This window comes from Corvus moneduloides, chromosome 1, assembly GCF_009650955.1.
Source record: "Corvus moneduloides isolate bCorMon1 chromosome 1, bCorMon1.pri, whole genome shotgun sequence".
NCBI classification, from domain to species: domain Eukaryota; kingdom Metazoa; phylum Chordata; class Aves; order Passeriformes; family Corvidae; genus Corvus; species Corvus moneduloides.
In genome coordinates, this window is record NC_045476.1 from 25,933,845 (window position 1) to 26,005,933 (window position 72,089).

At 39.5% G+C, this 72,089-nt stretch overlaps 1 protein-coding gene across 1 annotated transcript; it reads left to right on the top strand.

Annotated features, from left to right (window-relative positions):
* The first annotated feature begins 3,737 nt into the window (after positions 1 to 3,737).
* RAMP3 (receptor activity modifying protein 3) lies at positions 3,738 to 44,886 on the top strand. Its single transcript, XM_032102753.1, has 4 exons — positions 3,738 to 3,914; positions 20,424 to 20,453; positions 23,453 to 23,585; positions 42,989 to 44,886. Exons 1-4 carry the CDS (start codon positions 3,863 to 3,865, stop codon positions 43,242 to 43,244), a joined length of 471 nt encoding a protein of 156 aa, XP_031958644.1. The 5' UTR covers positions 3,738 to 3,862; the 3' UTR covers positions 43,245 to 44,886.
* Positions 44,887 to 72,089: the final 27,203 nt, after the last annotated feature.

The following is a 72,089-nucleotide window of genomic DNA, read 5'->3' on the forward strand; positions in this document are numbered from 1 at the left end:
GTGGAGGACCCTTGAATAGGGAGCTTCCCTCCAGAGAGAGGGAAGAGGCATTTGCCATCATTCAATAAAATCTGTCTGCTTTCCCTTGACCTGCATCATAACACTTGTGGAATTTTAAATTTTTATTTGGTAGGTATTGATGTTGATCGTGAAGGGTACAGAAGTAGTTTGTGTGGGTTTTTTTTTATCAAGACAATTTACTGTACTAGAAACTAGTATGGAAACAAAGTAATTGAATATTCCACTTCCTTCAAACAAAGCCCACATGCTGTGCTGTGGAAAGGCTGTCATGTCATAGCCAGGTATGTAAAATAAGAGGTGCTTAGAGGTCTTAGAGGTGCTAAATACTCACAGCTCAGCACTTCTGAAATAGAGTGTAGTCTGGAACATGTGAACACTGCCTAGATGCTTTGCTCTGAACATGGAAACCCTGCTGAAATCACATAGCACATCCACACACAGCTTAAAATTTAAGCTTTAGAAGGCTGGCAAGATACTTGTGTGCTTCTCTATTCCATGACTGCTCTTATGTACAAAAGTCTAAGATCTTTACATACAAAAATGTTCTTTTTTCCCCTCCTTCAGTTCAAGTAATGTAGACATAAAGAGTTTCAGCTCATCAGATTTGACTGATGTAAACTCAATTTGGGTATTATGTGCAGCCAATATACCACAGTGGGGCCTTTGAGTTGCCGAAAAAGCTGTTTTTTAACTGGGGGGACTGGTTTAGCATGTTTTTACGTTTCCTATATTGATGGTAAAAAGACAGGAATTATTTTAATAATGTGCAGATCCTTTTTTTTTTTTTTTAATTTCTGGAGCAGGAAAGGCATGCTTCTAGGAGCACTAAATAGGAAGGATGACCTACTTTAGTTTAAAACCACGGGTGAACTGAACCTACTTTTTCAAACCTCAGTCCAGCAAGCAATCCCATTAAAACGTGGTCTTGAAATCTTAATGTTTCTTTTATACAGAATTGCTGTGCTAGGAAAAGGTGAAGAAAGCTTTTCATCTGACACTGAGCAAAGTCTTTCTATACAGGCAAGCAGCCTCTTTCTCTGGGCCAGTTCTTGAGGTGACAATGAAAGGCAGTGTTGCTTTCTGTAGTGTAATGTCTTCAGCTTTTTATTAATTTATTTTATTGTTTTTCAGTTTCTGTTGAATCAGTTAAACTCTGGAGCAGGAAAGTTCATTACTTTATCTTGCACCATTCTGAACACTCTAGTGCTGGCAATAATATCTGTCATGGGCAACTTGACTTCTTCCATCTCTTCCCACCATGGACTCCTCAGGAACTTTCCATACTGAAACAACTACCTACATGTCTGTCGCTGTATTTTCTTTTACTCAGTATCTTGTTAGCAGACTTAAGCATTTCAGAACAATACCTGAAGTAACATGATTACAGCACTGTCTTCAGGGTACCCAAGACAGGGTTAGTGTGAGGTTGTATGTCCTGAAATTACAACAGACTGTGGTTCTGAGATCACTCCTGGTGTGTGTTGTCAGGGATGGGATTCAGAGCTTTGAACAGCAAAGGACATTTCTGGTATTTCTTATTCAAAGGTGAATTGGATTTCTACTGCTGGTGTAGGTACATAATGCTACTGAGGCAGATTTGCAGAACAAAAAAGTTTTTTTGCAGTCATTCGGGAGTGAATCTATTTGCATTACTGCAATAGAGGGGGGTGGGGAGTGGGCAATCTTACTGAAAAACTGCAAAGAGCCTAAGTTTTTTGAACCCTCTTGCTGATCGTTCTAACGCTGTCACAGTTTTGTTCAAATGTGAATCAGACTTACTCATTTTAAACCACATTGCTGAAGATATCACCTAGCATAGCTGGCTTGTGATCCAGTGCAACAGGCTGAATTAGTGCATTCACCTATAAATTCTGCCTATTTGTCCTACCTCAGAAATACTGTTTGCACCTTCAAACTATGTCCTGCAAGCACAAAATGGGAAGTGCTTGCTGAATCTTGAGAGTTGGAAGAAGTAACACTCACTTTGCCAGTTTCTCATCTGAAACAGGCAAAGAAAACAAATACAATTGAAGTAAAAAAACCTGTCAGCATTATCTCCATATGTGTTACAAAAAATATTTCCTTTATACTGTATAATAGACTGTAATTTTTAGAACATTTTAAACATATAATATTCCATATAAGGCATAATGCTTAACCTCCTGGAGATCCGTCTAAATTTTTGAAAATACTAACTGTATTTTCAGATTTGCAAGAAATGGAATTTGTGATGGAAATGAAGATCTTACTGTTAGAAAGGATGCTATAGATGGTATAACAAGTCTGTGGTGTATGTGCCTTCACGCTTGTCACTTCGCTGCAGTTCCTTCTGGCAGGGGCAGCTTGCAAACACTCCTTACAAAGCAGAAACGACAGCCCCTCTGCTGAAGGATGATCTCCCTGAGCTATGGTTTATTTATGGTTTATGGTATTTTACAAGCTTTGCTTCCAGATAAGTGGAAAAAGTGGCACACAAGTGATAGGAGGTTCATTCTAACTGACACAAATGTCTGCAGAGCTGTTTCACCATTGGATTCCCGGCCTTCTCTGTGGTTTCCAAAGTTTTCCATTTCCTTCAGCCCAGATAACAACATAAATCAGACAAAGGTTGTGTAGTGGAACAATGGTTACAAAGGCACATGCAATGCATAATTCTGCTACTGTGTTGGGGTCCCACTCTCCAAAAGTGTTTGGAAGCACTGTGCTATGCAAACATACAAAGTCAACGTGAACAACCTGACTGATACATAAAAGTACCCTTTGTTCTTGTGTGTGGCTTGAAAATCTCTTTTGAAATTTGAAATTTTATGGTACATTTGACCTTTAACAATGGTAGTGATTTAATTTTCTACTAAAAGGCAGTTATTGAGGTGGAGTGTCCAGGTACCTAGAACAACACTCTGGGTCTTTGTTACTGAGCAATACAATTATTTTTAGGTAAGAAAAGCTGCCTTAAGCAACTTCCCAGTCTGGTGTTTCTTGATGGAGAGGCCGATTTCCTAGAGAGAAATCTCCAGGAACACAGCCTTTAAATATTGATGAAAATCAGGAGCTGTACCATCTCTGAAAAGAGACAGGCAAAGATGAAATGGCAACATAAAAATACACTTAGCATCTTAGAACTTCAAGCTGTTCTGGGTCTATGTGGGGTCAGGCCAGCTCGCTGCCCATGTTCAGTAAATATTGAGCACTCAATCATGTTGGTGCCATGCAAGGGCTGCAGGTGGGCTAACGCAGGTGGGCTAACACAGGTGGCCTTCCAGCTCCTCATGCCTTCACCCCCACGGCCAGGATGTTGTGATAGGAGGGGAGAAGCTGCTCTGGCTCCCAGGGCAAGGGGTGAAGAGTCCCTGAATCCCTCTGACACTTAAGACCAGAGCCTTCCCCGTACGGGGTAGGTGCCTTCCCCCTAAAGACGGATGGGTTGAGAGCGGCATCCTTACTGCCGTAGCTTTCGGAGGAGCGGGCAGCACGGCTCCGCTCGTGTGGCTGCACACAGAGCACACTCACACGTGCCTGCCCCTGCCCCTGCCCCTGCCCCTGCCCCTGCCCCTGCCCCTGCCCCTGCCCTGCCCTGCCCTGCCCCGCCCCGCCCGGCCCGGCCCGGCCCGGCCCGGCCGCCGGGTCCGCCCTGCCGGCGCTGGGAGCACCCGGGGGCGGGGGAGCGGCTCCCCGGCGGGCCCGCCCCCGCTGCCGCCGCCGCTCGGGGCCGGACGCCGAGGCATGAAGAGGAGCGTCCCCGGCGGGCGGGCTGAGGCGGGTTCGGGCCCTGTGCGGCTGCGGATCGGCTGCCCCATGCGGGCTCCGTCCCCCGCGGCCGCTCGCCGCCGCCCGCGCCGGGATGGAGGCGCAGGGCAGCCGCCGGCGGCAGCTCCCCGTCCTGCTGCTCTGGGGTAAGTGGCTGGCGGGGTGGCCGCTCCCGCCCCGGGACTGCTGCACCGGGACCGGCTGAGCATCCTCGCGTGTGCGCGGCCCCCGAGGGCACTGCTTTCTGCTGGGGCGTGGGGTTGAAGTTCGGGAAAGGTGGCAGCACCCCCACTTTGGGCTAGATCGTCCCTTTGGGAGGGGGTCTCCGGGCGTCCCTTGCCGGCGGGTCGGGACGCAGCGGGGATCGCTTTCCCTCCGGGGCTCTCCATCCCGAGCAGAGCGGCGGCTTCGCAGCGAGAGCGTTTCGGCAGCGCTGGGCGGGCGGCGGGGCCGGGCACAGCGTCAGGACCGCTGGTCCCCTCCAGCATCGCGCCGACGGCAGCCACCCATCGCCGAGGGGAGTCCCCGAACAGGGCACGCAGGCCCCAGGAAAAACGATCTCAAACTTCTAGCGTTAGTCAGGCTTTCCGTCTGGGATCCTATATGGATTCTGGGGAGGTGTGTTTGGCTGTTGGGGAAGGTTTTTTCCTGCAGACTGAAGGGCTGATTCCTGTTAGAGTAGTTGCGTTCCAAGCACGTAGTTATCAAGCACAGGTATCCTTCAGCTCTTTTCCTTATGAGTGCCTCAGCTGCTAGAAAAACTATTTTATTGTTCCTTGTTAGGTAGATAGTTTTAGGGCTCTCAGATTTAATGTGTTGCAGTCATCAAAAGTTGCCAGAAGTCTGTTCCAATCTTCTTCACTCAACAGTAAACTAAGAGATGCAATTGATTCCCTGTGAGTCACACTTTAAGGGACAAAAAATCAGGCCTGGTACCATTAGAAGATGTATCTGAGGACTTCAGAACTTTGTTTTCTATTTTACACCCCTTCCAAAGTACAAAGCTGGTAAACATTGCACATCTTTCTATGAAAAGACCTGCAAACAAATGGGCAGTTGTATCGACTGTGTTCAAGTGTTCAGTAGCATTGTCCTTACCTGATCTGTCAAAAGAAGGACATGTCACATGCACAAGTTTCTGATTCTCTGTGGCTTGAGGAATGCTAAAATCTTACCTTAGTTGCTCAGATTTCTGTTACTTCTCAGCTGAAAAGGGATAAAAAAAATGGCCAATACTTGTCTTGACACGTGAAAGATTTATGCAGTCTTGAAGTTAGGGAACTAGGCAATAATCTTTTTGTATGGGGAGACAGACGTCTTGATGTTACTGTGATTTTTGCAAAGCAAAATTGACCACTGGAGATTTATTTTCAGAGATTGAGTAGAGGGAAGGTCAGTGTCCCTGTGGCTCAGGGAGCTACAGAAAGGCATTTTTCACCAGAGAGGCACAGATAAATCAATTGTGCTAGACATTTTTAACTGTGCTAGTTCCATTCTTAATAGAATAACACACACACAAAAGATTTTAAGGATATCTCTTAACTGATAATGCATTACTTTTGCTTGGAATTGGAAAGGGTAGATATAATTAACAACTAATGAAATGAGACTGATTTCCTAGTAGGAAAACCCTAAGGTTCTATGATGTGAAATCAGGTTTTTAAATGAGAAAAGCCTAAAGTGGTAGAAAACTAAATTTCTTCTTGAAGAATACAAACACAGTTTTAAAACCAGTTATTTTGGAAAGATTTTTACTTTAATTGAGTGGCTTCTTTTGATTAACAAGAGACCTGTCTTAAGCTATGACCTCTATCATTTATGCTGAAACTCTTGCCACAGTTCCTCAGTGTTAGCTCACTAAAGGCAGTGGGAAGCCCATCTGGGTGGGGTCTGTACTCCTGTAACCTCAGACCACTACTTTCTGTATCTTTCTGCCTAGGACTCTTGACACATTATTTCTTTGCATAACTACCTGCTGTGTTGTCTATCCTTAGTGAGCATGGCAAAAAAAGGCAGTGCGCTCACTCAGTGATTGTAGGAGAAGTTGCATTTGCTGGGTGTGGAGGGGAAAGAATGCATCAGCTGAGGTATGTACACAGGCACGTCATCAGTTCTGCTTTCTCTGTGAAGTGCTGATAACATCCAGAATGGGGCAGAGCTGGAAACACCAGCTGTCAGGTGAAATCCTCTGCTTTGCTTAGTATTCTAAGATACTTAGAAGACAGCTACTAACTGTGGAGTCTAAGCACCTAAGAAATAATCTAAGAAATAATGATGTATTTACCATCATGCCAAATTCTCTTATTCTACTTCTATGTATGGAAACTGAGGAAAGAAGAAACTTAAGGGCTTCTAACAGACAAAGTGGGTTTTTTACACAGGTCATTGTTTTGGTATCTCTGCCCAAACACTTCTTCTTCATTCTTTATGTAACACCTGAATTTCAGTGGTACTACTTGTATTTGAGTTACAAAATGCTACGAGAGTAAAGCTGGATATTTTTTAAAATTCTAGAGTAACCTTTCTCAGTATATTAATATAAACCTATATCAAGACAGCTGGTATGGTTCTTATCTAGCACAGTTCTTGTATGGAGATTTCAAAGATTGTCTGTAGGTTTTTCCATTTCATAATCCTGTTTTCACAGGGGGTAGCCAAGCTTAGCATTTTGGTCAGAGGTGAGTGACTGGACAGTTGGAAACAAAGCCTGGCCCCAATTACATTTTTACTTTCTGTTTTAAAGACTATACCTCATCTGCAAACAATAATGAAAATGCTGTGTATAAAAGTCCAAATTCTGTAAGGTCCTGAGCTCCCCTTATGTGGAACATGGCATCTGTAACTCCTGGAGTGTTTGGATTCCAATGATGAAAAAAAAAAAAACCAACAGGAAACAATTTTAGTGGGTTAAAGTTTGAAAATCAAATCAAGGGATTTGTTTTCCATTATTTTCTTATGAATATCATGCTTTTCTGCAGCAGCAAAGGGTGGAACAAAGAAAGGGAATACCGTTGTAGGAGTTCTGAATTTAATAGACGAGTGTGTGTGTGTAAAACAAATAAACCTTTGCAAAGCAGAACATCTTATTTTGAGATAGACCACAGAGTTCTAACAAAAACACTTCTCTACCAAAATGATGTTTCATTTTCTAAAGACATGATTTTTCACACTAGGCAAGCAGGAAGACAGGCAGCAAACCCCACCAACGTCCATCCTGAAAGCAAAGCATCTGGTGTAAAATGCAGCCTGTGTTCCAGTTTGCTGTTGGATCCAGGCATTCTTCTTACCACCCGTCACCGTGTTTGTGTCTCCTGATTCTTTTATTCAGGAAGGTGTTGCTTCTTTCCTAAGTCTGCACATGCAGCAGGGGACAGGTTCATACCAGTGCCCTTGAGTGGATGAATGGTAGGATTGTCCATGTGGTGGCAAGTGGACTGCAGGTGGTAGCACAGAGCATTGAATGCCGTCTCAGCTGGCTTGGTCCCAGGCCCCAGGAGGAATGGCACTCCATTTTTGAAGGTAACTCCAGGCTGAAAGTATGGAGAAGAAAAAGGGCTTTTAAAAACTGATTTACAACAATGAGATCTAATCCTGGAAACCACTTAGCTAGTAAACTCTTTCTCCTAAATTGGTAAGATCTCACTATCTACATCCTTGTTAAGGTTTGAAATGTCTTTGGTGCCTCAGGGCTTTGCCTGTAGGTTTGTTTTTGTCTATGAAGGAAATCACCAGAGGCTATGAAGTGGAGATAGAGTTCTACACTGAGACAGACAGGTATTGCTATAGGTGCAGGTACACACAAACGACACAATTTTAAGGAAAGGGTCTTGAGCATGAGCTCAAGGGGAGCTATGGGAGGTTTTGTCAGTTGAGTTGTGTTTAAACATTGCACCACCAGTAGTTTTCGTACAGTTTGTGTTTCAGTTTCTCCCACCTGTCTGCTGGTAACTGAGATGATTCATGGCCTGAATTGCAGACAAATGAATCAATTTTCAGTTTGCCTTACCAAGGAAAAAAATGCAGTGAGTAGTCCCTTACAAAACACCATTTGCTACCATCTGTGTCTTGGCTATTGAAATTAGTACTTGAGAGACGCATGAAGAAAGCAAACTGTGCTCTCATTCAGGGCTCAGAGAGAGATTAATTTTCATAAGCATGATGAAACCTGTTCTAATTCACACCCTTTTAGTTTAGTGAAAGCTGTCACATGAACCATTTTATTTCAGAATAGAATTGTAAAAATGTTTTATGAAAACAGCCTGCCTTTTCTAAAATAAGAATCTCTTCACAGCCAGGCTTGCATTGAGATAAACTGGAAAATATAAACAGAAAATATTGACATTATTTTAATGTGAATATATATGTAGAGCAACCTGAAAGCTGCTTGAAAGAGTCTTGGGTCTTCTGTGGAAATGTGCAAGTATGAGGAAAGAAAGGAGTAGAAAGTGGAATAGGAGGAAGGTGCCCTTTCAGAAGTTTTAGGCTTAATCTCCCTTCATGTGTTGGCTTCCTTGAAACCAGTCTGAAAAGAGGAGACAGCTTTTTTCCTTGCTAAAAACCTAGAAAGAAAATGCAGTGGCACTGTTATAAATGATCCAAAGGGTACAGTGGATCCCTTGTTGTCTTCAGAGCAGCTTAACATGATCTACCATATTGTCATGGACAAGGGGCATATCTCTATAACAGTCCATGGCCTCAGTTTATCTCCAGGAATACAGAATTTTGCCTGTACGGAGACAGATTGATGGCCTTCTGCAGATGGGATGTCACTTGCTCCCCCATGCTCTGAGCCAGGGGGACTCTCACCTGAAGAGGAAGATGTGGTGGGCGCTGCTGGGGCCCTAGCAGAGCACCAGGCTGATGAAAGCACGTCTTGTTTGCATCTAACCAGATTAAGCTGGGTAAGCAAAGGATTCTACAGAAGCACTGGGCCCTACAATAAAGCATCTGTCTTAAGATTTTCACACTCTAATAAATGTGACTAATTTGCCCTTATTTTGTAGAGCATTATCTGTGGGCAGTGTCAGAATTAACACTGTAGTGTAATTAACATTGGCCAGTAATGACTGTCACTTCTTGTGTGAAACCACTTTGTTTCCAAATGTCACAAGTGATAGATTTCTTTTGCATCCTTTTGTGTCCGGAGAGATTGATGCTAGAGACTCTGATTTTTATAAAATATTATTGCATTGTTGTTGTCTCAAAATACATAGTTTGAGATTTGACAGGGGTGTGGCCTTTGTTCTGGGTGGCCCTCCTGCCTTTAGCAGAAAGGGGAAGAGATTTCACAGCTATAGGATGTTGTGAAGAGATATTGGAAAAGTAAATGGAACCTTGTAGGAGTAATTCAAGTGGTCATCCATAGGACACAAAGCTCAGCTTTCTTCTGAGACTTCAGCACTTGGACTTAAGCTTTGATCTGTAATCTTCTCTCTTGCTCACGCTCTGTGACTGGAGAGTGTCCTCAGGGCTGTTCTCCTGATGTGGCACCGTGACCGTCACGCGAGTGCTTGCAGTTAGTGTTGTCTGAAGAGCCGTGGCTGTCTCCAGGATACCCAGACACACGTTCTGTAGCTTTGGAGTGGAGGTGGCCCTTTGCTCGAAGGTGATCTCAGCCTTCGCATCAGGGTTTTGCTGTCTGGTAGCCACATGGGCCTGTGGAAGAGGTTTTCTCTTCATGCTTTTTTTTGGCAAATGGCTGCAAGTGTAGTGCTGTCTTTCCACATCTCTGGAGTTCATGAGCTGTTCCAGCTTTACTCCTCAAGGATCTCCATGTACCAAGAATATTGTTCAGTTTAATATTAGAAGAGGTTTCTTTAAATGTATTTAGCAATGTGTATTGTAAACGTACAATGATAGAGCATTAAGTTTCTGTTTCCAAGAGAAATAGGAAAAATAAATTTGTTTTGGCTTTCAGTGAAGAAATGCTCAAAGCCTTTATTTCCATGGAGTCATCACTTGTCATTCAGTATGTGTGAAATCTCCTCTATTCCTATTTTATTTTTAGAAAAGCAGATCAATATTTAGTTTTTTATGAGCTAAATCCATATTTCAAGCTAACTCAAAGTCAGAACTTAGTGTATCATGTTAAAAAATAATGTAAATCTCTTCTTTTTGACCAGTGGACCTAGACTAGATTTGCATTCAGGAATGGTAGCCTTTGCCATTAGTAAATGTCGCTGTTCAACATACTTCCAAGGCTATGTTTGGGGTGGAAATTTTTTACTATGAAACACTTAGTGATGCACAATGAAGTAGATAATGTTGCTGGAATAAGCATCAGTCCAGTTTCGATTTAACTGGCTCCAGTGTAAACCAGAAATAGCAAAGAAGTCAGAGCATCGCAAAATAAAGGTCAAAAGAAAATTAAGCTCCTCAAAATACTTGTTTTCTTTCTGTATTTTAAGATTTTTGGAAAGAAATGTTAGTGCTCTTTACTTGGATTTAAATGTTTTTGAAATAGGGACAGGAATCTCTCTCTGTGTAGTAATGTGACATTTTAGACTTCCTATTTTCTGTAAGTTTAAGTACGTTCTAACTCCTCTTTGTCTTACCTTTCTGATGGAGCAGTACAGAACAGGTGGAATGTTCACTGCAGCACCATAAAGATGCTTGATGCTATACAGCTCATGCTGTTCCATGGCAAATATGCCTGTGCAATATTTAGGTTTTCTTTTCCTCCCAGCTACTTCATACTTTATCATGCAGTGATTTAGAAAAAAAATAACTTGTTGAAGAAATAAAAAGTGTTGGTAGGAACAATGTGAAATGAACACCTCTTGTAGGAAATCAGGCTCTTTATAACTGTCCTGGGTTGCAGTGTATTCCATTACCATCCTCATGAGGTGTTGAAATCAGGTGGGGCAGTGTTTCCTTGCCTCCTCCCCCCAGACTATCTTTCTGTTAATGGCCCATCAATGCCATGCCACATGACTCAGAGATAACTCCCTCCGGACTATCTTCTGTTAATGAGCCTAATCAACACTTGGCCTCATGACTCATTATCCCATTGTGAGATGCTCCACCCAGAGGGAGGAACCAAGCATCCCATCGTGGACATAATCTGAGACTGAACACCAGAGACAACCCTTTCCATTGGATTTCCAGAGGGCAGGAATTACACAGCCACCACTGGACCTTCTGAGGAGGAGCAGACCCTTTTTTCTACAGGATCACTGCTTCAGAGGACTGCAGCCACCATTTTACCAGACTGCTACCACCACCCTGCCTAACAGGGACTCAGGTTGTATCTTGACTCTGTCAGTTTGAACCAGTGTTTTCTTTTAGTTTTTTTCTTTTCTTTTTTTTTAACTTCCCCATTAAATTGTTATTCTGACTTGGTGCCTCCCACTGGTTTGTTTTCAAACTAGTACAATAACTTAATGAGTAAAAGTATTGTTGACACATTTGCAAAACTAGAGGGAGGGGAGTACTCATTCTTACCTACTCCCCTTTCTACTTATTTCTTGCATGACTCCAAAATCCTTAGGAGGATTTCAGGCTTTAGGTGAAAAAGTTTGCCTGCCATATGGGAGCAAAGCCACAGAAAATATCAGGCTAAGAACATCTCTGAGGCTGTGAAAGCAGGCCGATTTAGGTAAACTGTTTTGCAGGCTCCACTGATGGTGTTGGAACTAAACAAACACTGCTGTTCTATAGATGAATAGAGAATAACCAATCTTGTTCAGTTGAATCTACTGCTGGCCAAGGCTGAGCCCATCAGTGGCAGTGGGAGCATTTCTGGGATTACATAGTTATGATGGGGAAAAAAGCTGCTGCAGAACAGCAGCTGTACGAGAGGAGTGAGAACATGTGAGGGAAGCAACTCTGGTGAGTGCAGAAGGAGGGGGAGGAGGTGCTCCAGGAGCAGATCTCCATAGCTGAGATTCCCTGCAGCGTGTGGTGAAGACCAGGGTGAGGCAGCTGTGCCCCTGCAGCCATGGAGGACCATTTGGGAGCAGAGATCCACCTACAGCCCCTGGAGGGCCCCACACCCAAACACATGGATGCCCAAAGGAGGCTGTGACCCTGTGGGAAGTTTGCAGGCTCCTTGCAAGACCTGAGGCCAGGTGGAAGGGCCCAGGCTGGAGCAGTTCACGAAGAACTGCAGCCTATGGGGACGAGTCATGTTTGAGAAGTTTGTGGAGGGCTGTCCCCTGTGGAAGGGATACAGCACTGAACAGGGGAAGAGTGTGAGTAGTCCTCCTGAGGAGGGACGAGTGACACAGACAATGTGTGATGAACTGACTGCAGCCCCATTCCCCATCCCCCTGCACTGCTCTGTTGTAACCGCTGGACTCTGCTTAGCAGGCTGCAGCTCCCTGAGAGCACAGTGAGGGTTTCCTAGGGCCATGCGATCAGTCGCATCCCGGAGTCCATTTTGGACAGCCCGTCGATCTGGCTCCGGCAGCTAGCAGTGGTGATGCAGTGGTGATGAAGAAGGTAGAGAAGGGTCTCCCATGGGGGCGGTAAGATGGCTTTATTCACATCTTGTCCCAGCGCCCTTGGAGGCAGAGAGAGAGACCTCATGGTCTGGGCGTGGGGTGGTTTTGTGAGGGGCCCAGGGGCGGTCCCTGGGTGGGGTTGGGGTACAGGAGCCAATAGGGAGAAACTGAGGGAGTGGCCAGGGCTAGGGAGGGAACGGGGGAACATGGCATCACAGAATCAGGGGGTTAATGGGCTACCACACTGCTCCAGGAGGAGGAGGTAGAGAAATTAGAAGTGAAATTAATCTTGGGAAGAAGAGAGAGGTAGGAGGAAGGTATTTTAGGAATTGGTTTTATTTCTCATTACCCTACTCTGATTTTAATTGGCAATAAATTAAATTAATTTTACCAAGTTGAGTCTGTTTTGCCCATGATAGTAGCTGTTAAGTGATTTATCCCTGCCCATGAGCTTTTCATTATATTTTCCTTCCCCCTGTCCAACTGAGGAAGGCTGTGATTGAGTGGCTTGATGGGCACCTGGTGGGATGATTTACTAGATCATTCTAGGTTGGCCTAAGTAATTTCCTATGCCAGAATCTGTTGCTTTGCCGTTTCCTATACACCTGTATATGCCCAGGAAAAATTATGGTGTGCAGGGATCATGCTGCCATGCAAGGATCTGTTTTCAGTGTTTATTCCTTGGAACAAGGGTGCTGTTGTGAAAAGCCACTCACACCTACTATGAGCAGGGACATATATAGCAGTATAAATAGACATGTGAAGCTCTGAAATTTTGTTAAGTGTTTTATTGTTCTTGTGAGTTCTTCTTGGCAATGTGTCATTTAAAATATTCTGTGATCATGTAGGTGAGTATCCAGGGCTCTGGAACCCTGGTAGTCGAGCTGGGCTACTGGAGAAAAACAACCCACATTTGAATGGTCAGGCCAACTTAATATTTCATGGTAGGCATAGAATTGAAAGAAAACGTGACTTCACTGGAATCATGTTGATGTAATGCCTCAACGTGGTGTGTAACAGCATTAGGAATCTGCAAGAGGAGTACATGCAGCATCAAGAAAAGGTGGATGTGCAGGGTGGGGATTTTTGTTGTCTGGTCAGAAAAGGGGAAAAAATATTTTTCCAGGGCCTTCTATGATGGTAGTATCTTGATTTAAATGTCCTGCCTGTCAAGGGAAGAAGGAACTTTAAATGTCTTCAAGTATCCCATGGTTTTAAACACTTCCTCAGGAGGGAGTGTGCAGTGACCCTTGTCTGTGAAATCTTCATGGGTCATTTCCCCTTCCCAAAGTTATTGAAAAAAAAAAAAAAAGAAAAAAAAGATTGCTTGACTTGTCTTTCAGACTGCTTCACAGGAGCAAACTGGACCCTCTGCTGGCCTTGGGGGACTGGTGCTTTACACTCTTTCACAGGTGGTTAGGTATGGAATAAAGTCTGTGTTGTGCTGACTTTTTTCCTTATTATAGAGAAACCTTATGTCACGTCACATTTTCTTGTATGTTTTCCTGCCTTTTCGACTAATGACAGGCAGCTGGGTTGCAATAATAAGCAGCTGTTAGATCAAATATGTGCTTCCAGGTGATCAGGTGGTACAGTGGCAAGCTGAGATCCTGGATGCAGATGGCCAGCTTCAGGGGCTGCCACAGTTCTTACATGGTCTCGGGTGTGTGTGTCTCTCAACAGTAATTGCAAGCTATCTCACTGTTGAGGTCAATGAATCAGAATTATGCTCTCATTAGTTGATGTACCTTTCCCATAAATTGCACAGCTGACACATTTCACAATTATCTCTTGGTCAGGGAGATGTTCTTCAGTTGCTTTGGTAACATTTTCTGAGAGGAGATAGTGAAATAGGTAGTGGCACCCGACTGCTACTGGCTCACAGTTAAGACTGATGCTGGTTCCTGCTTAAAACCTTAGGCAGATTTTTTCCTAGTTCTGTCATTATTTCCATAGTTCCTGTAAAATAGAGACCTCAGTAGCAGTACCTCACAAGTCTGTAGTGAACCTGAAGAAGTAGAGATGTTTAGGGGGTGAAAAAAAGGTCTGTCACTTCAATTTGCTAGAAGTGTACTTATCTGTAGTCATAAATCATGAAGAGCTGTGGTCTGGTGTTGTTCTGGATGTTAAACATGTATGTGGCAACTGTATGGTGAGACTCAGATGACCAGGTCTTGCAGGCAGAAGTTACATGAAAACAAGGAGCACAAAACCTTTGGCAGGCCCATAGATACATGGAGAATAACAGTCTTTGCCTTATGTCCTAGATAACACACACAGAAGTTAATTCGGTGAATTTGCATTTGTTAGGAAAGTTGTGCTTGCCTCTGCTAACTGTAGGGACCTCCTGATGTGTATAAGCCTCTAGAACTCTCTTCCTTTCACCTTATGTCATAGAACCATAGAATAACCTTAGAGTGGAACAATCACTCCCCTGGACCAGCTGGTGATGCTGTGCTTGTTGCTAAATGTCATCTTTAAACAGTTTCTAATGCCAGAGATTTCTTCCTAGTCTAGAAGCAAATGTACTCCTCTTACTCTTCCTCAGTTTTACTTTCTGAAAGGATCACATTTGTGTATACCACTTTTGTAAATGTGTGAAGAGAGTTTACTTCAAGCAGGTGATTCTGCTGTTGGAATATTTAGTTTATTCATTGTCTGAAAGTCAGTAGCTATATAAAAAAAGTATTTTATATTTCAGTTACACACTGCTTCATCAAAAATGTAATGGAACAGAAAAGGCTTGAAGAAAACATTGTTGAATTTCAAGCTGAGCCATGCAACTTCCAGTACAATACAGATCTTAGTGTACAGCTAAGAAATCCCCTCACAAGTCAGTTGTTGAACTGGTATGGTTTATTTAATTATTTATTTGATAAATAAATAATTATGAATAGAGAAATAAATATTTTATTAAAAATACTGGTTATATATTTATTTAAATAAAACACGCCGGTTTCAAAGTAGTAGAAAAGCCATCCAGCACTTCTGGAAGTAGACAGACTGTTCAGAAATTGTGGAGCATTATTAATATGCTGCCAGCAATGATTTAAAAACTTCACAAAACAATGTAAAGGACAGTAATTTGTATTGCTACTCTGAAAGATTCTCAGCTGAAGCATGAGTTCAGAATAATGGTCACATTTCCTTGCAGTCACTGGAAAGCTGGGGAACTCTGAACCACCATGGGTCTGAACAGCTGATGCCCTCAGTAACGTTCCCTGTTGATTTGTACCAATGAAATGAAAAGGCTTAAATTGCTTTCTTTCATGCTTTTCTTGCTCTGCAGGAAGAAGACTCCAATGTCCCAAATAGTTAACAGTCTGAAATTGCCTTCACAGTTTAAAAGCAATAATGTAGTGCGCAATAATGTAGTGCCTCAAGCTGTGATAAAGTAAGCAATGAACTGCACTTTTAGTTTTGGATGTTACATTTCCATGGCTATATATGTATCTTCCATACCATTGACACAAAGGGATAAAAAGGGTATTAAAAAGGATTTAGCATCAAAGCAGGAGATAATGCAAAGCTGAATTCCATGTTATGCTAACTCTCTAGAAAACTTCTTGGACCTGGAGACAGATCAGTGCACCCTGCCAGTAAGTTTACCTTACTCCTGCCACTCCATACACTGAGACACGTTTTTATTTCTGGGCCAGTTCTGAATGCAAGTGAAGACACTTTTTTCAAGTACTATATTTATTGCAAGCTTCTGTTTATTCCTGGCATCCTTCCTTTGTGTTGAGTTCCTGTCATTGCCCGTCTCTGAACTTCAGTTGCCTCATTTCCTTGGCTGCTTTCACACTATGTGATGGTGTTCTTGTGTCCTGTCCCTGTCCCCTTCTCCCCATCCCACTCCTTTTATGAAGAAGTGTCAAAAGGACAGTTGGTAGCTGAGAACAAAAGATGACTTTCTGAGCCATGTATATTGTGCAGAGAGTTATTTAAAGAGTGACAGGTGGTTTAGTTTTTGTACCAAGAGGATTATTTTTCCTTTCCTTCCACTTTTATAGTGGCTTCTAAACAGGGACCTTTCTGGGCTTTCCCATGAAGTTGTAGGATTTCTTAGCCTATTCAGAGTGTGTGGTGTTTTGGCCACGTACATTTCGCTTGACCCCAATATAGGACTTTTAGAAAAGGCTTTGTAAGGCAACCATGTAATGCTTGTGTTAGCTCATCTTGTCCTTCTGTATTCAGATGGACAGTAGTGAAATGAATCTCTTGAAATTATGAATGCCCAGGAAATAGATAATAAAGGAACCCTACCCCAATTGTAACCAGTGTTTTTTGATGTAGTAGGATGCCTCTTGACATTGTGTAAGAGCATAGGAGAAGTCATTTCCATGGGGAATGTCTTTAGCATTAGATACCCTGAAGTGTCTGTGCATTCCTGCTAGAGCATCTGTAATGGTATGACTTGGGATTTGCATAAAAGATTGTTGAATTTAACATGATCTTTAATAGCACCTGTGCAACAGGTAGCTTTATTCAGCATTTAAATACCTGGAGAAACACTAGACTGCTGTAAGATTGGCTTGTTCAGTATTTAAAATCAGGTTTATAAAAAAATGTGGGTATTGAGATTTGATCAATATGACAAAATTATATTGCTAGAATATTAATCTCTCACCTATGTTTCCAGCAAATCATACATGCATGATTGCAGAGGAGCAGTTCCCATTTCAAACTCTGGTTTTACTTGCCTTTGTGAACTGTATGTCAGGACAGTTCTTGCACATTTATGTGCTGCTATCAATGAAACTTAAGTTCTGCAGAGAGGCAGCTGTTTGGTTAGTACATAACTTCCAATGGAGATCTGTCCTGATGTAGATAAAGATTAAATGATGGTAATTGGTAGGACTGCCTTTAAAAAGAGATACAGAGGTAGGCTCTTGACATGAGGTTTAACTTGAGGTCTTTAAATGTTCTTTTTGCTTATGAAAATTATGATTGATGAAAATGATGTTTTGAATAAACATCACATTTTGAAGACTATGCACAGTATTATGCTGCTGTAATTGCTGGTTAAAAGGTGCATACGGCAGTTTTATCTGTTAAAATAGGAATTATTCTGAGAAAGTATGGGAGCCACTCAAAAAATCTTACTATCCTGTCACTAATAGCAGCATCTTGAAGAAACATTCAGACAAGGGAAAATTCTAACATTTCACTCATATACTTAAACAAGATTTTCAGAATTATTCTTAAAACATGTTTGGAGAAAGGTGAAGAACAGATAGCAAGTCATATGCTGCTTCAGACTTATTGAAGTAGTTGTAAGACAGACATTCAGTGCTTCTTTTAAGCCTCTGGGAAAAATATCAATGAAAAATAGCAGTATAGAAGAAAAATAAACATTGAGAAATGTTTTTCTGTTTCACAGGAAAAGCTTATATACTTGACAGAATTACAGGACAGTTACCCTGTCATGTAGTCCAGTTGTAAATTTACATATTGCTGTGAATCTCATTTTGAACTCCTTTTTTAGTGTCAGAATAATGTCTTTTTACAAAAGGAGAGTAGAGAGTAGATAGTAAGAGGTTCTAGTGAAGGTCTAGGATGAGATTTTTCATATACAGGATTTTGAAGTAGGTTGTGAATAAAAACATTGGGTTTTTTTCCCTCAGATTTCTTATTTTCCATTACTCTCTCCTACTTTGTTTATTTTCTCTTTTTCTTTCCAAAACCCCTTCAGACCTACTTTTCCTCATCCTTCATTTGATGATACTTTGCTTCACCTCTTGCTCTGGCTCTAACCTGGTCATTCCTTTCCCATCTGATTCAGCTGATGCTAGGGACGATCATACGTGCTATCGTGTATGTAGAAAAAAAGGTGAGCAGCTAGTTCAGGCAGCTAGTACAGTTAAACTGAACCTCCTTTTCTCCCCAGTTTAGGTGGGATTGTATGGCAACTGTTTTATTTTGGGATCTTGATAACACCTTTCAACACCGACCCATTTTGTTTCCTCTATGAATCTTCTAATGAGAGACATCATGGCATCAGCCTTTCAAGAAAAGCTTGCCCCGTCTTAAAAGAGCTACTGGAAAGCTTTTTTGTAAGCTATCATAGCCAGCATGCTGTAGTCTCCTGATTAAATCTTTGTTATGAGTTGAGTAACTCAGAGCAAAGAAAATAGAGGGGTGGCGCATGGTAATCTGAGTTGCTGTTCTACCTTTCTCAGAAGGTATCCAGACTCATTTCATTGGTGAAAAACATCCTGTGTTACTTTGTTATGAGCAGATGAAAAAATGCAAAAAGCACATTTTCTTGTGGGTGGCAGGATTTGTGAGCACTAATCTGTAGCCCTTTATTCAGTATTTGGTTTTTCACAGCTTACCTCACTGACACTTGGGTCAGCCTGGCTCTTTCTAGTTGTAAACCCTCTCTTCATTTGTATTGCTGTGGTCTTACGAGGATTACTGCAGCCATAACTATGAAAGATCTAGAGCACAGTGACAGGAATTGATAGAATAAGAATTGGAGGTGCAGTCTGTGATCTGCCAGGGGAGTGCCTAGTACTGTTTGGCTCTGTGGGGTCACGTGCATGCACGCACACACAAACGCACGGCTAGCCTTCAGTATTAAGTCAGTTGCAAAGAGATGGGAAGGGCCTCTGCATGAGTTCCAGCAGGAGCATTTATTGCTTCTACACTGCTAAAGATTCAGGGGCAAAGACAAGAACAATGCTGAACTCAGGGGTTTTATCCGGGGGCAGGGAAAAGGCGGGAGTAGGGAACGGGGACCAATGGGGAAGCTCTGGGGAAGTGGTGAGGGGTAGAGGCTGACAGCCAGCTGGGGAAGCCAAACTGTGATAGATTAAGATAACAGGACAATGCATCCTGGGAGAAGCCTTTACCCAGAGTGAGTGGGCTTGGGTTCATTGTAAAGTGTGTGCTTTTAATGTGATCTTCAGTTTTCTGTGGTCGATAAGGCACATTTTCAAATGAGGATTCAAGAAAAACCTACCCAGGGAATCAAGTATATTTATTCGTCCATCCGCTAATAGCCTGGAAAGCAAAGTGCTCTATTTGTGAAAGAGATACAGCCATCAGAGTGTATTATGGAGTTTCATCTCTGTGTGTTTGGATGCAGCACAATTTTCCAATGTGTGAATTCCTGCTCTTCACAGTGCATTCTGGGTCATTAATAACTAAGACAGATTAATGCTTGCCTAGAAGAAAAATATGGTCCTTAGAAGGATCTAAATTCTTGCCTGCATGTACACAAAAATTTTCAGTTAACTCAACTGACAGCTTGGCACATCCCAGTGACCATGGTCTAGATCAATGATTGGTACTGATAAGCTGCTATGTATATCTTGATTTGTTTTACTGGGGTGCCATGTATTGTATAAACAGGGAGGCACCCATCTGTGTGAAATCATCCATTTAATTTCTGATGTGAAGTTAACACTATAAAGACTTGTCAGCAATTTTTATTTTTCAGTGGGACATCAAAAATAATTGAAGCCATGTCCCTCTTAGCTATATTTACAAAATCCTGGTTGTGGCTGGAGCTGTGCAAACACGGTGGGCTTCTGTTAATTTAATCCATCTGGATATACTGAAAATTGTTAATCAGAAGGCTTCTTCTGTTGGTATAGTCTGTTTCCATTTGGATGCTCTTCTGACATACTTGTGTTAGTGGAACTTCTGCATAAGAAGCTTATAGGTTTTGATTGTAATGTTTTTCAAAATGTATGACTTCACTGTGCAAAAGCTGGAGACTTAAACACAGCAATATGCTTCTAAACGAGGAGAGTACACACTCTCTTATGGCTGTGTTTGCTTAACAACGAAAGGATTTTTTTCCCCCATGTTAGAATGTGCAGTACACCTATGTTTTGAGTGTATACATCATCTTCGTGAACTTTTTCACCGTTAAGAAGCTTAAAGTAAAAATTGCCCTGTCCCTAATCCTTAATATTAGAAACTAGAGGAAGGAGTGCTATAGACAAACCAATAACAAGTCTGACTCAGCCATTTAAAGGATAGAAAAAAAGAATTTTAAAAACAATGTTCTCTAAGTGCTCATTATTTTATTCAGACACACTTTCTAAGAAAACAGAAACTAATGTTTGAATAAGCATTTTGAATATTCTGTTGAAACATAGTTATCCGCTACTTGGCTTGTAATGCGCTAATCATTTTAGATAAGAGTGTGTGGAGGTATCTAACTCATCTCGTTTGTTTTTTTTTTTCCCTTCCTAGTTAATGGTCTAATGACGCTTGGATTTGCAGGTGAGTTTTACTTCAAAAATTCAAACTTCTGTTTCTGTTTTGCTAATGGCTGCCATTTGAGAAACACTTCCATCCTATCTCATCTCAATTAGTCAGTTGTCATGCATTTTTTCAACTGGTCTTGTCCATTGGCTGTATGAAAAGAGAGTGTTGTAGTGTTTTGTAAAGGCCGTTCTCAATAGTGATGGTGAAACTGTAGAATTATCCATGATTTTGAACTCTTTTGATCAGGGATTTAGACAGAAACTCTTGTGTTGTCAGATTGTGCTCAAATAACTCTGATAGAGGTTTTTTTTCTATGACCCTGCAAAATATCGAAGTTTTAAAGAGAGACAACCAAAATACAAGTCTGTGGCAAATCTATTCAAACACCTTTCTGGGAAGGGGCTGGAGTAAATTGTCAGCACACATGACACAGTGGAAGAAAAACCTGTAGTCTGTTGGATTTGATTATAAATCAAATGATAGCTGGCTGTTTAGAATATCCTGCCAGAAAAAACAGCTTTGTGTAACTTTTGTCAAAGCATCAGTGCAGGATTTAGGTTGCCAGCTATGTAATTTTCATATCTGGTTTTGAATTCTGCACAACTTTAGCGTTCATCTGCAGATCTTGCTGTGGAAAGTATAACTGGTAACTGCAGCTGCCAGATGAATTGACAGGAACACTTAAGTAGGCAAGATCCATGCTATAACGTTAATTTCCCACAGATGAAATTATGCTGCCCCTCTCTGGTAATTTTTGCCATTTCTGCCACTGGTGATTAATTGTAGTTCTGACTTTTTGCTGACATGGATGAAGGCTTCACATCAGCTTTAAGAGCACTGACAGTCAGACATGATGAAGGAGCAAGGATTAGGTCCCAGTGAGTCAGCTGTATGCCTGGAGAGGTTTATGGTCTGTAGGAAGTTGTAAACATATGGTCTCAGGTGCAGCATAGGCTGTCCCGTCATGGGCCTGCTGCTCTTGGAAAATACGTGAAAGCAAAGTGTTCATTTGTCCAGATGAGATGGCTGTCATTTGTCATACAGCATCACGGAGAGAGTGACCACCAGCTAAGGAGTCAGCTGTGATAGCTGAAGTTAAATTGCAAGGTGCTCCTGCCCAGGCTCCAAAGGAGCCAGCTCCTTCCTGGGTGAAATGATGTTCACTCAAGCCTGTTTTACAATCACATGCCTCATTTCAAATGGAGATATTCAAGTTTCTGAGTGATGGCTGGATTATGATCTGAAGCCTGAGACCGGTCATCTTGCCTTAGAGTTTGGGACTTTTTTTACTGGATAGTAAGGAATGGGGCCATGAGGACTTCTCTGTACTTCTTATCAAGCAAAGTCCTGCATGGTTTTGACCTCAGTTCATCTGGCAATGTGTTTGGCTTTTACCATATAAAAGTAGAACCACCAGCTCTTTTCAGCAGTGATAGGATCCTGCTTTCAAAGTAACTAATAGAAGCAAAAGAAGTACCTCCTCTCCCTGGTGTAAATATGTTCTCAGTGAAAATTTTTTTAGGAGTAAACTGTCTGTTCTTGGCTTTATTCTTAAAAAAAGGTGTTCCTCCAGAGTTCTCAGGAGGATTCCCTGATATACCAGTTTGTTAGGTTTGCAGTTTTGTTCAGGTAAATATTTTTCTTGGATTTGGGCTGCTGTGAAAGGAAGAAATACACACACTTTTTTGTGACTAATTTAATTTAGGCATTTGTATTAAATATGTTTATATACATATATTTACAGGTAATTTTCAATGTTAATGCATTTTTTATACAGAAGAATGGTCAAAATAATGGCATCTGTAGAGGTAAAGCAAGACGTTTTATGGCTTGATCAAAACAAAATGTTTCAGGCTTTTCAAAATCAAGCACATTAGTCTGAAGAGAATTTTTTCAGAATTTCAATTTTATAATAAATAACAAAATATTACCTTTGTACTCCCATGCAGGCACATTCTGGATGAGAAAAAACATTTGACTGATTATATATAATGGAGTTGCCTTTATAGGTTGAGAAAGTTACAGGATTGCTCAAGTCAAGGTTAACTCTTTCTTTGCAAGTGGTTATATGCTGTAATTTCAGCATTTGATAATTGTAGGTAGTTCACAGAATTATAGAATTGTTTATGTTGGAAAAGACCTCTATGGTCATTGAGTCCAACTGTTACTCCAACACTGCCAAGTCCACAACTAATACTTGTCCCTAAATTCCACATCTTCACATCTTTTAAATACCTCCAGGGGTTGTGGCTCAACCACCTCCCTGGGTAGCCTGTTCCACCGCTTTTGGTGAAGAGATTTTTCCTAATATCCAATCTAAACCTCCATTGGCACAACTTTGAGATGTTCTGTCACTCGTTAGTTGGGAGAAGAGGTCAAACCCCACCTGGCTACACCTTCCTTTCAGGCAGTTGTAGAGAGCAATAAGGTCTCCCCTGAGCCTCCTTTTCTCCAGACTAAACACCCCCAAGGTCCCTCAGCTGTTCCTCATAGGACTTGATCTCTAGACAATTCCTTTAGTATATATACTAAAGAAAAAGCTGTGATTGTGGAGATTCACACCCTTTAGCTGGTAAGGCATACAGATATTTCCAATGTTAAAGTAATTTCACAGTAATATAGTTAGTTGAATGGGATGCATCTGTGTAAGCTTGAAAAGTGCTTTCTACACTGAAATGTGGAATTCAGTTAGCTTTTAACTAAAAATGCAAATGGGCGGTAATAAGTTATGATAGTACCTAAGTAAGATCAGAAAAGTGATTAGATAGGTTCCTCTATGCTAGGTTTAAAAGGCAGTACTATATATGGTAACCTTTAGTTTTTTATACCAAGTTATGTTTTTAACATATTTATCTAAATATGTATTTTATCTATTTTCTATAATTGCTTAGGAAATTAAATGCTAAGCTTATGAGAATGTAAGTGGCAAGCTGAACTGCGTGAACAAATTTGAGTGATGTGTTTGTGCTTCTATTTCAGTGTTTGTGATTAAAGGTGCTTCTGATGTTTCCTAGGTGCACGTCAACAGACTGAGCTCTGCAATGAATCTCTCATGTTAGAAAAGTTGCCTGCCTGTGGAAGATTCTTTGAAGAGATGATGAAGAAAGTGGACTCAAAAAAGTGGTGCAACCTGACAGAATTTATCATGTAAGAGTTAGTTTTGGTTTTAATAGTTCTCCCCTAATGCATATAAAATATTTTTGTGCCAGAAAATAGAAAACTTTCTGTATTTTGTTGCCACTTGCAGAGGGCTAAGCTGTAGCTCTAAAGCCCTTGCAGTAAGGCCGTGTGCACACAGAGAGACCTAGCTCTTAACATAAAGAGTGTGCAAAATAGTCCACTTTAGTGAAAACTAACCAGTGGGCTAATTAATACTAGCTGCTGTTGCATTTACCTCAGACAGTTGTGTTTACATTTAATCTATATTTCTGTGCATTTTAGGCAAATGTTCCCTAAGTAATTTTTTTTCTGTGAAACCACTAAAGCAGTAATGCTTTCAGAATCGTGCTGATGTCTCTCTTGACAGCAATGCAGTTCCCTCCTCTGATTTCCTTTTTTCAGTAAGATGACACTGTTTCAGAAATTCACCTCATATGAAACTGCCCTATCCAAATTTAAAATGATTTGTCCTATTGAACCTGCTGTCATTTGTTTCTTTGCCTGCCAGATAGCATGGAGAGAGTGAGCACCACCTATTCTCTTTGGATGTCTAAAATAGTGCAAGACTGACAGTAGTGAGGGTGGCATTATTATTCTCTAATCTCTTTCCTGTTCCATAGTTACTGAAGATATTTAAACATCTCTCTGTAAAGCTGCACGCTTCAAATTCTGATCTGGAGAAAACTCACAGGGCTTGTGAAATTGGTGGCATTTTTGGCTTTGTGGAGCATCTGCTTCTTAAGACCATGTCTGCTCATGCATAATGCCTGGTTTTCGGAAGCGCTGAGTACCCTCTACACCAGCTGAAATCAGAGGAAACTGCAGGTGTTCAGCACTTCAGAAAATGAGACTCAAGTGAACTAGAGCTGGTGTGGTACGAGCCAGCCTGAAGCAGAACATCTTCCTGCATTCAAAACCACGCTGGTGCTGTTTCTGGAGGCTGCTGTGGAGGCAGAGTAGCCCCAAGCCAGCTGTCACCACACCTGTTACAGTGTCATTGAGCCCCAGATATGTTCTCACAGGATCACTGATCTTGTCTCCTGTTTAGTGTCGTGTCATGTTATGCAATATTTTAACTAGCTGATCACTGACAGACTCTACAGATAATGAAATGTTGGACTGCAGTGCTGTGTTGCAGCAGTTCCCCTTGACTCCCTTACCACTGACATCTGTGTTGAAATGCCCCATCTGTTGATAATGTTTCATAATCTGAAAGCATATTAACAATTTAGATGCTATTCCTTCTTAGCATGTTTATTTGTACACCTTTATGTCTTTAAAATCTTGCGATCTGTTAAAAGGTAGATTCTTAAATCTTACGGTACTGGAGTGAAAGATGCACTCATGCAGCTCTCTCCAGCTGTCGGGAAGACAAAGAGAAGATTGGCTCTTCTAAGCCAGCTTGCAGAAATTGCAGTCAAATCTGACAGAGAAGTGTGTGTATACAAAGAAAAAGAAAATCCTTGCAGTGCTGGTACTGCTAAATTTATTTAATAAATATCTGTATGTTATGGAGCAATCAATTTAATTTTATAACCCATCTAGGTATGAGATGTTTTATTTATTTTGAAGGAAACACTGTAATTTTGCTCCATTTTATCTTCATTACAATTGTATTATAATCACAAGAGTTCTTTGCTGGTATCTTGTTTGTATTGATAAGTAACCTCAACTAATGGGATTACTTGCAGCAGTGAAAAGTACCTATAGGAGCCAAAATATTAGACTGTGCCTTTATTAATACAGGTGAAAAAACAGGCAGCTTTTTGGAAGACTTCTGCTAAAATTTCTTCAATAGTTTATATATTTTGGTGCAAGAATTTTTCAAGGTTAGGAGGTGACTGAAGTCTCTGAGTTTTCCTGACTTTTAATTAGAGTTAAGAATCCACCTTGATTTTATCCTTTCCAGTTGTGGTCACTCTTTGGTGTAGTTTTCATTCCCTTTACGAGACAATTTTTCTGAAGAAGTTGGGGAGTCTGAGGCTTTGCTCATTTTTCTTCAAAAGCAGTACCAGAAGAGTTCAAGGTTCTTATAGAAGAAAAATCTTACACTTTTACATAATACACATTTTAAAAAACACCTTTTTTTTAATGTTTCAAGTTCTACTTTTGAAGAGAGTAGCAGGAGGAATTTGTTTTGAAATTTGTTTCCTAAATCAAGGATTAATCAAGCATTAGAAGTCTGATTACAAACTTATCATAAGGGTTCATTGCACTGAAGAAGCAGCAGACTTTTAAGATTTTTACTCTTTTGAGAGCAGACATTGTTATTTGATGTCATGCATTCTATAAGAAGCATATAGAATCACAGAATGGCCTGAGTTGGAAGTGACCTTAAAGATCCTCTAGCTCCAACCCTCCTGCTGTGGGCAGGGACACATACAGGCTAATTCTCCAGCTCATTGGAGGAGCCCTGAAAGGTGGGACAGAAACACTTTGGCATAATCTGACAAAGTAATGAAAAACTCATATATCTAGCCATGGGCACTTAAAATTCGGATGTTCAAACATGGTAGTATTAGTTTGTGCTGATTTTGTATCTAGCCTCCAGCAGTAACAATTAATCAGCCTGATCAGATAGTGGGTTAAAACTGGGAGCTTTGTATAAAAGAAACTGTTTCTTCATGCAGTAAATTTTGCATGGCACTTTTCACTTAGAAATCTTTGCAACTTATATTGAAATGTAACAGTTAGTGGAAATCTGCTAATTTTCTAAATTCCTTGTTTCATGAAGGAGTTTTAGCTCTTCGGTATAAATGGCTGTCATTTGGTTATGGGATTGTAAATAGCAATTATCTATAGTGTTTCACTGTTTGGCCAAACAGTTGTGAGAGAATTTGCAGTGACTCCAGTTTGCTGTAACTTAATTAAACTGTAAAGTTCTCTGACATCTCTGACCTTCTTAACAAACTTGTGTTCTTTAAAAAGCAGCCTTTTCACTGATTTTGAACAGACAAGGCTCCTGTGTTTGGCAGCTGGTACTGCAAACCAATATGAGAGTTTTAGCCTCCATAGCTGATACTGGTCTTGCTGGAAATACAAAATGATCACATATAAACAGTAAATTCTCAGGTAAGGTTTGACAGAAGCACTATTAGGAGAAAGTTTCCCTATTAATTTTTGCGTATTTCTCAGAGGATTTGCAATTAGTTAGGATACAAGTACTCTGGGTCAAATTGTTCAAAGGTATTTGAAAGCTTAAATATGATGAGGGATCAAAGTGCAATTTTAAAATATTTTAAGTCATTTAGATGTGGTGGGTTTCAGTTGTTCTTGCTTGGACATCAGGGTATGAAGGCCAACCACAAACAGTTTAGAAGAAAAGTAAAACCTTCAAAACACAGCTGGAGGTCTTCATTGACAGAAGAGTAGGAGTTTACCTAGTCACAGTTTTTCTGAGGCCTTTAGATTATTCAGAGAGAGCTCTGAAGATGAAAATACAATGAGGTTGTTTAAAAGACTCAAAGTTATGGTACATGGCAAGTGAATAAGCAGAGACTAAAGTGTGGTGAAAGCTATATGGGGAATTAGCAAAAGCAAATATACTTTTCATTTGCCAGAAGACTGGAAATTGCAGAAAGATTTTTATTTTTCACGTGCAATATTTCTATCTACTTATAGTAACAAGTATGTTAGTAGTGCTGTATTACATATAATAATACATGTATTATATTTCTGTGTTATCTTCTTAATATTTAGCAACTACAGCTGAATATGTAAAATCAACTACTGGCTACAAACCAAAGTCCATTATTAACAAACAGACTTTTTTTGACTCTGCTGTGATAAATCCTGGTGTGGGACTACAGTTGAGAGGCCAGGTATGACTAATTTCTGAAGCAAGTGGCCAGACGAAGATGGGAGTGCCCAGAGCTGTCTTACATGAACCTGAAAACATGTTCCTTATTGTAATTGATAAGATTACTTTCTATTCTTAGCTCATGAAAGAGTTTTTCAAATTCTTCTAACTGGATCCTGGAAACAATTTAGCTAGAACAAACAGTCTCTAAACAAATCTGCGTGTGTCTCCTAGGCCTAGCCCCTATGGAAATGTGGGACCAAAATGTACTAATGCTGATTTTCAGTGTTAAGCTTTCGGCCTGCTCCCAAGCACCAATCTTCTCTCTTCTGCATCCCCATTTTCCACATATTTCTGAGTGTAGTTACTAACATTTCAGTAATTTTGAGGCCATAGAGATGGCTGTGGCCATGTCTGCACTGTTGAATAATAGCACTGTTGAATAATGCCACATAATCTGCCCCGTAGTCACTTTTTAAACCCTGTAAGAGTGAGTGAATATATTATGGGAAAGCATAAACTCTTAGTTTAAAAGATTAGTATTGATCCATTACATCTATAAACAGATTGTATCATCTGTTACAGGTGAGCCATTCTCTTATTTCAAGCCAATTTTACTGTTGCAGCCCTCATCTCACAAGTGTCTACGGTTGCATACCTGCTACTTTGGGAGCCCCCAGCCAGTCATTCGGTGTTTACCAGCCAAGGAGTAGCTGTGGGTTTTGGAGTCCAAGGGTGAAATAGCAATTTGTGTTTTGGAAGAGAATTCTAGCAAAGTAGTGCATGTAACACATGTTAGGTCTGGATTTTCTGTTTCAGAAAAAGAACTGATTGTAGCAAACTTTTTCCTCCAATCCCTACATTTCTTCTTACCTGTTTTTACAACTCTAGGAGTCCCTAATTTGCTGTGAGGCTGTGGCTGTGTGACATTGCTTTACAGCACCTGGAAGATGTTAAAAGTCTGATTTTTCTGATGTTTTAAATTTCGGTTCATATCAGAATAGGAGAGCGAATTATTTCTTTAACTGTACGTCTGAAGCAGATTCATTGCAGGTATGTGTGTACCTGCTGAAACTCCCTGCTTTGCTGTGAGCATGGCCCAAGGTCTGTTCTCACTGTAAATAGCTATTCTTTTTTTTCTGTACAGCCTTAGTGTAGTTTTCCCTCAACACTTTACATGAAATATTAATTCTCTAAGCACTTTCTGTCCCATTGAGGATGATGAGGGAGTCCACCCATATTCTGTACAGATGCTGAGGATTTGAAAAAATGAATTAAGGAAAAAAATCTGTGTGACTAAATTTGATGTAATCTGGAAAAGTAATCCTGTTGCTCAATTTTAAAGTCAGTGGGAGTTTTGCCTGTTTCATTTTGGCCCAACTAAGCTAATCATAAAAGTGCCTAGTTTTCAAAGAAACTTAGTAAAATATTACATAAAAGAAAGCCAGATCACATTAAGATCAATGGGAAAGCAAACTCTGGAAGAAACATGTGAAGCCCAGAATGAAATTATATGCCCTCGCTTCTTAAAGCTTGCAGCTAAGAACCTCTGCTGGCTGAGTGTGTATGTAGGAACCCTGCAAACTGAGTAATTTTCTTGGTTGGTTATCTAAGTTTTTTCATCTTCCCCACTGACCACTGCAGGAAGCCTGATCTAGACACCAATCAGCAATTGCATGCAGCTGCTAATGACAAAACTAATACAAAGAGGAATGTCCTGTGAAAACCACAGAATTGCAGAGTGGTTTGGGTTGGGAGGGACCTTAAAGATCATTCATGATGTCCAAGCTATGGATAGGGACATCCTCCACTAGACCAGATTGCTCAAAGCCTCATCCAGCCTGTCCTTGAACACTTCCAGAGATGGAGCATCCACAGCTTTTCTAGGCAACCTGTTCTAGACAGTAAAGAATTTGTTTCTAGTATCTAATCCGAACCTATTCTCTTTCAGTTTAAAGCCATTCCCCCTTGTTCTGTCACTACTGTCCCTTTCAGCTCCCTTTAGCCCCCTTCAGGTACTAGAAGGTGCTACAAGGTCTTCACGAAGCCTCTTCTAGTCTGAGCAACCCTAAATGTATCAGCCTGTCTTCAGAGGAGAGTTGCTCCTTTTAAATTTTCCTTTTTAAAAAGGTGTGTTATGCTTCCTCTTTTCCAATGGGAATTTCACTGAACTGCTGTGACTTCTCAAATGTGATGAATAGTGGCTTAGCCACTTCCTCTGCCAGTTCTTTCAGGACCTGCAAATGTCTCTCATTGGGTCCTGTGGACCTTCAGGCTCCTTATGTGTTTTTGAACCTGATCTTCTCCTACTGTGGGTAGTTCTTCATTCTCCAAATTCCTGCTTTGCCTTCTGCAAGTTGAGCGGTCTGACTGGAGCATTTGCCAGTGAAGACCAAAGCAAAAAAATCATTGAGTACCTCAGCCTTCTCATTTCCTGGGTAACAACCTCTTCCATTTCTTTCCAGATAGGGTCAGCATATTCCCTAGTATAAAATCTCAATACAAATCCCTTGTGAAAATAGTGAAAATCTCAGACAAACCACTGGGTTTGTTTTACAGCTGAGATGAGCCACTGATTCGTGTGAGCTAATGTGTTCCCACAGTAATGGTCTCACAATTAGAAAGCTGACACCTTTGGTTCATTCTTTTAAATATTATCAGAAAAGTCTCAATTCTGGATTTTTGCATGTGATTTTCTCACGTGAAAGACAACCTGAGGCTGCTGGAAACTGGATGTTTGAGTGACAAGCACATGTGATTTTAGATCCAGAACACCACTGATCAGAGGGAGTCCCACCCTTCCTCACTTGTGTCATTTAGAAGGCGGGCGTCTGTATTTGTGCTGGAATTTGTATCCCTGTAGACAGACTAGTACATTGGTTATGGTTTACCTTGGCCAAAGTAATGATAAAAATGCTGCAAATCACAAATGTACTTGCACAACAAAAGGCCATCGTATTGCCTTGTCTCTGGGTAATCTTCTGCAATGTTGTTGCCTAAAGTTCTGTATGTGTCTGAAAAGTAGTATCTTTTTTTCCCCTGAAAATCTAACTGAGAAGGGGGACCAAAATCCCTTATTTAGCCAGCTGTAAGTCCTCCCAGTTTTGTTAGTCCAGATTTTATAGAAGAAAATATTCTTTGTCAGTTTAGTGTCTCTGTGAAGGAAGGTTGAGTAAACCTGCACTTTGTGTGCCCTCATGTCAGTGTAGCTGATTTACCATTTAGTGTTCGGTGGTGTATAGAAAAAGAACTGGTGTGGTAGATGCCAGCATTTGGTCTTTGGTAGGATTGTCTTCCTTTGAGCTTCTCATACAGATACAGATGCTGCTTTTTTTTAAGCTCTCATTGAAATGAAGATTATGCTGATATTTAATCTTTTTTACCTGTGTATTTCTTTTACCTCTTTACATATCAAAACTTACAGTAGTTTTGTACTTAAAAAAGCCATCTAAAAACTCCTAGAGGTCATGGCAGCAGCGGCAAAACCAGGCTGGTTAACAGTTACTTCAAGAACATACTGTTTTCCTTCTGTGACTCATGCCTTTCTTCTCAAAAGCAAAGCAAAGCAGCTTATAGATCAGTTAGGTGTGAGGAAGTAAAACAATGGAAAAGAACGTCATATTCAAGCACTTCTGTTGCCATCATGCTGGTGGCTGACTAGCAATTTTTCTTTGCAGAAATAATAATGCTTGCCATCTATTATTCAAAACATTGGGAATGAAAGAAACCTGAAGTTTATAAAGCGTCACGGAGTAGCCAGGTACAGGGCTGTGCTGAGGATGTGTACAATCACGTGCTCTTTTGGGGTCAGCCATCCTAGTTGCTGTGAAGTTAATGCAAAGCACAGTTGGTCCCTTATTGGGGCTATAGTAGAATATCTTTCATAGGATCTGTATTTCAGGTGAATCTTCATTACTTTCATATGAAATGTATTGGCTTTAGTTTATATTGTGTAGATAAGAGTATGTCCTGATGAATATGAATAAAGTGGTTAGTTTGAGTTCAGACACCAGGGTTTGACATGAGGCAGGAATACTTCATTCCCTTGTAACTGCTTTCCTCCTGATAGATGCAGAGGCTGAACTATGGTTCTTTAGTGCAGTTATAATTTTCACTTTTATTATAAAGGAGAGGCACAGACATTTTATATAATACATGGCTGTGAAAATAAAGTCTATGTTTGATAATTCCAGGTGAGGTATTGGAAAGGCTTTGGATCCTCATTTCTAATACTTTTTCTCTCTTTAGTGCAGAATTATAGCAATGCATTTCTAAAACTGTGTTTCTGTGGCCATCTTACATGATGCAGAAGGGTGGTGAAAAGCATTCACAAATGTTGAATTTTTAGTCAAGTACTCTGACTTCTGAATTTTATTGCTGTATTAAGAACACTGGCATTTATACATTCTGTGATGACCTGCAGACCACTTTGCTTATAAATGCAAAGCCATCAATTTGTTCTGCAGCATGTTAGAGACATAGCTATGCTACAAACTAGCAAAACCTTATCAGTTTTTCATCTGATGAGATTTCTTGGGTTTTTGTTTTAGACACTGAAAAATCTTGCTTTTTGCAAACAAAACCTTGCTTTGAAGAGCTCACTTGAAACCAGTAAATGGATTTATTGTAGAGGATAAGGAGAAATTTGCCAATATTTTGGGAGGCTGCTGAATTAAATACACTAACTACCAAGAACTCAGATTTGGTGAACTACAATACCACAATACCACAATACATGTTGTAATCACAGTCTACAAAAGCCATGTATTCAGGGCTACAGTGCAGTGGAATGGGGAAAAAACAACTGGAATTTGTTATTCATCAGGGATAACTTACTTTCTTTGTTAAACCACAGAAGACATTGGGTCTTCCCTTAAAAAACATATCATGACCATCTCATGCCAGAATAATGTGCTTTTTCAGCCCGTTATCCATCTCTTGAAGGTTTTTGAGAGCTCAAATCTTTCTGTTCTTCTATTTATCAATAATTTTGCAAATCTTTGGGAAAATTCTGTTAGTATGAAAAAAGAGAAGGATCTTCTGAGCCTGCTGCTAAGTAGGTAGAGAATTACCTTTTCATTATCAAGAGCTGAAAAACTTTCAGTTTTTAATATCAGATTTCAGTTTTTCAAGTGCTTTTTTCAGCAAGTTTTAACACCTGTAACATTACCTGTTACAGCACCTGTTACCCTGAGTATTTTTTTTCAAAAAGGGAGTGAAATCTGGCATTTGCCCAGAGGTCACTGATATCAATATTTTCTTAAAGTTCTGGAAGAGTTTTCAACATTGATGAAATCTAGGTCACCTGAAGACCCCAGTTACAATATTTTAGCAAGGGTGATGTGAGTCAAATTGATGTGTACTTCAGTAGATGCCTTGGTCTAATGGTGGTAGCTTATACTCACAAGGTGGCATCAGTATGTCAGTGCTTTTATTTCCGAGTCAACTAACAAATAGTTAAAGATGCAAGAATATAATAATTCTAAGTCACTTGGAAAAAACAATGTAAGCAATTTAGAGGTGATGTCAGAAAGCAGTCTGCTGTTAAATCTCAGGACTGTCAGCTGATACACCTTTCAACAACTTTCATGACCTTTTTGAGTTTTATTGAGGTAAGATCAGTAATAGAAAACAGTCTTCATGGAGCTTATTATTAAAGGCTGTATTTAAAAAAAAAACAATGCACAAGATTTCTGTGTAAAGTTGCTTGGTGGTAAAATAATATGGTATAACTTGATAGACTGGTATGAATTATGCAATGCATATGCAATGGACAGTGTATTTTTAGAGGCAGTGAAAATGAAAATATAAATGTGTTACAAAAATGAAAAGTTAATACAAACTTTTCTGGTTCTTCTGTTCTGGTTTGCAAAACAGTTTCTACATTTTTGTTTTCTAAATGGATCAACCATGAATGTGCAATAATGGAGATTAACTCAGCAGAGACAAAAAAATAGAATTTCTTGCACCAGGCTGTTTGTGTTATTAGTCATGTGGTTAACTGTTGACAACACGATAGATATGAATTAATACTATTATGTTCTGTATTCAGGGTCTTGTTTCAATTACAAAAGTTTATTATGCAATGATACTTTAAAAAAAAAGTATTTTACATGGTTAATTGCCAGGACTCTGGCATTTCTGTTTATCTTTACAGAATAGTGTCAGAAAGTAGTTCCAAGACAAGAAATGCAGTCTTCTGCACTCTTAAGCAGCTAAGTCAGAGCTGAGTATAGAAGGAGTGGAAATCAAAGGTTGTCAAGGCATAGTGCACTGATGAACAATTACGAGCACAATTCTTTGCAGCTTCCAGGAAATTGATGTTTTACATTTCTCTCAGATATACAAATATCTTTCATACATTTCCCTGACTGCTAAAATGTACCATTTCATATTAAGGTGTCATTATAACATAAACATAGAAATGTTAAAATGAGCATTTTGGCATCTAGAATTGGGTTCTATGTCTGCCTGTGGGACTAGCAGTTATCATTGAGGCGCTGGGTCTGATTTTTATCTGCAGGAAGGTAGCTTAAGAAGCAAAATGATCTTAAGATGGTTCTATATTATGTATAATTTATCATGGTGCACTGTAATCTATCATGGATTTTTGCTTCCTGTTACTGGGGAGTATATTTATCTAATATATATCTATGCTGATTTGTGGTGTGCAGGGGTAAGGTATTACTATGAGTATTACTACTTACAAAAAATAGGTGCAAAAATGTAAGGTTGTTTCTGCTGCTGGCTATTTCTATGCAGGAAAACAGATAGCTTTTTTACTATCACAGTGAAAATATGTCATTGTTTTTATCAGCCAAAGAGGAATTTGATAAACGCTCAGAAAAAAACCGTACCACTTGGCTACTCACAGTGCTTAAATATTATTAGACCCCGTAACAGCTTTCTTATGGCAAGCGTTTGTAACATTTCACAGGTGATGTGCCCTATTACACTGTTCTTACTTATTACTTATTACTTATACTTACTTATTACTTATTACACCGAGGTAGAGTTTAGCTGGGCCCAAGAAGAAGTTGAATAAACTCATCAGATCCAGGAGCTGAGAAACAGCTACCTTTCCCAGATGACAGTCTCAAGGTCCCTCTGCTTCTGATCTGCAGACAGTCTGGCTGGATGTTGTCCAAAATCCCCTGACATAATTTTTTTTCGCCTGCTCAGGAGGCTGATGGCTTACCCTTAAGCAACTCCAGGGAGTGTTGCAACACTTGAATCTTTCATACACAGTTGTGGATAAGGAGTAAGGCCGTTTGGGTCCACCATTTGCTTCTGTTGTGTGTATGAGATGTTGGAACAGTCTTGGGAAGCCATGGAGCACAAGAAGAAGTTACATAAGGAGAGGGAATGTGTCTTTACCACCACAAGTAAGAGGGGAAGACATAAGAAAGGAAAAAACCCCGCATTCAGTGGTGAACATGCTGTGCTGTCAAAGTCATGCCAAAACATAACCATGCACTTGAATAGTAGATCAGCAGACCTTTTCTGTATTAGGCTTCTTCCCTAACAGGTCTTTATGCTACATTTTAAATCAATTTCTAATGTTGTTACTGTTCATCTGATTTTGTGGTTAATTTTTCATCAGTTTTGGTCTTATTTGTAAACTGTCCATGCCTAGATTGCAATTTCAGATAATACATTTATTTTGCAAGACTGCAAAAAGGATTTATTCTTTAATTAGTCCAGTAGCTGACATAATCTGAAGCTTAAGATCCATAATTAGTCAACTGATTTTTGACTCCCATTATTTGTGCTCTGCTTGGAACAGAACACAACAGCCTCTCTCCTCCCAAAACAAGTGGCTTTTTAATTACAGGAATTTTTTCAGTGTATATAAAACCCATTTTCCATACATAATCAGCAAAAATGTATGTTCTTTACATATGCTCATAAAAATTATGTAAGGAGCGTTACGAAAATGATGATGAAAAGTTCAACTTAGAAGCAGATTAATTGTTGGTCTGTTTTTTTTTATTATTTTATTTTTCAATCTGTGGAGATGCTACAGTGGGTGTTTCTCAGAGTGTAAGCCTGATTGACTGATGATTTCTATTTCACAGATGTGTATTACCAGATATTTCTCTCCCCTCTTTCCACTTGAAGAAATAGTGCTGTGGTATTATAAAAGGCTTGTGCTACTTTGGACTAAGTGGAATCTAATAACAGCTTCCACTCAGCAGGTGACACTTAAATACGCTTTAATATCCTCATAAAAATGGAATATGAAGCAGTTATTTGTAGATGTAAGCTGGAATGAAGAAGAGCTCTTCTGTTATTTCTTTCCCTGTGAGTTTTTGTCTGTTGGTCAGAAAAATGATTATCTTCATGGTTGCTTGTTTGGAGTGGCTGTCTGGAGGCCCAGCTGTGGAGCACCAGTCTGAATTAGAGCCACATTTTCTCTGTTCACCTGCCAGCTTGGTTCATCTAGACAGAAAGAAAAGCCTTAACCCCCTGAAATGATGCGGCATGAGCTCAGAGCAGCTCTGGGCTAGCAACTTCCGTCCTGACTTTGGCTCCTGCCGAGGTGTTGGATGATTGGACTGAAGCTGGCCGAGCATTTAATCTTGGAAGCAGTGGTGGAATGATGGTTTTGTCATGGAGTTGGAACATTCTGAGAAAAGTGGAGACAAATAAGCTGTTATTTGTAGCAAACTTTACAAGGTGAATAAACAAAGTGGCTGATATATTTGGGAGAAAGCAGAACCACCTCAACAGGTGACTGGTGTCAGTGGCTGACCCAAATGCCTGCATGCACCAAGAGAACTTGCACTTGCGCTGACTGGAGTAGGGATCATGCAAATCCATGGTGACTCAGGTGGAAATGCTTTTGGGAAGGAGTTGAGCTGAGAGAGATACAAGGATAACATACTGCTTGCATGTCTCTCCATCACTGACAGTAGCAGAATTGAGTGTAATTCTCTACTAGCTGGCTTTTTTTTGTGAGGCTTTTTTTGCTAGGCAGAACAGGTGTGGGACTCATCTGTCCAAGGTACTAGTTGTCCTGGACTCCCTTCCTTGGCAGGAGAAGCTTAAAGGAAGTTGTCTTGTGCATCATGCCCTACAATTATTAAGTGTTTCCACTGACTGTAAAGGCAGCATAGTTTCTAAGCGTGCAAAAGTTTGGTTTGAAGTTGCACATGACAATAAATAGTAGGAATATGCTTTAAAATGGTGTTACTGGCTTTTCAGGGCTCTCATCTCTGTCATGCTTAGCCTTTGAAGGAGGATATGCGCCAGAAAATGGTGACATCACATTTCTTAGTGACATTGAGGGGAGATGCACAGCTGATGGGAAAGAAAAAAATCCAGATCTTAGTCAGGTATTGCCTTTGCTCTCTCATTATGAAGTAATCCGAATTGAGTAGAGAAATAACTGACTATAATAGAGAAAAAGCATATGAGGTAGCAGAGATTGTGCATCTGCCATTTTCAGCACTGAGAAGTGTTTACTGGAGATCAAAAGATGGTCTTATGATTTGGTTCTGAATTTTGGAATGTTTTCTACTTCCCTTCACATGTTCTAGTACAAGGTTTAAAATTTTAGTTGTAAAAATTTCAAATATTGATGTGCACAAAAACATGTGATGTGTTTCAATACTTGCCCCCAGAAACATGCTGTCTACTTTGGTGAGAAACCTGAGGAAATGATGGGCTTTCAGTAGTTGACCAACTTGACAAAAACTTTGAAACTTGATCCGTAAGTAAGAGGTTTTAAAACTTGCATTTCCCTGACAGAATCACAAGCCTGATGTGTTTGACTGTAAGGAGTATGTATGTATGATTCTATTCATGATATTAAGGACATCTTCCACACATCGTCAATGACGGCTACTTACGAGATGCTGTGCTTATAAGAAGCTGGATACGTATGCTTAAGTGTTTGTGGGATTAGGATTTGCCTTCACTTACTCTTCTGATTTTTGTCTAATTCAAGGGAGTTATGTGGTTGGCTTCTGAAGATGTGATGTAGTGATGGCTTCAGAGATTACTTCCCCTCTTAGCAGGTGTTCTCCAAAAATGGGCCAAGTTTACAACTAAGTAATCATTAAAATATAGGCCAGGAGTGGTGGAAGGTAAACCCTGCTTGCCAGTTGAAGTTTCTGGCTTGGTAAAATTCTGGTGCTACTAAATACTTGATCTTAATAACGTAGTACCTGATGTCAGGCTTTGTTTACCTCCTTGTTCTACATTTGCTTAATGTAGTGGTGGTTTCTGTTGCTCATTGGAGATGGATATTAGGTGTGTAAAGTAACTGTTTATAGTTGCTCTTTATATTTACATTTTCTGGTTGTATCTTTAGGCAATTAACAACAATTTAGTAATAGGTGTGCATTTCTGAGTTTTTAGTTAGGTTTATTCAACCATTTTGAATTTTCCAGACAGCTGTTGATGTGAAACTAAGGGTGGAGATCTGTAATTACTTCAAAGGATACCAGAATCTGTTTATTATTTTCAGCCCAAGGGAGTAAACCTGTCACAGTGTCTATTATTTAGTGGCATGAGAGTAAACTATATTTTATAATGCTGTCATTAAACCAGTTTCCCTACTCTCCCATTCATTTCCTTCCTTATGTTTTTGTAGCACATTATTTTCTTCAGGCTGAATTCTGTATTGGAGCTGCACAACATTAGATCTGATCTGATTAGGGAGGTAAAAATGTGACTGTGAGAATACTCATCTTGGGAGAAGATACGTGATTAAAGGAATGGTGGGATACAGACACAAATCTGTTTGGAGAGATGTTGACTGAGAAGATCTCAGAAATATTCCACCATATTTGTAGGCTCATAATTCACTATAAAACTAAAGCTGTCATTTTAACATGATGGTGAAACTTCAGGAAATTATCATCTTAAGGTTCGGATTCTTATCTGAAGTTCATCCAGGCTGTTACACCCTGAAGTTCTATACAGTCTGGCTGCATCTCACATAAGAATAGACTTTTTATTTTTGTGAGGTTTTTTGCTACTTTCTGCCTCCATCTGGAAACGTGGTAAGAAAAGCCTTTCTCATCATACAATAATTCTTGTTAGTATTATTACTATTTCAGCATTTCGTATTCCAGATTGGGTGGAGGTTACAAGGATAATTCAATTTAATATGTGACTGTATATAAAGAAATTTTTGGTTGAATCATCTGGGGGGAAGCAAATAGTTTTAAAGCATCTTTATTAAAATACACCACATGACTTGTAGTGGCCTGGAACAGTGCCTCAAGATTGCTGTCTGGGATTGTAGCGTAGCAGGAGTGAGTGTCCCTGGTATATCTTTTACCTGGTTTGCATCAAGACTCAATTATGCTAGAGAGAATTTTCACTGTATTCTCTGAGTACTTAGTGGACTCAAAATAACAAAAATTACTCACCGTGTATTATATGTATCTTGCACTACCCTTCTATAATTATATCAGTATTCATGAAGATGATTTATTTAAAATGGGGTAGTGAAAGTGTGGTGTTTTGGTTTTTAATACCTGGCCCTTCTCATTAAGCAATTGCAAAACATTCCTGACTGCTTATGTGCTGAGTGTCTCTGTGGTGGTCTGTCCATGAGTGCTGGAGAGGTGGAAAAATTCTCCTATTGGAACTGACACTGAGTCTATTGGCTGCAGCCAGAAAATGCCCTCAAATGTTTGTCTTAAGTAGCATATATATGTTATTCAGCTTTTTGAGAATTGTTTGGGATTCTTTCAGATTACAATTTTGCATTAGAAAATGCTTATTTGTTAAAACTCTTAATTAAATGATCTATTTGTTTTCTTAGTCTCATGAAAATTTGGAGGAGGGGGTTGTGGGTTTTGTGTTTTTGTAAACCAGTCATCTCTGCAGTTTTCCCATGCAGGAATATTGAGGAAGAAAGAGCAAGAATTTACCACATTCCTCTCTGGAGATGTGGGAAACTATGGATGAGATTCAAGCCCCCACTTAGAATGAGAAGTGCCCTGAGTGAGAGGCAATGGTGTACCCTGAGATAGATGAGATGTAATAAACCCAGCTGTCTATTTAAATAGTTTGAGTGGACTCTCCGTGAAACACGGTCCCACTAAGGCAAATGTGTCCACTACCATTCCTCATAATACCTGTCTACTGTCCAGGTTCTTGGTTATAGGTAATACGTAAAAATATGTTTTCTCATGGGTAAGACACAAAATAAAATTTTCCACAGTTTCAACAAAAAAACCCAACTACATGGTTGTTATTAGCTGGTTTAGTGGAAACATGAAGTGCAGGAGAAAAAGTGTGTGTGCTCTGAAAATGAAGTATTATTCTAGAATATTGAAAATTGTCTTTCATGACAAATGTGTTATAATAATTCCTTTCAGATTGCATGGTCTCTAAAAGTATTTTCAATAATGTGCAGTATGACCAAGGAGTTGGTTCCTCAATAGAAACTACAGTTGTCCTGAGCATATCAGGGTAAAGCACATCTTTACATGAATTTTGCTGCTCAGACTATGCTTAGATTTGGTTTTTTTTTGTATTGGACTACTTAGCTGAGTTGAAACTTGTATTAATTTTTTTGGCCCATTTGTCACAAAGCTTGTGACCTGGCTCCCAGTGAATATCCCTTTCCTGAGTACTACCTAGGTCCCTTGTAGCTAGCTCAAAAGAGATGAAATTGTGACTCAGCACAAAGAATAAGAATGTTCCCACACCCTCTTATAATCCGAGAGGTGAAGAAGCTTGAGCTCCAATGTGCTCTCCAGTTATTTGTTCTGGGAATAAACAGAAACGATCATTTCTTGTTCTTCCTTTTTGCAAGTTGTGTAACTTTAATGCACTTCTTTTGAAGTATCTCCAGTAAGAGGCCAGGGCATCTTTGTGTTAACCATTTTATTACACAGAATGAAAAGGTTTCCTATTCCAGCCTTTATCATTTGAATAAAGAGAGTTACCTAAGGCATAAAAAGATCTAAGCATAGGAGAATTGAACTGGAATTAAATATCTATTAATCCCCATCTCCCCCTTCAAAAAGGCCAACAAATTGCAAACCAGTTGGTCAACTACAAAAACATCCATGCTGTAGTAATGAGGATGCATTTGCTCCCTTCTGAGGCGGCTGTTCCACAGTGCCACTCAGAGGATCTTTTTTTTAATATGAATTTTCTGTTCCAGTGCATAAACTCTAAATTACTCAACTACATAAATATTTAAGTGAATTCAGCTTTATTGGCAGACATGCAATTCACCAACAGCTGAGATTTTCCTTTATCTATGTTCTCACAATTGCGTGAACTAAAGAGTTGTAGTGCGGGTAGCTTTTTTTTTTCCTTTTTTTTTTGGTGAGAGAAGGTTTTAAGGAAAAATTGTAAGGAATTCCAACTATTATGATAACATTTTTATGCTACTTTGGCTCTTAGGGATTCAGTATTTCAAATACAATGTATCTCCCAAGTTATTTTTATCTGGCCTTTTGGCAACACTTAACCAGCTTTTTCTAGCTAAGTTATATTTGCAATAAAAAATCAGTGGGAAATATTTTTGTTTACACCAGCTAACATTTAAGAAAAAAAAAATCTATAGAATTCTTCTTAGAACACTGAATTTTCTATAGGATTTTAAACACAGAGGAAAAAAAAACTTATCATCAAATCTTTGAGCTTAGGGTACTTTTATGCTGAAATCACCTGGATTTATTGTTGGTTTTCTTATTGAGGTGGCTGTAACAGCAGCCATTGATGGCACAAGGGTGCCCATGAGAGCATGGCCCAGAGCAGGCTGGAACAGAGTCCAGCATTTTGGAGTCTGGCCTGGTGTCTGTGCCAGGTGGAGCACTGACTTGTCTGGGCAGCTGGATGCTCCTCCATCTCTGCATTGTAGACTGCTGAACCTTATAGCCTTTCCTTTAGATGTGTTGTTCTTTAGGTCCTCTGGGACTGTATCTCCCACATTCAGCTAGACATCTCCAGCTTCTAATTTAGTTCAAGGACATAAAGAATGGATGCCACCAGGTCACACAGAAGAACGACACTTCTAAAATAGCAAACAGCTGATATTTGTATTTTATTTTTAGCTTATTTCCTGTTGTTTTCCTGTGGCTGCTGATGTCACAAAAGCTTCCTTTCTGGTCGCTCTGCTTAAAATATACATACATTGTGCATATATGCATCTTCGTGCCAGAGTTTGGCTTTGTTAGATTGTCCAGTGTATTTGCTTATGAATGAAGCAGTATTGGCTCAAACTCCTTGAGAATGAGAACTGCAAGGAACTTGCTGAAGGGCCTTTCTGTGAGGCTTTTTCTTCTTCTCTGAACACAGCCCTGAGAATTTAGATGCTCAGCAGGCTGTGTTCCCAACCTGTGTGCTTGTAGCATGAGCAGGCAGACATTTCCCCTTACAGACACACAGTAGACAGAAGACTTCATTCTTGGCCCAAACACTGAATGTCTCTTCTCCTCTACTTTGCAGCAAAGGATTGAGTCAACATTAGTCCCCTGTAGGACTTAATGTCAGAACGAGTAATTCATCAGGAGTTACCATATATATATGGACTGTAAGGGAGAGTAGGGTCTTCAAATGCTATAATAGTACAGGATGCTGTCCCTGGAGGTGTCATGTGGATTCTTGCTCTCTCCTTTTTATTTTTAATTCCCCTTTGAAGGGAGTTTATTGAGTCATGCAGGACTAAAAGAAATGCAACAGAAAATAATTCAGCTTCCTTATTTCTTGCCTTATTCATGCACTGACCAGACACTCTTCGTCTTCCTAATTTCCGATCTCCTTGCCCATATCCATTCACTTTCTGAATTTCTTTGGCTTATAATAACACCACAAAATCCATATGATTACTCATTTAGGCTTATTGTTTCCTTTTTTTTTTTCCTGAGGGGTAGCCGATTCTCATAAATGCAAGTTATTCCTGGACAGGTAAATTTTAGCACATGCAGCATTGAAATAAAGTGCTAGGTATTACAAGGTGTTCCCAGCCTTTCGTAAGCAAACATGTAATTAGAAATTATTCATTTATTCCCTGCTGGGCATTTGCTGGAGTTGGAAAGAAGAGGACTTTTGTCAAAAGCTGATTTTCTTTGTGTTTATTTTCCCATTATTTTCTTACTGCATGAGAGTGCAACAGAACCAAAATTTTTACACAGTACTGCATATTGTGGTTCAGTCCTAGTGTCACATCATAATTGTCGCCACAACATCATGTCCAATGGCAATTGAGGCATAAATGACCCATATTTTGTTCAGAATATCCTATTCTTGGCACATTTGTGTGCATGTTTTTTAAAGAGTCTGTAGGTGTCTCTAATGAGGGACTTCTGTACTTAAGTGGCATTAGGAGATCCTGGCTGTATTAACAGCACCCAAAAGACAAGGGTTTGACCACTGTCCATCTGGGATCTCAGAATTTCACATGAAGTCTCTCAGTTGCATTAGTACATGGAGTCAGTTCTCCTTCTGTCTAACTGTGCAGTGAATAGCCACAGCTTCCATTAGAGGTCCTTCAGCAGAGTATCTACATGATAGACACACTCTCAGAGATTTCGTGTGGTGCACTCCATAGATTTCTCTAAGTGGAATATGCATATACATTCTATTTAAACTTCTCTTAATTTTCTTCTTGCAGGTATTATGACAACTTTACCCAGTGCACAGAACGTGAAGCCAACAATGCAAGTTGCTTTTGGCCAAACCCCCTTGCAGAAGGCTTTATCACTGGAATTCATAAACAATTCTTTTCAAACTGTACTTCAGAGAAGGTTCACTGGGAAGATCCACCGGATGAAATTCTCATAACACTGATCTTGATCCCAGTCATGTTGACATGTGCCATGATAACACTGGTAGTATGGTGCAGCAAGAGAAGTGATATCCTGGTGTAAGTTCTTCCTCTGGGCTTTCTTTTTCTTCATTTCTTTCTTCCCTAAGCACTAAGAAAGGAGGATGGAGAGAGGAACTTGGCATAAAGATTTCAGATCTGCTGAAATGGAACCAGTGAGATACTGAGGTGCTCCTGTGGACAAAGAGCTGCCTGCTGCTGCTGCTGCTGCAAGTCACTGCTTCTGTCTTGACCATGAGTGTTGCTGGTGGAAAACTCTACTTCCATCAAGCCTCATCAACATGGAATTCACAGGCAGCTCCCAGAAACAGGAGAGTTCCCAGGCAAATGGACCCCTTGTCTGCAAAAGGGGTAAAGTTACTTTCCTATGGGTAAAGCTGGCTGGTAAAGTTATGCAAAGCTGTATGTGTGTAATACTGACCGTGGGGGAAGTGGTATCTCTTCAGGTCTTGTGCAGGACACTCGAGGTTTTCATCTGTGAACCCTGTGACTTGGGAGAGATCACTGGCAAAGGAACTGATCTTGGATGTAACCAGGTGGCAGCTTTTCCTAGAAGCTAGTCAAATTCATCATTATCAAAAACGGGAAGTATTGTTCTGGCAAAGAAACAGTTTATGTGTCCAGTGACTATCTGCACAGGGAAATTATCATGCCACATTATAAAATAGTTTATAAAACTCCTTTAAGCATGGCTACTTGGAATTGTATGTCTTACAAACAAACTCTGGGAGGATGTACAGGTCTTATTTTATAGAGCTGGAAAATGTGAAAGGAAATTGGTTGATTATAAATATACTAAGGAGTAATGAAGAAACTATCATATGCCAGACTCTTTTTTTTTCCTCTTTTATAATTATTATTCTTGATGACTTGTGTTCACTGTATACTCCTCACTCTCACTTCAATTTGTGCAAGTGATATCTTACAAATAAATATAAAGGTGTCATGTTGATTGAGGTGCCTTTCAGAGTAATGTACATAAATTCCTCGTCCTGTGAAGAGTGTGGGAACTAAAGTATGAACATCAAGACTTGGAATAGAAGTAGGAGGAAAGAGAAAAAACTCAACTCAGAAATCTTAAAGTTATGTAATAGTTGAAATAAAGATCATATGCTCAAAACAAAAGAACTTGTCTGCGTTGCAAACCTTCCTTTCACAAAATGCATTTCAGTCCAGTGCTGTTGTATAAGTGTGCAGTATCTGTTAAAAGTGGCTCTTCATTTTCCCATACCTTATGCACACAAATAAAATACAGTTGAATCTCCGAGTAATTGTGTTTTATATATTTTATAGTTCGATTTTCTCCATTAAGATTCTGGCTCCATGTTTGAGACTTAGGTCTGTGAGTATGAGAAGCGTTTCTGTGCTTGAATCAAATTACAAGTGCTCAATTTACTAGATTATTTATCTACATACATTGTATATAGATAAATAAATAACCCCTATAAGCTGTACTGGTTTGTTTTCACATCCTTTCACGAGGGTTGAAGGCACCAACTTGTTTTTTCATTACCCTAAGTTTGGAATGATTCAATTTCAAAAGTGTTTCCTGTGTGTTTTTCCAAAGATTCTTTCTCAATTTCTGGATGCTAGCAGAAATTGCTCTTTGTAAAAAAGAAGAGTGAAATAATGTACTAAGGATTTCAGTTTAATTTTCTATTAAACTGTTGTTTTCTGTATTAAAATGCTTTGGACCACCAAAACTAGTGTTCAATTAAAAAGCCCAACCCATTGATTTTATCCAAAATATTGTTTGGTTAAGGATTTTGTGTGGCCAAACCCAAATAATCTTATATTCTGCATGGAGTTTCATTTTAATCCCCATTTTACCTAAAGTTCAGCAAGCTTCAAGGCAAGTTTCAAAACTTTGGTTTGGAAACCACATAGCAAAAATTTTGACTTTTATAAAACCACATTGATTTCAACCTAATTGCCATTTTTGGGGAAAATTCTGGACCATTTCTAACTTGTTTGAAATTGTGTTCACCTGGTGAACAGGTCACCTGAGAGATACCAGTCATCATAATTCATAAGCTTAATTTATAAAACAGATTGGCCTGGGTACTAAGTGAAGAAGAAAGCTTGGTGACTTCATACTACCAGATGTGTACTGTGGTCTTTAAAAGAATGCCATGTTTAAAATCTCTAGTTCAAAGAGTCTTTAAAAATGTGAGATCCAAAGAAATACAAATAGTAGATTTTACTTCATGTGCTGTGGAGTAGGGGTAGAGGATTCTGTCACTAGTCCATGCTTTGGAGGTGAAAATTTAATCATTGTTGTGTGTCTTCTTCATCCAGGTGTGATCTTCCATTAATATTTATATAGCTGAAGAAGGGCAGGGAAGTTGAAACCATGCATGGGAAACAACACTGGTTATTTGATGTAGTCTCAGTGGTCAAAATCTGAGAAATATTTATAGTGTTTTTAGGAAAAAAGCAGCTGCAGTAGTCAGTTCTTAACAGTTGTGTACATTAATAGGGACCCAGAATGAGAATCATTGACTCTTTTGACATAGGTTGTACTATGTGTTAATGTGAGTTAGTGATTATTTTCTACTGTATGGACCTTGCTACCTCTCCCCGCAACGGGTGTTTCTGTTGGCAAGAAAATCACATCTGGTACCAAGAATCTGGCTCATTTATTAATTGCAAATTAATTTGATGTCACAACAGAGTCTCAGGAATAAAGAAATTCAAAAAGAAAGAAAATAACTTGTTCAAAATCCTTCCTAGAACTGAAGAGTGGTTCATCCCAGCAACGTTTAGACCAAAAGAGAAGTGACAGCTACCCGACATTGCTGACTGCTGTGAGTTGTGGGATTTTTTGCATTTAGTAACAACTGGGGAAGTGTGTATTTCCATGGGGTATAAGAGCTTCAGCAAAGAGTTAACAGAAGAAGATGATGAGTAGCAGGGCCAAGACAGAGATGGCTGTCATCTCTTTCAAGAAAAACAGCAGGAGGCCAAAGGAGGAACAGAGCTGCTTCAGGCCAAGGACAAAGATGGTCAAGAACACAAAAAATTCAGTACTTTCTTCCAAGAGTATGACCTCACCATAAGCAGATTAGTAGCAAATATCCCTCGGAATGTTGGTAAGGAATGGTGAGGAAATCCTGCATGCTCTCTGTCCAATGTTCATGTGGGGGGAATTAACAGCCTCTTTCATTTCTGGCATCCCCACAATTAAATGAATGTGTATGGTGTAAATGCCCTTCTACATGGACGGGGCATCCAGATGAATGTACAGGAATGCTCAACAGGTGTGCCCCTTTTTTGACTGGTGTAGGTGGTGTCTCTTCCTTGTCTAAATGTCATGTGTGGATCCTGGCAGCAGGTGTCTACCTGCTCCAATATATGGGATCTTTTGGAAACTGAAGCAAAGTATGAATTTTGAGAGGCAGCAAAATGTAATACTGCAGTGCTGGACATTATTTTGCTTAAGCCTCGATTGTCAAAAGCATGAGGGTATTTCAGAAAATGAAAGTCCTGACCTGTATTTGCAGTGTCTGAGTTCCATAGGAAAACCAGAAAACATTGTATTTTTTTAACTCACGAGTGGGATGGAAGGATAAGGACAATTAGTCCTTGTCTTAGCAATTAGGCTGTCGTTGCTTCTGAATACAAGAAGAATGGAGCTCTGTATGTGCTTTGACAGAAATACCTACAAGCATGCAGTGTTGTCTTAATACTCAGAAGTGGAAATAGAAAAAGCTATTGAATTTTGGTTAAAGAGTCTGTGTTTCTGCTACTCTAACAGAACTTTGAAATAAGAAGCTGAGACCCTCAAATAGCTCTGTGAATTTGATAAGAAAAGCAAATTTTCTGCACAGTAGGAAATCTGAGGAGCATTGATGCTACTACCTTGTCTTTGGCTAAAGTCTCAGCAGAATGTTTTGAAAAGAGACAAATAGTAATGGTGCATAATGGGCATAATCTGTCAACACCAACTGTGCCAAAACACTCAGTGGAGGCAGAGCCAGGTGGTCACAGGCAGTATAGAGGTACCGCCCTGCTTAGAGTTGGCTGTGAGAGCTAACTCTGCTCAGAAGTGTCTGGAGATACATCAATGTGGTGCCGTACTTGGCTTTGAGGGATGTGCCTTTTTTGCCTTATGCAGAAGCCATCGCTGGTGTGATGGCCTGACTGCTGGAATGGAGACAGCTTGAAATGAGTTTGTAAAAGATGTGCCTTTGTAGAGTTCTGTGGGAGTGTGTGTATACAGACAAGACTACCAGGCATGTTACTGGGGGTTTTATTGGAACCTGCATGGCTGGCAGCAGCACAGCTGGAATTACTCCTTAAGATTTGCCATTCAGATATAACTGAGTTCTGTCTAAATCCTTCAGGGTGGGATATTTTCTTATTTTTAAGTTTTTCTATCTAGGGTGTAGGTATCTGCATGTAAATAGGGTCTTGTACTGCATTTTCATCACATTCTAAGGGAGACACTTGTTTTTGGTGAGATTAATGGTCAGAAATGCTCTCAAAGAACCATCAAATGGATCCTAGTGACAGTTTCACTGTAGTGTCAGCTACAATGTAGACATCTAAATTATAGAGGATGTTAATCATGCTCCCAAGCACCTTAGACCTCTGTTCTTCAGTGCCCTGTCTGAGTAGGGAGTAATCTTGGAAGGATGCTATGAGGATAAGAAAGTGAATGATCACAAGTTACTTGAAGAATACTGAGTTGTGGAACATACTTACAACAATCTAATGATTCAAAACGACAGCAATTTGAAAACCAATGGGAAATACATGGAGGGAGAATTTTCCTGATTCAGTCCATTTGGCTAATAGTTTTTCTTTGTTCTTACTTTTTTTATTTGCAGTTATTATTTTTTAAAAATTAATGGACTAGAATGGGGAAATAAGGAGCCTGTGCCTATTAAAGCAGAGCCCTATGTTTCTGAAAAATGCCATTGTATTTCTCATCTACGATTAACATTAACATGGGTCTTTTGTCATCTTCATTCTCCTGCTGCTCAGAACAGCAGGAGAATGCAATTTTTGCCTGACAGTTTCAATACTATTAAAGATTCAGAATGATAACAGTAGAAGCTTTTTAGCACATAGCTGCTTAAAAGTGAAGTATCTTGAGTGACTTGGAAAGTAACTGAACTATTCTTGGAGAGCGCACCAGGGAACTGCATAGGTACAGAGAAAGTGAGTGGGAACACAGATAATTCCACTGGCAGAAATCGCTTAATATCCTAGGAAATTATGATACATTTAATTGCTCACCTCATAAAAACAACTTCAGCTTGTCATTCGAAAACAACTGGAGAAAACCAAATTGTATGTGTAAATACGTACCTTATTTCTCCCTACTCTTCAGCAGGACTGTTATGTAACTGCAAGGGGATGTGCTGCTATTTTCCATCTAATAGTTGTTGTATACATTATGGAGACTCCATGACTATGTGTGAGTAGTATATCTGCTCAACATTTGATACATATACACATTCTATATAAAATAGAGAAAGTTATGTGGGTGCCTGTCACTGCAAAGAGGAAACCCCACTGGTTTATGTGCATGAGAAGCCATTGGAGGCACATTTCAGCATGGTTCAGCCCTTAGCAAGAGCACAGAGCCTAGCTTCTTTAGGACCAAGACACCTGGGGAGACCAACTGATATCAGTCTTGGAGCATGCCTGTGTCTGATCAGACTCCTGTAACACCAAAACATTCAGATTTTGACAGATAATACTGATCAATTGTTGTAAAAGCAAAGATATGTATTTTATGAGAATTGAACAAACAGATTGTTTTGTTAGGAACTTGGATAGGAGCTAAATTTGAAAGCAATAGCACATTCAGTCATTCTTATTGCAAATAACTGTAATGAGATGGATTTGAGTGAGCTGTAGAAATCTAATTAAACTAAATATTCACTTCTAGATAAAATAATGCATGCAAAGTTACACATTGATTTTTAAGGTGGTCTCTGCACTTTGCATGAATTTTAACCTGAATGAAAAGATAAGGGTAAGGAAAAAAATAAAAAGGCCAAATTATTTTATGAAGTATCAAGAATTTTACTAATTTATTTAACTTTTTATTATTATTATTATTGCTTTGGTTTATTTTGCAATTTTGACTTTGTATAAAAGTACATTATTTTCTTTAAGGTCAGCATGGATACTTTTTCAAAGGCATGAAGGTATTAACACAGACAACTGGTGCCTTGATTTCTGTTTTATTTTAGATGAAAATACTGGACACAGTTGTGTCAGGGTCTGAGCCAGCAGACCTGAAGGAATAGCAGAGTCAGATTATAAAGGAAATCTTAGTCCTAGTGGGGCACTGTAGTAGAGTGCTGTGTGGGGCTATCTGGAGTCACTCTGCAGACTGAAAAGCCTCACTTGGGAAGACTCGAGTTTTCTGTATTTTGACAGAGGACATAATTTTTAAGGACCACTATTCGTAATTGAGGTCACAGTTTATAGAAACTTTATAGGATCAGAATCATAGAGACCTGTGTACTGGGATCCCTGTGCTGGGATTTTGAATAAGTGCATTCCCACGAGTTTGAGTCTCTAAGGACAGATATTTGCTTAGAGTATAATGTTTATGAGGTGGTTGCAATGAGTTTTCCTGTCAGCAGGGAGTGAATCCCAGTTCTCTTGGACTGCCTAATTTGTCCAAGTTTATTTTAAAGTGAACAGCTCTGCCAGTAATTTTTACCCTTTTAAAGTATTAATCTGGACATTAAAACTACTTTTTAAAACATTTGGATAAACACCAGTATTTGACAATCACATTGGCAGAATATCTGCAGACTATCCATTTTTTTCTGTCTTTCAACAGTTTGGTTTTGCTAGCAAAAATAACATGTTTTAGGAGTACTTTCTTGAGCTGAGTAGCAGAACTGGCAGTCCTTTCAAATAACTAAAGCCTTAATACTTAACAAAAAATACTCTGATAAATCTACTATATACACTTTCTTTTCCTGCAAAGAGCATATGAAAATCAAACCATTAAGCATAATTTCAGTATTTCAGATGTGGTGATTGATCACTGGATCCTCTCCATCTGCATGCTGTATCTAATCTGAAATAATTATGAAATTTTTATTTAGCTGCAAAAAGTGAAGAAAAATGCTTCTGACTATGGCTGAATACTTTGGTAGATTATAAGACTGAAGGATATGATGTTTTGTGTAATATGCCATACTGTCAATGTATACTTGAGGGTAACAGTTTAGAAACAGAAATCAAGGACTGTCAATAGGTCACAAATACTTCGAATACTGCAAAAGTGTACTAATGAAACAGGAGGGTTTGCTAAGGAAAAATCAATAGTTTTGTATTTGCTTACATAAAGGATCCAATACGATAGTTTATGATGCCAGTTGAGGCTTTCATTAGAAAATAAAACTCAGACCCTAATGAAGAGCAGGGATATAGTTAGATGAATACTTGGGAAAGCAAAGACCTAGACCTGCGTCAGCTGCTGATATTTCCCAGATGTAAACAGTGTTTGATTTGAGTGTGTCAAATGTTTTTGCCCTGCTGTGGATTGCTATGATTAATTGTCCTGGATTCCAGAAGTTTTAAGAACGTTAAATTCAAGAGAACAAACACAGCTAATCAAGTAGAAAACAGTGCAACTTAAGTAATGTGTACTCCAGAGATCGTAATGCAGTCAATTCTGTATTGAAAAACCCCCATTGCTCATCAGTTTTTCTTTTTTTTTTTTTTCCTTTTTTTTTTTTTTCGCAAATATCACTGGTCAGAATCTAATGTTATCTGTTGTATTACCATTTTAACCACAGAATGTCTATTGACTTGAAGTGAAATCTAAAGTCTAGAGTAGTGTCATGGTTTAGCATAGTTTGGTTTTTTAGTAAAGAAGGCTCCATCAGCCACAGAAGTGATTCTCTTGCAAAGAGGTGCTCACAGCTTCCTCTATGACCTAACAGAACCAATCAACTGGCTAGTTTGAATATTGGCAACTTTTAAAGCCACTTAAGAAGCTTGACATGCCTCTGTGATCCACATTTAAGAACGAACAGAGCCAGGGAAAGCTCTCTCGTCTTCCGGCTTTCAGACAGGTAGCGGCAGGGCCCTGCGGATGGCCCAGCGGGGCGGGGCCGGGCCGGGCCGGCCGTGGTTCCACCCGGGGCCCCCCCACAGCCCTGCTCCGTGCAGGCAGCCCCTGGTGCGGCCGAAACTCATCTGAGACCGCTGCCCCGCTGCCCAGCAAAGATGTGACCAACAGCAATAAGCGAACTCCACCTGCAAATCCCGGGTGAGATTAACCCTTTTTTAGTGCTGTAAGTTTCCTCCAGAACAGATGAAGCCTGCAGACATCAATCCTTTCCCGAGTCAGAGGAAGAGGGAAGGTGAAGGCACGTGAAGAAAACGCCGTAAAGACGCCAAAGTCAGCGAAGCAGGAAGAGCTGAAACCCTGAGGGAGGAGAAAGAGGAGATGCTTCAGTTTAGAAGCTGAAATTCTGTTGTAAAGCTAGGGTGGTGATGGACTATGATATATCAGAGTACCCATTGTAATTTCATGAAAGCATGAGGGGTTGGAGCATTCAAACTGTAATTGTGAGCAAAAGTACTTGTGCCGAAATAAGCAAATGACAGTAGCTGTAATTTGATGAGGACCCTTGCTCCCAGGGGAGGAGGAGGGCCTCTGTTCCTAGAGATGTAGATGCTCCCAGAGATAGGTGAAGAGAACCTTTGTTTCTGAACAGCTCAACCTTAAAATGGTACCCCAGTAGCTCAAGATTGGACCCTCGAAAGCAATTGTGGGGAAAGCTGTTAAGTCAAGGGAAGAGACATTCACATGTGAGCAGAGAACCAACCCGGGCGGCTGTCTCGCGGTGACATTGAAGCCATGAGAGAACTTCTTGTGGACATGTCTCCATAGCATGAGCAAGAGAGACTCCTCTCCCTAAGTGAACTGAAAAACATTAGTATAGAGGTGGTAACCTGACTGAAAATCTCAAGGATTGTCTTTTTACATTGTCAGTGGGGGAAGCGAGAAAGGTGGGGGGAGGAAAGTGTTCTGAAGGTTTAGTCTGATTTATTTCCCTTCCTTTTAGGTCTGTTAATAAACTTCTTTATATTCTTTTAATTTTTGTGCTTGCTTTGCTTTCTCCTAATTTTTATCTCACAGAAGCAAAGTAAGTAATGGATATTTTGAACCGAACCACTACACTCAATTGGTGTTTCCGCCTGGTTATGAACTGAACCCGCTACAAGTAGTAGAATTGAAAGATGATGCATTTTTTTGTCTGGGGTACAACATCATCAGCTGTTGAAACAGAGGCTGGTTAAGAATTGTAGTTTCTCTGTACTTAAAAATCAAGTTACTTTTAACTTGGATGCCTCACTTGAGGCTTGCAAATGTGAAAGTTTTGATTTCACTTGGTAAGAGGTGGGTTAATTATACAGGTCCAAACTGTGTTTTTCATTCTCTAATTGTATGGTATTTATAGAGTGTTATGAAAATGCTGATTTTCTGCAAATGTACTTTTTGGTAAGAAATCAGGGTTGTACTTCCTTGCTCTCAGAGGAGTAACAAAAATGGTCAGCTCTTTGTCTGGAGAGTGTCTGGAGGTGTCCTTTTTTGTGCAATTAATATCACTCCAGTTGCCATGATGAGAAGTTTCAGGGAGAGGTGTGGTAAGAAGTAGAGCAGTGCATCCTTTCTGTTTGGCTTAAATGCCTTTGAGTCCAGTGACAAGGATGTGCTGCAGTCTGGAGAATTCAAAGAACAAGAACTTTGCTTTTGGACCACAGCATGTGCCTGTCTTAACAGTCTCCTTTAAAGAAGTTAACCTTCATTTTAGCTCAATGGCTTTAAACAAATGTTGGTCAAACATTATCTCCCCCACTGCATTTCTTAATTCTCTTGCATTCTCAGTGCAGTCTACAGAGTCTTAAAAACTTTTGCCCTTCAGAAATACACCAAGTGGCATTTAAGGTTCCTTTGAAATGTTGCTGGTATTTATAAATGTTAGCAGATGGAAAATATTACCTATTCCCCTTTATCTTGACTTCTAGATAGGTTAGAAGGATGTATATAAGAAGTAAAAAGTAACAGACATGTTTTCTTGAGAAAAAAATGGCAGTTTCCATCTGATGTAAAATTTGACAGACATTTTACAGCACCTGTAACAAGTGTGGCGTCAAAAATCATATAATCAATGTATGTATTCATTTAAATTTTTATTGTATTTGTAAAATTAATGAATGCAAAAGTTATAGACTGATGTTTTCCCTTGGTTTCTAAACTTCCCTAGTATATTAAAGAACACTGTATATTGTACAGAGGTTTTGTAATACAAGTCAGGACAAGTAGGATGAATTTGTTATACTCATGTTCTGTTGTGCCCAAAGCTATTATTAAAATCAAAATGTTCAGAGAAGAAAGGCCAGTGCAGTAACCAATTGGACCACCCAGCTCACAGACAAAAATAGAGCACCATTCTCTTTGTTGAATATATGCTATTCTTTCGGGATACATAGTTGGAGGGAAAAATGTGGCTGTTGTTCTTCCAAATATTTGTTATAAATGGAACACACCATTTACCCTTCTGTAAAGTACTATCCAAAGTAAAAGCCTTGAAATGAAAAAAAAAATACAGTTCATGGTGTCTCTTATGAAGCATTATTTCAGTGCTCAAGGATACAGACAAGGGAATTGATGCCTAACTGGTGGAATTTGAAAATGGCCAGACATACAGTGTAATGAGCAACCAACAAAAGTTGGCTCTGTTTTGCACTTCTGCAATGCACTTTATTTACAGAGAATGAATCTGGTCCTTAGGGTAGATGGTTAATCACTTGTAATTCATGCAGTAGGGTTTCCAATTCATTTTTTAAAGTATGACTTCTGGGAAGTACCACCTTTCACTGATATCCAGCCCAGAGAAAATACATCCTTGATGAAAACCAAGTATGACATTAAGAGAAAAGTTTTCTCTAGAAGGTCTTTCCTGCCACCATATCTTGCCAGCCAGGTCACATCCCAGGCGTCCCTGTAGCCTGGTAGGTCCCTGCCACCACACCTTGTTATGTGCCACAGGGATGAGGGCCCACTGCCTTGGACACCAGGGAAACACTGATTAACTTACTATACGTGCTTTCATGCCTCGAAGGAACATGACATTGTTCTCAAAAGCCTGTGATTACCAGTAACAGTGAGACACTTCTGTCCCATTCCATTCCATTAAATATACCCCTACAAATCTGAGTGAAGGAATGCATTAGCAGTATGTAACATAAGAGCAGTCTCCAGGGCAAATGTCACTCAATGTTTATAAGTTAATGGTAATAAGAGCAGTAAAGTTAAATTGCCTGATTAACCTGGGAGTGTTTTAATTGAATAGAAGCCGGAAAGCAAACATGCATTGAAGTGCAATCTGTTATAATGCAATACACCAGTCAGTACTCCTAGGGTGGTGTTGGGGTCCCTCCCCCGCCGTGTAGCCCTGGGAGAGGGGCCCTGAGGGCACGGACACGGGGCTTCCCTGTCCCTGCTCAGCCTCGTTCCCATTGGTTGGTTTGTGTTCCCTGCGCGGGCAGAAGGACCCTTGGTCCCGTGACTGGAACAGTTCCTCAGCAGAGCCCCGGCCATGCGGCTGGAGAAATAAACATCTCTGAAACAGCTATCAAGAATCTGTCTGTCCATATATATTTCCTTTCCACGGGACTCCTGGTTTGATATATGCGTGTTGCAGGATCCCCACTGCAACAAATGGTGGGGAATTGAGAGCAGAACGATCCCCGATCCCTAAGCGACTGATTTGTGTGAGTAAACCCTGGAAACTTTGGATTCCTCTTCTTGGTTTTGCTTTGCTATTCCGTATCTAAACTATGGAGGAACCGTGGGAAGACTCTTGGCTCTCAGAGCCGCATATGGACATTTATCTTAAAACGATTCTTGAACAACGATTTGTAAATTTTAGCTTGATTCAAGCTCAAAAAGAACTGAAACACTTCCTGGCATGGTTGTTTAAGAACTTTTTCTATGTTTCTTGGGATTTAATTCTTACCAAGGGCTTTTGGAAAACCGTTTGGACACAGTTAATATTTGAGTCAAAATATATGCCGATGGAAGAATATTTTCGTGAATATTATTTAGTTACCGAGACTGCTGAGCAATGTCAGCTGTGTCCTGGCGAAGGGAAGCCTGGCTCAGGGACCCTGCGGCCCAGGCCACGTGCACCGAGCGCTCTGCGAGCAGCAGCGAGGCAGTTCCCGCGCGCGGGCAGAGCCACGCGAGCCGCAGTGTCGGTGGTGGAGCGAGGCGCGGCGGGACCCGGCGGTGCCCGCCCGGCCCCGTGCAGCGCGTGGTGGAGCGAGCCCCGTGAACGCCCGACTGAGAGGGGCGGTGCGCGGGCGGCGGCGGGCGGCAATGGCGGTGGAACGGAGCCGCGCCCAGCCGAGATGCGCGCTGGAGCAGGGCGCGGGGGGGTCGTCGCTCGGGGGCCTGGCCGAGACGTGGGTGCAGCGCCCTGCATTGGCAGCGAAGCTGCGACCAGAGGAGGTGACGCACGGAGAACTGAGCGGCGCGGCCCGGCCCGGCCCACGCAGCCCCGAACGCGACCCCGGGAAGAGCGCGCAGGCACCAGCAGCCCCGACAATTCCAACACGGGAGCGACCGAAGGAGAGAGCAAAGACGCAGCGAGACAGAAAACAGCAGCCACTCGGAAAAAGGAAAAGATCATAGTACCTAAGATCTTAGGGATAGTAAAATGGTATAATGTTAAGCAAAATTATGGTTTTATAACAAGGTGTGACAACCAGCAAGACATATTCGTGCATAGAACTGCTATTAAAAAGAATAACCCTGAAAAATGCATCCCAAGCTTGGGAGATGGAGAGGTGGTGGAATTTAATATTGTACTAGGGAGAAAAGGGTTACAAGCATCGCAGGTCACTGGGCCTGATGGTGTTTCTGTAAAAGGCAGTATATATGCAAAAAATCGTAGTCATGTTAGACAATATCTCCATTGTAAGCCCCCCCTACAGTTTCCCTTTCCTAATCCCACCTTTCCCTTTTACCCTATGTCCTATTACCCCCAGTGTATTCCCAATCCATTTTTTCACCCATGGTTTCCCTCACAAAACCATGCTTTTGCCAATTGTTTCCCCAAAAATCCCTTTCCAATGCCGAGTGGAGGATGAAAAGGGGGAGGGAAGAAGTTAAACCCTCTCCTGCCTCAGTTTCCCCACAAAGCATGCTCAGAGAGTCCTGTCTCCCTTCTGTCAGCCCTAAGATGTTCCACAGAATCTGTTTGGACATTTAAAGACTCAGGAGGGTGGCTTGTTTTGTTTTGAAACTGTTCTTGTTATGTTTATCCAGTTGTTTTCATTCTCCTTTTATTAAAATAAAACGGGTGAGGTGTTGGGGTCCCTCCCCCGCCGTGTAGCCCTGGGAGAGGGGCCCTGAGGGCACAGACACGGGGTTTCCCTGCCCCTGCTCAGCCTCGTTCCCATTGGTTGGTTTGTGTTCCCTGCGCGGGCAGAAGGAGCCTTGGTCCCGTGACTGGAACAGTTCCTCAGCAGAGCCCTGGCCATGCGGCTGGAGAAATAAACATCTCTGAAACAGCTATCAAGAATCTGTCTGTCCATATATATTTCCTTTCCACGGGACTCCTGGTTTGATATATGCGTGTTGCAGGATCCCCACTGCAACAGGGTGGCATATAATCCCTGATCTGGGAAGCTGTTTATTTTTGCTCAAACTTTTAGTGTCTTTGATGGATTCAGTTGCTTGTAAGCTTGTACATTTCCATGGTTCTTTCCTGACTTGTTCTTAAATGACTTCAGAATCTACTTATGCACTAGTGAAATCAGTTGAGTTGATCTGCTGATCTGCCTTTGGCTGGATCATGCCAGAACTCTGACATGTATAGAGCAAAATTTGGATCCAGCTCTGAAACTGATGGAAGAGAGAGAGCAATGCCAAAATAAAGTTTGCCTTTGACCAATGTTGAATTTTTGATTCAACATTAGTAACCCAAACTTGGTCTTTTGAGCACCATCACAAATGCAGCCCCAAATATTGTGAGGAAATTTTGCCCTTTTTGGTGACCGAAGGGAATTAAAACACAAGGGAATACTTCCAGCTGCAGAAGAGCTTTCAAACCAGATACCTTCTTCTCTCATCAGTCATCAGTCGTTGTGGAAATTATTAGTGTGTATGCTAGTGGTCATTATGTAGACACTAGCCTGTTAAAAAGTTTTGTTTTTGAAGGAAGAAATGCATGAGATTTAAAGTCATAGAAAGAAAAAGGGCTGAAACTATATTGTCCCTTACAATATTTTGTCTTACAGCTTTACAGATAGTAACAGAAAATACACCTGAAATCACAGAAATCTGTGTCAAACATTTCTCCTTTTTTTTAAAACTGAGTACAAGTTCCTGTTAAATTCTCCCACTAAACATGATGTATCTGAGACACACACATGCCTTCTAAAATGGAAGATTGCTTGTAGTGGTAAACCATATATTAGATCAGCAGCAGTAACTATGAAGCATACTGCAAGCCACACATTTCCTGGGACCGATAATCAAGACCAAAAGTTAATGACTACTGCTAATGTCACCAATGCATACTGTTCCTTAGGATCCCACAGTCTTTGGACTGTTCACATCAGAGCAATCATTTCAGCTCTCCCAGGGTAATATGATCAGCTTCCTCAGTTTTATTTCCACTCTCTGGGTGAAAAAAGTGCATGAGAAAGAAGGAAAATAAAAATATTTATAGCTTTGGGTTATGTGTTTCTCTCTTAAGAAACTGCAGGGTTCCTGGCTGCTGCAGTGGATCAGAAGTGTGCAGTAACTGCTCTCTATTTACAGTCCTCCTTTGAGACTGGGATTAGATTGACAAGGAGTCAAGCATTTGACAAGGACAATGCAATTCATAAGAAACCTACATGATGGCATAGGGTCACTTTTACTGCAGCTGGCTTATAATGTAATTCAGAAGAAAGTTAGGTAGTTTTTATTCCAACTGGCTTGTATTTTGGGGGGGGGGGGAGGGTTCCAAAAAACAAGAAGAATCCCAAGCAAGTTCACTCTGACCATATCATACATAAGTGACTCCACTAACACTTCATGTGAATGTCCTTAGTCTCTACCTTGGTTTGGGTTCTTTGCGCTGATGTTTGAGTGCAAACCAGGCACTCCCCAGGTTTCCCACGCACCACTTTGTCCATGTGGACTGGGATGGAATGTTGGCCTGGTTGATATGTTTGACCCTTTATTCACTGTAGTGCCTCAAATCTACTTTGCTTTAAGGTGTATAGTACAACTACTGAGCTCAGGGGAGTGATTTGATCCTTTCTCAGTAATATACCATGTTTTGGATCTCTGCCAATACAGTCAATATCAAGGACATTAGGGGTGGCACCCAGGTTATAAACCCATGGCAAATATTTAGAATAGAGGAGCCTACCACTTTCTATTGACTTTACAGGTCTGTACAGTGGGAGTCCTGCACCTGTACATATGTTATTAGAGGCACACAAATAATCTTAGATGGTCTTTGAAGATAACTGGTTATATCCCTGGCTATATACTCTTCCAAAATTATTTCTTACATAAGGGAAAAAAAAGAAAAGTGGCCATGGAACACTGATCATGCTTGCCTGCTTTCACATCATGCATATAAACTGGTATGGCTACTGCAGAGCGTGAACTACTATTATTTAGCTGGAAACCGTGGTCAGAACGTAGAGTCCTGGTGTGCTGTAAACGTGTGCGTGAGTGTGTATGTAACAAACCCTCAGTTATGAATACTGGAGAATTTTGAGATGAACCAAGATAATCCATTAATGAAACATAGCTCTAAGGGGACAGAAATTTGCACCAAAAAGCCCTAAAATAATAAATTAATTATTTGTGTGCCTATGATAATTATTTTAAAATAAAAGTCTGCAGAAGTAAGAAATTTGCCACTTACCAAATACATAAGTAACGGTATTGGAGTTGCACAGTCCAATGACACTGAAAAAATTTTCATTTTTCTGGGGAATATTTATTGGTGATCAAAAGATGAGAATTGCACAGTGATAGTATTTGGGAATTATTCTTTATTAATTATGATGATGTCATAGATCAGTGAGCTTAGCCGAATGGAAACAAAAGCACACAGTAGATTTGGTAGTAATTGGTCATAATTTGCTTTATTTTGTTCAAAACAAAGTTGTTTTCAGTTGGAAGGAAGTATATTCATGTTGTTGGTAGAAAAAATCTCCATTCATGTTTCTGCCCAAGTTTTTTTAAACCACTGATGACAGAGTGGTGCCAAAGAATACATCATAGATTTTATACAAAATGCAGTAGATGCTGTGAAGTGTCTTGGGTTTTCAGATTAGTTTTTTTATTAACTACATTTTCTCTGGTGCATAACATAGACTCTGGAAATATTAAGCAGATTTAATAGGTACAAAATTCTAATCCCGTGATATTTTTCACACAAAATATGGTTAAACTGTGGAATTTATTGCCCCAGGAATTTGTTGAGATAGATAGCAGCAGCAAAAACCAAAATGACTTACTGTATGGAAATCAAGAATATTAATGTTACCAAGGCATACAGGAGTATGGTAATTCCCAAATGGTAATTTTGGAGAGCATGTAGGTTTCTGCCTTGAAATCTAAATAAAAAAATGTATAATGTGGAGAGTGACTTTGACGTAGAAGCAAAGAATTGTGTGAATGCTTGTAATTAATGTATAACTTTCAACTTTCATTTGGTCTCTTTAATCCACTATATATTTGGGGTTTTTTTCCTAGTCAAATAAATATGTTGACTGCTGGAGATTGAGAAGACATTTTAAAAGGAGAAGAGCTAACTTTCCTGAGTATGAACTTGGAGGAGAAAATAATAAGCTGTCATTTAGTCTAGAGAAAATTGTACCTACAACCAAAGCGAAATTTTCCCCAAAGGAGCTGCTTTTGCGCATTGGCCACAGCAGATTTCTATGAGGGTGAAAAGAAGGATTAAAGAAGGGGAAAAGAGCTCTTAGCAAATACAGCCTCAAACATTCCCCTGTTTTTCCAAAAGAAAACTAGTGACAGTAAAAAAAAAAAAAAAAAATCTAGACACATCCAAGCCTGGCCTGGCTGTGAAGTAGCTGTCTGAGGTATTTTAGTGTAATTCTGCTTTGTGAGGCATTGAATGCTTATTCTCACAGAACAAGCAGGTTAAAAGTCAGCTAACATTTTACATGTTTGCAGTGTATGTGAAGTGCCAGCAATCCTAGAATGGGGATGGGATGGCTCTGGTGACCAGTAGTTACTGCTCACTTAGATCTGTAAATCTGAAGTATTTCTGCATTAAGCAATAGCTTTGTTGTCTGCCAGCAAAATGTGTTTCAGTCTTTGAGAAGACTTGAAATTATATGTAAGGCACGTGGGTTTAGCCTGGATATAAGGAAGAGATTTTTTTGTGGCGAGGGCGGTGGGACCTTGGAACAGGTTGCCGAGAGAAATTGTGCATGCTCCATCATTGGAAGTTTTCAGTGTCTAGTTGGATGGGACTTTGAGCAATTGGATGTAGTATGAAATCCCCCTTCACCTGGCAGGGGAATGGGACTAGATGATCTTTGGTAATCCCTTCCAACCCAAACCATTCTGTGATCCTATGTTTCTATGTCTCTTCTGGCTTAAACTTGTTTTTTCAATTAAAAATACTTCTTGCATTGTGAATCAAGTGGTTTGATGATTTTGTATTTATGTTCCTGGACTGTGTTGGTTTAAACAGACTCCCAAATTCCCCAAGATATTTATGCTGATACTCACATATGTGAAACAATATTTACAAAAGTAACGTGACTTTAGAAGAACGCAAACCCTGTGTGACTGTGGATCAGGTATTGACTTTCCTTTTAATATTTTTATTCACCACTTTCAAAACTTCTCAGTAAGGCAACTGATTTTTTTTTGTCATGAATTGTGAGGATTGTTTCTTTGTTGCCTGGTCACAGGCTTGCTTATATAACATAATCTACACGGTCCTCATTTCCCATTAGATTAACACCTGCCTACATTTCCTTGTGATTTTTCTTCTAAATCATGCTGCAAATTTTAGGGAAACCAAGGTTAAAAGATGATTGCTACAGTGATTTTGTAAGTATTTCCATTTCACTGACCACAAATAACCTGAAATTATTGTAAGAGTTTGATTCATCATCACAATATGCCAATTTTATTCCGCAGTAAATCCACTGATTTGACTGAGCGACTCTGAAATAAAGATTTGTGGTGATGAATTAGGGTTTTTGTGGTTTTTTTCTCTTTATTTTCTGAATATAGAAGTTATATAGTAAATAATGTTTGCTCTTCACAGAGTAGTTATGTGGAGAAACATACTTTCCCTGAATGTAAAAGATGCAAACCTGGCAGGAGTTAAAATAAAAACATTAGAGTGTAGAGGGTTGGATTGGATTGCTCAGTGAATTATTTGCTTTGCAAGTACTGCTGGTGATGTTCTTGCCTGTCTCAGGACCTCTTTGGAAATATATTAATATATCTTTTGGGAAAGAGGTACATGGAGCAGAGCTAGGGAAGGGATTATATTTTAATAAATTCAGAACTGTATCTTGGGTATATTTTGTTCCCATAACCAAGGAGGGAGCTTCCAGAATCAACTGATGTGGTCTGTGATTTCCTATTACCTTCAATTGGCCAACTTCTCAGAGTCTGGACACTCAGTACTTCCTAAAACCGGGGTCTTTTAAGGCTAATGGTGGAATCAAACCCTCTGTACTTAGCTCTAGTGCCCTGTCCCCAGGACCATCTTCCCTTGGGTGTTCATGGCATATTCCAATTAATTTTTCAACTCTGTAAATTTTTACCCTGTTCTACTACTTCCAATGCTTTCATTCCCTCTTGGATACAGACACATTCTTTATGTTCTAATTCAGCTTCCTCTTGTGAATTAGTTTTTAATTTCGCAAATAAACTTAAGACAGTTGACTCTTGCTGACTTTATGTTTCTAATAACTGAAACACTCATTTGGCTTCTACTTTGCTTACCGAAAGAGCACACTGTGATTTTGTAGGCATGTCTACTGAAGTGGTCCCCCAAGTGAGGACAGCTGTATTTTACTAGTTGGCTGTATGGATTCAGTATGTAAGGAACATAAAAATTCCCTTGGACTGTTCACAAAGAGTGCTACATTATTAAAAGAAAAAAAGTAATATTTACATGGTTTTAACAAAGCATTTTCTTCTTTGCCATATATGAGGAAGAACCCTGTGATATGTCTTACTTCACCAGTGTAATCTTCTGGGAATCAGTAAAGGTATGACAACTTAAGCTAATAGTGCCAGATAATTAATAAGTGTTGCGTATGGATAACAACAGTTACAATGACTTGGATGGACAACTCAATGGATATTTTCTGTTGCTGTGCACAGAACTGCTAACATCCACATTTATGTTGCAAACTGTACAGGGAAAAAATATTAGTGACTTGTGTCAGAAATTAAAAATGTAGATCTTACAGGGCATATATCCTGGTTTTGTATTAGTCTTTAGGCTACAATATGCCCCCTTCTGTGGCATGCTGAAGATTTTTATAGGTTTGTTCATGTTGCAGTTCTTTACAGCATTTTAGTTGCCTGTTGAGAAATCCATCATTTGGCATTTTATACTTGTGTGTGGTGCAGAATCCTGATATTCACAGTTTGCAGTCTGCAGCAGAACTGAATTTTGTCTTCCCTGGGAGGCAGAGTTTTGGGTTGCAAGCCTTTTCCTGTGAAGTACGAAGATTCTACATCATGGCAGACACATAATCCAAAATTTATTTGGACTTCAGAAAAATCTATTTGGCTTGATTCGAACTGTGACTTTTTTCTGCATCAGATAAATCCTGGGTAGGGGACTGTGAATATAGTATGCTATTTACAGATGGGTTACTCCATATTATAGTCTTCCATGTGCTCACTTCCTCTTGCATCAAAGCAAGGCAATAGACTTTTTGTAATAAGGATGTGACAGGTCTAACATAGTTTCTGAGATGAATTCTTTGTCTGTATCTGCCTGATCTATTTTTTTTTCCCTTGGAAAGCTCATGAATGTATCTTTGTTACATACCTAGGATGGTGCTTAAATTATAACTGTGAGTAATTGCATGGAAAAACATGTACTTGCTCTATGGCCCCCAAAGTAAGTAAACCAGTAACTTTCCTGTGCATAGTTAGTTTGCAAGAAGTTGCTGCAATAATCAAGAGAAGCTAAGTGATGAACAAAGATGGGGCAGTGATACATACATCTGTTGAAATGTTGATTTAGCAGAGAAGAGTCCTTGTTTGGAAACTCTGGAGACATAATACAACAATTGCTTATTGAAGGTGAGCTTCTGGTTTAAGAAATTATAAGGTTGAAGAGAACAGTGAAGGAAAGTGAAGCTGTTGTTGCCACTCTTATCACTGGTGGTACCAAACCAAAGTAAGTTTGGGTATGCATGAGCAAAAACATTTAAAAGACTTTTAATAAAGCAGACCTTTGCAGGGATCTGAGGTCTTTCACTTACAATAATCCTGACGTATTTTTAATGCAAGTGCTTGACAACCCGATTGGGATTCTAGCACATTACTTGACTGACTACTATGACAGGGTGTGCGCAGTGACTTCTCCAACAACAGAAGATGATTTCTCTGAATCTGTGAAGACAGCATTAGAGCAATCTTTAAAAAGATTCATTCCACATACGGGTTTCCATTCATTAAATGAAACATATTATTTGGTATGTCCTGAGGATATCACGTTAATGAAAAGATACTGCGCTTCTTTTGTAAAATAGAAATTAAAACATCCCTGGAAAGTAATGGTTGCTTTATGAATTAAAGTAAGACTTTGAATGAGTGTGAGAGAGAAACAGGAATTAAGAGAAAATCAATAATATCTTTGTTATTTTTTTCGTTGCTCTTTTCATAAAAATCTCTCACTGGACCACTTAGATCACATCTCATTGAGACATTTAGTTTCCATCTGCAAACTCTAATTTCCTATGGGATTTGTAATGGAAAAGCTGGATCCAAATGTAATTTGACTATATTTCACTGTTCTCAGGGAGTTTACAGTATCTTTGCTTTGGAACCCGTTCTCTTTTAGAAAATGCTACAGAAGAGCTGTTTTATTTTTTCAGTTCGTAGTTGGGCAGAAGTAGCTGTAAAATAAGCTTTAAATCCTGTACTCAGACTGCTGCATGGGGATAGCAAAACTGCTGTATAGATCAGCTTTAATTTTGTCATAGAGTCTGCAAGGAACAGCATTATGTTCTGGAAAGGTTATCAGTGGTGTGCTGAGTATATAGATCCAAGCACGATGTTTGGCTTTGGGTTCTGTTCATTTTATGTGAAACTGAAGAGCCCAAGTACAGTTCTTAGCTATCACATGGGGAGTGGAAATGTTGCACTTTTGTTTATGAATCACATCCTGATTTTCCAGAAACAGGAAAAGATTTCATTTTTTTAATTCACTGTCAAAGGCTGAATGCGGGAATCATAATTTTAGGGTAAGATCTGTCTTAAAGGTCATTTCTGTGAACTAATGAGTTATCTCAATTTCATCTGACTTTAGAAAAACATTCTACTACTTGGCATCTATTAAAACACAGCATTTTACAGTGTAAAGTTGGGAAAAAAGATGTAAAGCATTAGTAACTTTGAGCAATTGCAGGATTAAATGTGTCTGACTGTATCAGTCAATAAAAATCATGGAGTTTTTTTGGTTGAATGATACTTAGGTGTTCTAGAATAATGTCTTTTTGCTCTAGCTTTCTCACTGTATTACCACACCACTATCTAAACTGTAGGCAGGCCAGTCTTCAGAATTGACTACCTTTGTGATTCCCTGAGAGTATTAGAGAGGTAGATATTAAGTCAGAACTGATGAAGAGGACACAGACATATGTACCATTACCATAAATTGCTGTTTCTCTACTTTAGAATAAAATTTTCTAGGCAAAAGATTCAGCAGCCTATGAGGAATGGGGAATGTTTGGTTGCATTGCAAGTGTATAGGTGTAAGTGATGACATTATCATAGTTAATACACAGACAAAGAACATCGCCATATTAGAAGAGCAATGGAAACAGCCCAAGTTAAAAGCAACTACAGAAATCAAAATCAAACCCATTGGATTATAGAGGTAATAAAGAATGCAGTACATGCCATCACATTGTGGCATATAAGACCCTATGGCAACAATGTAAAAGCAATGGAAAAATATAGTGAAGAAGAAAGGGAAAATATTGCAATTTATAGAAGCATACAATGTTAATGAAGTTAGAATTGGCTCAGTAGGTTGCAGGAAGATTATACAAATGTCTCACAATGAATGTATGATCCTGAATAGGACAGTTTCTGCTTTAGATTTCCCTTATCTAAAGGACAAAAGTGTTTTTCAAGTACGGAAGAACTTGATTGTATGAAAATAACTTCATGTTTACTGCATGATAAAGATGTTGCTCTGGTTATGTAGATACAAAGTGGTGATCTCTGATCCCTCTGAACTTGAGTCAACTTGAGTTGTTTAGTTTTGGTCCCAAAAGGAGACATGCTCATACATTCATCCATTCTCAACCTTCCAGACTTTCTGAATGCACTTAACTCCAGCACGAGCAGACAGCATCCTATAGTTATTTAGCCACTTTAAGGAATGTGGGGGTTGAACAACAAATGTTTGTAGCTGACCTATTAATCCCAGAGGTTCAGAACAATAGCACAGGAAAATTCTTATGCATAGTGGTACAACAGCATTGCCACGATAACATTTCCAATGGGTTTTATTAAAATGGAAAAGACAGCTTTGTGGTTGTAAGGAAACTTGTCAAAAAGAGAAGAAAATCAATACTTCCTAGGTGAGTAACAAACTTAGGTGTTTTATTACAGCACAAAGTTCAAAAAGAAGTAAGGTCCCTATCTCAGTATGAAAACTAATTCCAAAAGGGTTAAACCTCCAGCAAAATCGAATCATTTAAGTATCTTAGCTTTAGTCCTACAGATAAGGATAGCAACATCCCATTTGATTGAATTCTTATTTGAAATGCTCAATTATTCTGTATGTCTGATAATGTGGTGTCTTCAAAAAGCCAGGCTTGCTGTTGGCACTGGATCCTATGCTAGTTTACTACTAGGGGAAGTTTACATTCTAATTGAATTAGCAGGGAAGTAAGGAAACAAAAGAACCATTATTTCAATATATTATCTCCTTCATCAGACTCAAACAACTACCTTCTTTTTTGTTGCTCCCTGCAGTATAACCAAGTTAGATAGATGTGCATTACCTCCAAGATCCTTGTTCTCTTGAACCAATGTTGCAAAGATAAGCATCTGCCATGCTGTTGTTCTGTTTAAAAAAACATGCAAACAGGAACAAATTCTTATGAACTAAATTGATGTTGGAATCATAGACTGGGTAAAATCATTCTTAATCAGACATCAGTGGATATGGAATAATGAAATGACGTAATGACTACACTCCTGTTGTAATGCATAACAGAGAACTATAGTTATTGTTTTTATTGCTGGAAGCAAAGCAGTGCCAGACACAAATGTGTCTCTCTTTTTCTTTAAATACACAATGAATCTCCTTGCAAAACAGGAACTGAATTGTGAATTGGAGAACTAGTGAAAGAAAATACTAATTGTAGGCAAGAGGTAACCCTTTTTATTGAGTTTATTTATAGGAGGTGATCAGCAAAGAAGAGTATGCAAAAGACTGAATTGCATTTTGATAATTTGGCCCAGACCCTCAGAACAAGCTGACTTATTCTGAGTAAGGTGAAGAGCAGGCTGTATGAGAAAAGATTCAATTCAATTTCTTATAATACAAGCACTTCCAGCTACATCTCCAGAGGTTTCCATCCTGTTTCTTCCTAAGTAGCAAGATCTCATATGGCTGCACTTGCAGTCCTTTTTACGTTTTTCCCTTTTTCCAGTAGAACTGTGACAGCATAAAATTATTCTGCTGTAGGTGAAAACAGGTTTTACAGTAAATGTGGATGTTCTAGGGTATCATTAGAGTCTGTAGTGGCTCCAACCTGATATAGTTTTTGTGCTGTGGTGCAAATCAGATTAGCCTTCTTTTAGCAGTAGATGAAGTCAGCTCCCTGTATCAAAACATATAACACATTCAAAACAAGGCTATTTTAAGGCCTTATTATTTAGAATCTACATATATCGTTCACTGAAGAGAATAGAAGATTGTCTGTATATTCTCATCTTAGATGGCTGTTATTACTTAAGATTAGTACAGAAATTAAATTGGAATAGGATGAATCCTCTTTTTCTGAGTAGCAACTGATCCAAGTGTATATTCTATGTAAATTACATAGCTGCTCCTAATCAAGGAGTTGGCCAGATTTGTTGCACTTATTATTTATAGCTCCAAATTTCCAGTCTTTAAAATTAGAAACAGTCTTCCTGCTCCTCCATGGCTGTATTGAACAGCTGCTGTAAGTAATGCTTGCTCTTTCAATGGTGCATGGAGAGTGCTTATAGGCAGCTCTGTGCACAAGTACAGCACTCCTGCTATTGCCATAACCTGGGTATACCTGCTGCAAAATACAACACAATCTCTGGTTTTTGACATTGAAAATGTGCATAAATGTGATCCAATTAAAGAAGGGCAATATTTTGTGGATTAAAAGATTAATTTAACCTACAGCTTCTGTGGTGAGAATTACCCGTTAATTTACTTGTCAGCAAATATATGGGTGTGAGTATAATAATCTGGCTATGAAAATAAATACAGATTCTCTCCTGTTTGCAGCTTGACACTTGCCTCGTGTTTGGTAAAACAAAATCATGGCCACATTAAAAGCTGATTTTAATATGGAAACCCATTTTAAAATGCAAGGAATCTTGACTATTTACTTTGTGCTTTCCAGTTAGTACTTCTTGAACATTCATGTATTCCATTTAAGAACTGTGGTGACTATTAAAAGTAAAAAAAATTCCCATTATCAGTATCCATGTTTTAATTTCAGGATTTTACTTTCTAGAAAAGATCAGCTTTTTAGCTGTAAATTCTGGTCTGTTGTCAACTAAGACTTTCAAGTAACTACAGCTAAACCGTTAAGTTATCAAACAATCTGTTTATGTACTTGGTCCTCAGTAACCTGCTCTAGCTGATCAAGTTTGAACTAGAAGTTTGGACCACGGAGTATCCAGAGGTAGCTTCCAACCATGGTGATGAACTGATTCTTTGATTCTACTTATCATTTCAACTGTAAGCCTTCACTTAAATTCACAGATATGTGCAAATGGTATAGCTACCCCCAAATTAGATTTTTTTAGGAAAAATCTGGAATGAAATTAATTGGTCAATTTTATTTACCTTTTTTTCAGCCTTTGTTTATGGAGCTATAAAAAAGAGAAATCATCAACAATGTAAGAAGGAAGGGTTATTCAGAAAAAGAAAACAAATATCATTTGAGAAATTTGTGTTGGTATACAATACCATATGAAACTATTTCAGGTGTGGTGTGGTCACATTATACCTTTACCTACCTCTAAGTTAGGTATGTTGTATGTCTGAGAATTTTCTTAGTTGCTTGACTCCTTTGTTACTTTCTAGAAATTACCTCTAGAAAGAAGACTTCTCATTAATATCTTACTCCTGGGTCACATGTCTGTATGTTGTTCAAGGCAAAATTTAATAAAGGTCAGAATTTCTATAATTTTCTATGAGCAGAAGTTATCTAGAAAGTGTTAGAATTGAGTAAAATATGCCCTGCAATTGCACGCAAACCCAGAATCAGCCTTGCTAGAACAACACAGTCAAATCATTAACATAATTACGAAGTCTGTCTGAGAATTAGAACACTATTTGCATCTGTACTGCATATTTCATATTTGCAGTTCAGATTTAACTCCCTCTTTATGGTCTTGATCCAGTAAAATGTTTTCTTGCAGAAAATCCAGATCCAAAGGTAACATGGTTCTTTCCCTTTGAGAATATTTAACATCTGGATTGGTTCAAATACTTAAACTGCCAAAACCCAAAACTTTAAACATGAAAGGGAAACATTATTTCAATTTTAATGCTTTCAGGAGATATTCACAGTCAGAATCCTCATAAAATCATGTTCACTCATGGACAACAAGTCCTCCCTCAAGGATGGGGAGACCTATTTCAAAGGCTTCAGCACCTGACAGTCCCTGCAGACATGTGCCAGTGTAAGTCATTGCACCTTATGGGTGTTGAGATATGACAGCAAATGTGGAAGAAAACAAATGGGTTGAAAGGCTGGCAAAACATTGTCTGCAGTGCTAGCAAAGGCAAGTATTTCAGTGAGGACTGTTGGACTACTACGTGACTGAGGCCTGATTGCCCTTGTTACGGGTAAGGGAAAGGCCAGAGCTGAAATGGAAACCTGTACAGACTTCCTGAAGAGCTGAATGCAGTGTTCTCACCACTATGGGGAGAAAAATTTGGTGTGCAGAAGTAACCACTGCTCTAGCAGTAGCAAGTGCTAAAACCCGAAGTACCTGTCCTGTTAAATATGCACATTCTTTTTGAATTTTGGAAATAATGAAACCAGCAGAAGAGCCATGCTGTGATCTTTCCCACCATATATAGAAGCTACCTGTCTCTCTCGCTATACTTAAAAGCAATTTACCTGAGTATGAACTCTAAGACAAATGCAGGTTATACTCATCAGATAAAATTTGGGCTTTACAATTACAGATTTATGCAAAATATTTTGTTTCTGTATCCGTGATAGAGACCAGCAAGTATTTTATGTTAGTTGAAAAATAATCCTTGTGTCTATTTTAAACAGAAACTGCTTGGAGAATTAGTCTTGACATTATAGAATATGTGTAACTTTTGAGATTTTAGGTAGCTGTCAGGAGCCCAGAGTGTTAAGCAATGAAGCTGCAGAGTGTTAAGTAATGGTTCCTGTCTTGAAGATGTTACAATCTTAAGTAGGCAAAGACAGTGAGAGACAAAGGCAATTAAAGGACACAAAGAGCCACAGAAGGGAAGTAAAATAAAAGCTCTAAGTTCATAGTAATGATGAAAATAGAAATAGCTTTTATTTTTTGCAAGGTATTGCAGTCTTATCACCTCAAATTGCTCTACAGACATTAAGCAAATTAAGATGAAGACGATCTTTTTTCAGAAAGTGCGATTTATTGCTAAGTCCACAACTATGTCCCAATGAAACTTTCAACATGCATCTTGTTTGCAAATTATCAGCTTTCTGCCTACAGACTGGGTATCTTTCATTCCTAATAGTCCTGAGCATTGGAATTCTGACTGACAAATGAGAGGATATGTTTTACATGAACGTATCCTGAGCTATATTTCTGGATGGAAACCAATGGGAGCCATCGATATCAGAAGCTCATAATGCGAAGAACCGAGTACTTTGCTGATCAGAGTTTTGCTTTGCTGCTTAGAGTTTGTGCTTTGCTTCATAACCCAAAGACAGAGGGATCTGAAGGATGTTTCCAATGCAGCTCTTAGTTGATACAAATTATTTCCAAGGATTTACAGCTGCTGATGACCTGTCCAAAATATTGATGCTCAGTTTTGAAAATCTCTTGTTTTGGCTAGTGCTCTGTCTGAGTGTGCCCAGCTGTCTACAGTAGATTTTAGTGGCTTTTTCAGCTAGCATTGAAAGTCTTAGATTTTTTTACCTTGATACATGAAAAGCTAAAAAATATTCTTATGAAATTTTTGTCCATTAGGTGTATAAGAAAGTGCAATCTTAACTAGAGAGACCAAACTGGAGAACATCTTTGTAATCTTCAGGTTATACTGGAATTGTGTATTTACATATTTGTTTTTATGTAATTTTAAACTCTTGCAATCCATGCTTCCTTCCAAGCAATTCACAGACAATAATAAAAATGAAAGCTCAAAGAAACCTAGAAAATCCCAAAGCAAAGCATGATCTTTTACCTCATATCTACTGCACCTTACAGAGATTTCTTTTTCAGAGTTATTTTGGAGCACACTGAGAAGGAAACATTATATATCCATTACTTAAGAAGTAAGACTTTCCTTCAGCAAGGTCTGACTTCCTTTCCAAAAAGTTTTCAGTGTTCATTATTCTCATTATAAAAAGAATAGCAGTTTAACATGAGATCTTATATACTTATGAAGTGAATAATGGATGTATTAAAAAATACACTAAGGAAATAGCACCACATTACAGTATCAGTGCTGAACTGATTAACAAATTAATAACTTGGTGCTTGTGTGCTGTCTGTTGGTTGGCTCTTCTATTTTCTCAATAACGTAGCCTCGGGAAGGTTTCTTTCTTCTCAGTAATGTAAGGAGGCAATGCTCATAAGGAGTAATTTGCTAATGATCAGGTCTTGAGGGTGTTGTTGGGTCTCCAGTGTCTCGGACCATTCAGATGTTATACCTTTCCTGTTTCATCTGTTTCCATTTTATTGCCTGCTTGGGATATGAAAGATTCTCTTTGTTCGGCTGAATGTGTTTACATCATATTGACTCAAAGTTATGCATACACTAAACTCACTTTGAAATAGCAAAAGAGAGAAATTATCTCTCTTTCTGTCCCTTTTCCACTAAACAGAATTTGAAAACTAGATCCTGTGATCCAGACTTGCAAGGTGATGAGACTTTCCCTATCTGATAAAATCAAGTTGTGAGAGGCTTACAGAAAAGAACAAGTTCCACAGCTGGTGACTTAGCTAGTATAGTTGCATGTGCCTCTTCATTGTCTATGCAAAGTTCATGAGTTCATCCCTTAACAAGGAGTTATAATTTCTCATGCTTTTTTCTTCCAGTCTGCAGTAGGTAATATTTTAATCACTGAAGAGAATGCATGGAGACCAAATATATCCTTTGCAACTCTTTATGTAACTCTTCAGGAGAGTTTGAACTCTGTGCTGCTCTCTGATTCACTGAGCTACTAGATC

What these genes read in the sequence shown, in the direction of transcription:
- RAMP3 (XM_032102753.1), top strand. Translation starts at nt 3,863, where the DNA reads ATGGAGGCGCAGGGCAGCCGCCGGCGGCAGCTCCCCGTCCTGCTGCTC. An exon ending in CCCCGTCCTGCTGCTCTGGG is followed by an intron (nt 3,915 to 20,423) that starts GTAAGTGGCTGG and finishes TTCCCTTCCTAG; the next exon opens with TTAATGGTCTAATGACGCTT. An exon ending in AATGACGCTTGGATTTGCAG is followed by an intron (nt 20,454 to 23,452) that starts GTGAGTTTTACT and finishes GATGTTTCCTAG; the next exon opens with GTGCACGTCAACAGACTGAG.